Raw genomic sequence first — 72089 nt, 5'->3', positions numbered from 1 at the left:
AAGATAGAACAGTCTTTCTGTTTCTCCCTGTCGTGCCCTTGTAGTACTCCCACTCTGACAAGGGCAGTACCCAAGTATGGACCTGTGTGACGCCCCAGGGTCCTGGTTGTCACAGTGGCATTGCTTTCCTCACGGGGAGAGTGAAGTTATGTTTGGAAGCGATGAAGGATATCTTTTATCAGGTAATCACAATGCATACAACATGTTCACACTCCAGGTCAGAAGGGGGAGCTTTAAGCCTAGTTTAGGGTGAACTCCTCTATAAATACATTCTGATCTAGAGGGAAAGGGTTCAGAAAGTTACAGACAGAGAAGAGAGCAGACCGACATAGAGTGTCAGAAGGTCTGAGAGGGCCCTGTAGTCTGAAGTGCTACAGCCCCAGGAGAAAGAAACATACAGAAGCACAGAATATCATTCAGTGAGTGTGCAGTAGCCGGGATACCGAGGTTGTAAGGGACTCTACGACTTACATCAGAGAGCGGCAGGACAGCTGAACTACAAGTTACTTGTCCTTTGCACACACCTGAAGACACAGTAACACATAGAGCCCGGGGCGTGATAGAGTCCCTGTAAAATGGCTCGAGTTACCTGTCATACAGGTATTGTCCTATTCTATATGGGAGACAGAGGGAACTGTGAGGACCTTATCTGAAGCCACAGGCTCCACACCGGGAGCCCTGGGGATATAATTCACTTGCGGGAAGTTATACCATCTAGCTGCCATAACATCACCCCAAAGGACCCCTTAAAGCAGCGTCGGTCCCCACTGAACGAATACCACAGGTGGCATCACGAACATAAACTTTATTCAATTTCCCCTTTTACATGGGCGCCCAGGACAACGGACAGGGTCGCCACCATGACATCCCCATGTGAACACCGGACCCGGTACCAGGTACCCCATGGCCCTGGTTGGCGACTCACCTGCTTATAAAGGGCCCATGAATAATGTAGCCTCCCTGAGTATTGTAACCTCCCTACGCGTTTCCTCCCCTGTCAAGGGGATTCATCAGGGGAAAAGAATGAAAAAAGCCAACAGGTTGCTTGCAGTGGCAAGTTTGACCTGGCTAAACTAACTTGTGGTGTCAGTGCCTCTGTACGGGAATGAATGTACGGGACCATTCATTCCCGTTCAGAAGCACTGACACCACCAGATAGTTTAGCCAGTTCGGACTTGCCACTGCAAGCAACCTATTGGCTTTTTTCATTCTTTTCCCCTGATGAATCCCCTTGACAGGGGAGGAAATGTGTAGGGAGGTTACAATATTCAGGGAGGCTACATTATTCATGAGCACTTTATAAGCAGGTCCATACTTGGGTACTGCCCTTGTCAGGGCGGGAGTATTATAGGGGCACGACAGGGAGAAACAGAAAGACTGTTCTATCTTTAACCTTTAATCCCCCTTTCTCTCCTCACGCTCTGTTTTTTTATTCAAATAAATAGGTCTTCAAGAACATGAAAAAGAACCTATATTGGTGAGATTGGACCATTTTTTACTTGAGCACTGCTAATCATGAGCACTTACACTGTGGAATTGTTGATTGTTTGTTTGTCCTAGGTTCATATTGATTTTTTAACATATCTAATAAATGTTAAGTTTTGGTGCATGCTTTTCCTGGCTATTTTTTAAATTATAGTGTTGCCTGATTAGACAGGTAATTTTGGAACAGATAACTCTGATCCTTTGTGCTGGATATTACAGCTGTATATATATCACATAGGAGGCACAGGGACTATTGTATATACATCACATAGCTGTATCACTACAGTGGTGACACCACCTCCTTCCTTTAATTGTACGGCCAAATATGTCACCCCTCTTATATGATACAACTGTACCACCATAACATTGTCACCTCTACTATTGAATTTATAGCTACAGTACATCACTATTTAATTATTAATTCATGGCCTTCAGCTCAGTCTGGAGCGATGGTGACTTGATGGATGAACTATCGGTAGGGAGATCAATCTCGTGCAAGCCTAGATAGGTCCACCAGGGTCTTTTCCTCCATTATCTTGATTGTATCAAGCCATTGGGTTCTTCTTCTTCTCCTAGTTTCTTCTATTTTTCCAATCATGATGTCCTTCTCCAGTGATAGTTCGCTTCGTATGATGTGCCCAAAGTAGGCAAGTCGTAGCTTGGTGATGGGTACTTTGAGTGACGTGTCTGGCTTGATTTGTTCCAAAATTGATTTGTTTGTTCTTCTTGCCATTCCTGGTATTGATAACATCCTTCTCCAGCACCACATTTGAAAAGGCATTGATTCTTCTTCTGTCTTACTTCTTCATCGTCCAGTTTTCACATTTGTACATTACCACAGAAAAGATAAAACTATGTATAAGCCGTGTCTTCGTCGCCATTGAAATGTTCCTCATTTTGCAGACCTTGTCCAGTGTCTTCATTGATGATTTGCCCATAGCTATACAGATATTCACTTCTGGTGTTGTTGTTTCATCTTGAGTGATCATCGATCTGAGTAGGTGGAAGTCTTTTACAGCTTCCAGTTTGTCGCCGTTTATCTCAAATGTGTCCGGTTGTACCTGTCAGTAGTCAATAATATCTTTGTCTTCTTTGTGTTGAGTAAAAGTCCCTGGTTGAGCTTTCCATCTGGACACTCTGTAATAATTCCATCTACGCTTGTTACTATCAATATTAAATTGCCTGCGTATTTCAGATTGCTGATGATTCGTCCAGCAATGTTTATTCCTTCTTCCTTTGAATTACAATACATTTATTATTGCAATACCAAACACAGCCTAAAGAGAAGAGTGGCGCTATACACCAGACAACCCATTTCAATCCAGAACTGTGGAGGGTAAGACATATTAGACAGAGGAGAGTATTTTGTGTGCTACTTCTGAATGTGAAGATAGTGTAGAGTATAACTCCAGCGCTGGGCTATATGGTTACTTGTTACATTTAGGCATCGGACAATGGGTGTTACATGTAAGGTTTGTCCATTTACTACTGACATTTCTGTAGGGATCAGGCAGACCTAGCTAAGAATCAAAAGCTGAACATGAATATAAATGTTCATATGGTGCCTTTGATATCAAACTTGGAAGCATAAAGGAAACGTGTGAATGTGGTTTTCTTAAAAAAATAAAATAACACAAATTGTAGCATAATTTCTCTCAGTATCTAAAATTATCACCAATTTTACCCTATATCCGTACTTAAATTATTACTAACTAGTTGTAAGGCCATAATAATGTTTAAAGGTGTTAATCCAGAAAGAGAGTAAACTAACAAACAAACTGAAATAAATGTGCAGGAGCAGTTGCTGTAGTCACAATGCAAAAGCAGAAAGAAAAGAGGCAACAAAATTCTGCAACCGCAAGTATGTAAACGGCCAGATTTATTACACAGCTCCGAGAAACGTGAGGTTCTTAGCGCACATTTTGATCAAACTGTGCGAGCCCATCTGCCAACGACAAGGCGACCTCTTCAGATGGGACCCTACACTAACACTACACTAACCGGTATTAATAAAGCCCCTATGTCTAATGTTGTTGATCCAGAAGAAGGCAAAAAACCCTGGACACACTCTGCCAATTTGTGACTCAGGGAAAAAATTCCTTCTTGACCCCGGGAAAAGGCGATCAGTCCTAGAACCCTGGATCAAACCCTGCTACTAATACTACGGTTATTATTATCCTCCCACATTATCGGTTGTTATTTATTTATTATTATCATTGTTTCTATTCTAGGTAATGTTTATTCTAGTATTAAAACTAAAATCATTACTATATGCATATTATTAAAATGCTAATTTAATAACTGTTATAATTATTTTATGCTTTTTCTCCTTTTTCTTCCTTATTATAAATATTCTACCATTGCAGCTTTAATTATTTTTTTGCTATAAATATTAAAAGACTATTGTATGTTTTCTGCTATAAATATTACTACTATGCTATGTATATGCTTTTGATCCAGAAGAAGGCAAAAACCCTTGGACACTTTCAGCCAATCTGTGTCTGAAGGGAAAAATTCCTTCTTGACCCCGGGAAAAGGCGATCAGTCCTAGAACCCTGGATCAAGCCGCCTAATTCTAATAAAATGTGTATATTGTGTTATATTAATAGAATAGTGGTTAATACTAGCTGACTACCTTGTTATGACAACTACTTCTCTATATCCTATTTATACTACTGTAACTAATTGTTTATATTATTAATTATTATTAATGCTACGCCCCTACCAATAATAGGGTCCCTATGTTACTTAATGCTACATCAAACCTGCTGTTATAACTACTAATATTATTACTTTTACATTTTTATTCCTACTGTTTTTTACTATAATTACTACTTTTTGTTACTACTATGATAGCTGCTATTACAGTTTTTCCTACTAATATTAATATACTGCTTCTCTCATATTATTATACCACTCTTATTGCTATTCTTTTTTATACTTACCTCCCAGTATTCGCCGTATATGATGTTATCGGCTGAGAGGTCTTAGCAGGATTGTCCAGATGATGTTCTTCTTTCCTCTCAAATACTGGTTGATATATTGGAGGATGTGGCACTGTGTTGTCCTGCTGCTTCTTCTGGCCTCTGTCCTGCTGCTTCTTCTGGCCTCTGTCCTGCTGCTTCTTCTTGCCTCTGTTGTGGTCTCTCTTCTGGCACCAATCTTAATTGTGATTTTGACCTCTTTTTTCTTCCTTTCTTCTTTTTGGGTTCTCTGCTCTTCATCCAGGTCCATACACAGTACTTTAGCCCGCATTGCCCTTGCTTCTTGTTCTGTGATCCTGGTCTTCATGGATGGTGCAGGCTGCTCTTCATATTCATGCCTTGGTGTATATTTCTTCTGGGCTTCTGGGCTGGTCGGCATGAGGCGCTAAGAAGACAGCAGATTAAGTTACTCATGTAATAAGACATTCCTATACACCCTTGTAAAATTAAAGGCAGCAGTATAATCTTCTCAGTAACCTCCATCTTGTAGAGGGGTGACGGCAGAAACTTCATACAGAAGGCCAGTCTTCTGAATGCCTCCTCCGGTGTGATATCAACTGCAGAGAAAAGAACCAAATATAAGGATCACCCATAACCATACAGAGAGGATGTGACAGGGCGGCACTACTGATCGCCATATTGCTAACCATCCCGCTAAAGTGCTAGGAGCACGTCTGACCACAGCACAGATAATGGTCATCTAACAGTGTGAGGAATCTCACCTGATCCAACGCTGGATGAAGGTCCGTTCCACATGGTCTTGCTGTGGTCTTCACTCGTGTCGAAATCTATCAAAATCCTGCAAAATAGCAGAACAGTCAGAATAGGTTTTGGGCTCATTGACCAGGGTGTACCGTTACTGGAAACTTTGGGAAACACCGTCTGTGTGTTTAAGAGGCATTGCTGGGGCAAAGGCGACATTGGGCAATGTGCAGGATATGACAGTTCTATATCCAATATCTGCCCTCCCCCATTATTATGTGCTGTATATGGAGGAATATTCGGAATAATCGACTTTGGTCCGTTCTCCGCTCTGCAGGCGCCGTTCTCTATGGAGGACGGAGCTGATGTTAAATATTGGACCCATCCAATAAGATGAGACAAGTGGTGACAGCGGAGTATCAGCCGCCGGCTCCTCATCATGTGCATGCCTCTATGTGAAGCATTGGGATAAATAAGAATAGTTAGTAACAGAACATCTCGGGTTATTCTGTGTGAATATGTGATGAGATAATCAGCCGTGACTTATATAATATTACAGGTTTATACCTGAAATGTCGCGGTTGTCGCAGGTGTCTGTCTTCACTCTCTGCTGAGATAGAACAGACTAAGCATAACTGACGTTTGTGTTTTTTTCAAATTCAAATCTAACAATCCTACTGGTTGTTTATTGCCATGGTGACAGAAGTCACTGATAATTTAAAGGGACATTAATAGTGAATTTTACTACACTGTGTGCAGAATTATTAGGCAAGTTGTATTTTGGAGGATTATTTTTATTATTGATCAACAACTATGTTCTCAATCAACCCAAAAGACGCATAAATATGAAAGCTTAACCCCTTTCTGACCTCGGACGGGATAGTACGTCCGAGGTCAGAAGCCCCGCTTTGATGCGGGCTCCGGCGGTGAGCCCGCATCAAAGCTGGGACATGTCAGCTGTTTTGAACAGCTGACATGTGCCCGCAATAGGCGCAGGCAGAATCGCGATCTGCCCGCGCCTATTAACTAGTTAAATGCCGCTGTCAAACGCAGACAGCGGCATTTAACTAACGCATCCGGCTGGTCAGCCGGAAATGACGTCATCGCCGACCCCGTCACATGATCGGAGGTCGGCGATTCTTCTCCATTGTAACTATAGAGGTCCTTGAGACCTCTATGGTTACTGATCGCCGGTAGCTGTGAGCGCCACCCTGTGGTCGGCGCTCACAGCACACCTGCAATTCTGCTACATAGCAGTGAACAGCAGATCGCTGCTATGTAGCAGAGCCGATCGTGCTGTGCCTGCTTCTAGCCTCCCATGGAGGCTATTGAAGCATGGCAAAAGTAAAAAAAAAAGTTTAAAAAAATGTGAAAAAAAAAATATAAAAGTTTAAATTACCCCCCTTTCGCCCCAATCAAAATAAATCAATAAAAAAAATATCAAATCTACACATATTTGGTATCGCCGCGCTCAGAATCGCCCGATCTATCAATTAAAAAAAGCGTTAACCTGATCGCTAAACAGCGTAGCGAGAAAAAAATTAGAAACGCCAGAATTGCGTTTTTTTGTCGCCGCGACATTCCATTAAAATGCAATAACGGGCGATCAAAAGAACGTATCTGCACCAAAATGCTGTCATTAAAAACAACATCTCGGCATGCAAAAAATAAGCCCTCAACCGACCCCAGACCATGAAAAATGGAGACGCTAAGAGTATCGGAAAATGACGCAATTTTTTATTTTTAGCAAAGTTTGGATTTTGTTTTCACCACTTATGTAAAAAATAACCTAGTCATGTTAGGTGTCTATGAACTCGTACTGACCTGGAGAATCTTAATGTCAGGTCAGTTTTTGCATTTAGTGAACCTTGCAAAAAAGGCAAACAGAAAACAAGTGTGGGATTGCACTTTTTTTGCAATTACACCGCACTTTGAAGTTTTTTTCCCGTTTTCTAGTACACAACATGCTAAAACCAATGATGTCGTTCAAAAGTACAACTCGTCCCGCAAAAAATATGCCCTCACATGGCCAAATTGACAGAAAAATAAAAAAGTTATGGCTCTGGAAAGGAGGGGAGTGAAAAACGAACACGGAAAAACGAAAAATCCCAAAGTCATGAAGGGGTTAATATTTTTGGAAGTTGTAGTGTTTTTTTTTTTAGATTTGGCTATCTTACGAGGATATCTGTTTGTTCATATAACTATTACTGTGCAGACTTATTAGGCAACTTAATAAAAAAACAAATATATTCCCATCTCACTTGTTTATTTTTACCAGGTAAACCAATATAACTGCACAAAATTTAGAAATAAACATTTCTGACATGCAAAAACAAACCTCCAAAAATTAGTGACCAATATAGCCACCTTTATTTATGATGACACTCAGCAGCCTTCCATCCATAGATTCTGTCAGTTGCTTGATCTCTTTACGATCAACATTGCATTCAGCAGCCACCACAGCCTCCCAGACACTGTTCCGAGAGGTGCACTGTTTTCCCTCCCTGTAGATCTCACATTTTATGAGGGACCACAGGTTCTCTATGGGGTTCAGATCAGGTGAACAAGGGGGCCATGTCATTATTTTTTCTTCTTTGAGACCGTTACTGGCCAGCCACGCTGTGGAGTAGTTGGAGTCATGTGATGGAGAATTGTCCTGCATGAAAATCATGTTTTTCTTGAACGATACCGACTTCTTCCTGTACCACTGCTTGAAGAAGTTGTGTTCCAGAAACTGGCAGTAGGTCTGGGAGTTGAGCTTCACTCCATCCTCAACCTGAAAAGGTCCCACAAGTTCATCTTTGATGATACCAGCCCATACCAGTACCCCACCTCCACCTTGCTGGCATCTGAGTCGGAGTAGAGCTCTCTGCCCTTTACTGACCCAGCCTCTGGCCCATCCATCTGTCCCATCAAGAGTCACTCTCATTTCATCAGTCCACAAAACCTTTGAAAAGTCAGTCTTAAGATATTTCTTGGCCCAGTCTTGACGTTTTATCTTATGTTTCTTGTTCAAAGGTGGTCGTTTTTCAGCCTTCCTTACCTTGGCCATGTCCCTAAGTATTGCACACCTTATGCTTTTTGTTACTCCAGTAACATTGCAGCTCTGAAATATGGCAAAACTGGTGGCAAATGGCATCTCGGCAGCTTCACGCTTGATTTTCCTCAATTCATGGGCAGTTATTTTGTGCCTTTTTTGCTCAACACGCTTCTTGCGACCCTGTTGGCTATTTGCCATGAAAAGCTTGAATGTTTGGTGATCACACTTCAAAAGTTTGGCAATTTCAAGACTGCTGCATCGCTCTGCAAGACATCTCACAATTTTGGACTTTTCACAGCCCGTCAAATCTCTCTTCTGACCCATTTTGCCAGAGGAAAGGAAGTTGCCTATTAATTAAGCACACCATATATAGGGTTTTGATGTCATTAGACAACAACCCTCCTCATTACAGAGATGCTCATCATCTGATTTACTTAATTGGTAGTTGGCTCTCAAGCCTGAACAGCTTGGAGTAGGACAACATGTATAAAAAGTATCATGTGATCAAAATACAACCTGCCTAATAATTCTGCACACAGTATACATGCTACTCCCCTTTGACACCATTTAAGCACATGGAGATGTGTTGTAATTCCCTGCACAGATTATAGGCGCAATACTATGCAGGAAAATGATATGAAGGACCAGTGTCCCATTTATTCTAAGGTTTGGTGCTGGTCCCAGGAATTGGGTTCTAGCAATATGTCTTCGTTTACCAAAAACCCTGTATTTGCTTCTACTTCACTGCATTTTGTGAGGTCATGATATCTTATTATCTAGTTGGATTGCTCAAGGGAGTTTCTGTTGTGTGATTTACAATTAAGAATAAAATTGTTGTCACCTAGGAGAGGCATGTTCAATAAATATTAGGATTAGGCAGGGCTGCCATCAGGGCATTACTGCCTTGACTGGCGTATGGGGCTCGATGAGCAGAGAGGGCCCAAAATGCCCCATCTGTCTCCTTCCTGCTTGATGATCCTGCATCCATCCATGTGACATGGTGCAGGATGGAAACACGTGGTTCAGGATCATGGGGCAGGATGGAGACAGATGGGGCATGATGGAGACACATGGTGCAGGATGGAGACAGATGGGACAGGATCATGGGACAGCATGGAGACAGATGGGGCTGGATGGAGACAGATGGGGCAGGATGAAGACAAAGGGCAGGATAGAGATAAATGGTGCAGATTCATGGGCAGGGAGAAGACATAGGCCAGGATGGCGACAGATGGGACAGAATCATGGGACAGCATGGAGACAGATGGGGCAGGATGGAGACAGATGGGGCAGGATGGAGACAGATGGGGCAGGATAGATACATATGGGCAGCATCATGGGGCAGGATGGAGACAGATGGGACAGGATCATGGGGCAGGATGGAGACACATGGTGCAGTATCATGGGGCAGGATGGAGATATGGTGCAGGATGCAGACATATGGTGTAGGATCATGGGCAGGATGGAGAAAGATTTGGAGGTATTGTAAGAGGGTGGTGTTATTATGGACAGTAAGGAACACGCTGTCACTTTTAGAGGCTGCACCCCCTTGTCTGGCATGATGGAATGTTCTGCTTCTCCCCTGCAATATTCGTTGTAATGAACTATTCTGTACAGAGTGCAGGTGTAGAGCTGGAGCAGCGTGTGTGAGCTGAGGCTGCTGGAGAGAGGACTTTTTGTGCTGATAGCTGAACGAGAGAAAAACTGTGTCCTGATATAGCTGCAAGAGAGCCACGAAGATACAGAGAAAGGGAATTACAGTTTCCAGGAGCATCCCTAGGATCCAGAAGCAAGGAGAAGACCACGTTTCACAGAGCGGACAGAAAACCGTGTGCACGACCGTATTAGACTGCTGGGGGCTCCCCTGGGACTGAACCTGATTCTCCAAACATCACCGTGAGTTTGTTCCTGTTTGGTGCCCGTGTTAGGGCCTAGTGTAGGCTTCAATAGTCAGTACACGGGACCGTGTGGCCTGCTTAGTAAAGGCCAGGGAGGTTATACGTAGAGAAGCATCATCACTTGTTTGTTGTTCACATTTGCTTGTTAGATATATTTTGACTCCCCCGGCCATCGCTTCAAGTGGCACTGCGAGCAGGGTACTGTCACCAAGATGGAGGCAGCAGACAGCAATGGCGAGAATGCTAATGTTAATGGAGATGCTGTGGGCATTGGTGGAACCCCTGCAAGGACACTCCCTATGGGCACCATATTTAGTGTGCTACCAAAGTTTGACGGCAAGAATATGCCACTGTCTGACTGGGTGTCCCGGCTGCAAAGCACCCTGAAGTTTTATAACATCAGCCTAGACATTGAAGTGGACATTGCGTTAACTGCCTTAGAGTGAGAAGCCCATAGAAACATCTGCCTACAACCAGAACTCACCCGCAGTACCCTGAAGGAGCTAGTAAAGTTCCAGGAAGAGATCTACGGCGAGACTGCTAGTGCCGGACACCTTCATGCCAAATTTTTCTCTATGCTGCAGCGGGAAGAAGAAGGAATTTCTCAGTATGCAACAGCACTGCAAGAAGTGTTAGCAGAGGTGCAGAGAAAAGAGACGGATGGATTTGACGGCATGGGCTCTAAAGACCGGATACTCCGGGAGCAATTCATTCTGGGACTGCACAGCACATCCTTGAGGCGAGCACTGTCAGAACGGGTCCGGGCAGATCCGGCTCTTATGTTTCGTCAAATCCTGGCGGAAACAGTGGCCAGAAGTAAAGAAGAGAGCTATGCATCTGGGGTGATGCATGTCCAGGGCGCCAATACCAGAGGGGACCCAATCCATCAGGAGGTGCTGGTCCAGGTGATGCAAGACTTGCAGCGGTCTCTTTTCAACATGCAAGAGAAACTGACCCAGATGGAGCGAAGAGTGGGGGTGCTACAACAGTCTGACCCACCGTACTCATGCAACCATACTTCAGCCCGACTGATAAGGGATCAGTGGGAGCAAGCCCCCTCCTGTCAGGCATCGGAGGCACAAGGACAGGCTCGAGGTACCCCCCAGTGAGGTGGGGGAATCCAGTGCTGGGAATGTGGAGGACCGGGGCACCTTGCCAGAGACTGTTGGAACTATACTCAAGGCCAGCGGAAGCCACCGTTAAACCACCAACTCCCGCAGTAGTGCGGCACTCTGCGGGGGAGGCGAGGAGAGAGGCCGCTCCATATCATAATGAACACTTGATTGCTGGGAGCCCCATCCTACGTGCTGAATTCGAATGAGTTCTAGTGGATTGCCTGGTAGATACCGGGTCACAAGTGACAATGATGCCAGAAACGTATTTCAAGCAGTATTTCCAGGACCTGGCCAAGCCAGAAAAAGAGACATTGATCCGGTTGTTTGCTGCCAACCAACAACCGATCCCGGTTACAGGGGTCGTGGGGATGAATATTCGAATCTGTGGGCAAGAAGTTGGGAGAAAAGGGATCCTGCTAGTCCCTGAGTCTATCAAGCAAGATGTGCCTGTAGTACTGGGAATGAACATCCTACGTGAACTCGATCAGATTATGTTTACCAAACGGGGACCTGGATATTGGAAGAAAGCTACTACACATAAGCCTACTCAAGAAGCCCTTCAATGACTGATCCGCGTCTGTGGGACGCAGAAGAGTGTGCCTTCTTATCAGACGGTAGGGGTCATCAGGGCTCCTGGTAAAGAACCTGTAATCCTAGCTCCCGAGTGAGAAACTTTAGTATACCTTCCAGTGGGGACTCACCACAACCTTGACGGGTTGGAAGTGGTTGTTCAGCCTGTGGTAGGCGGAGGAGTGGACCAAGAAGTCATGATAGCTCATACGATAGCTGTGGTCCAGCGAGGACATGTCCCCATAAGAGCTTTGAATGTGGGCCCCGGGGAGGTCACCTTGCCACGAGGGACAGATCTGGCCCTGGTGTACCTACATAAGGGTGAAGTGGTGAGTCAGAAGGAGATGTCTTTATCACCAAAAGAAGGCGTGGAGTGGACCCTAGCATTTGCTGCGGGGGACGAAGAGATGCCATCCCCGGAGTGGAGTGGACGGGTCATCCTTGATCAAATGGAAGTGGATGTGAAGGCTCTGGGCACTGAGCATGTGCAAGCAATCAAAACTATGCTGTGGGAAAATCAGGCCGCATTCACCCGTCACGCCGAGGAAGCCCAACGCGAAACGCGCGTCGGGGCTGCTGCAGAGACAGGCACTGGCACATGGGTACGATGAGCGGCGTACTTGGCACATTTACTTACCTTCTGGTCCCGTAGGTGATGCAGCGTGTATTGAACTATGTACCCCATATTGGGATATAGTCTCATACTTTTGAAGCACTTTAGATTGCACTAAGCACTTTCTTAGTATACGCTGTACCATATATAGTACGGGGTGATCTGCTCTATCTTCCCTGAGTGTTACTACAGTTGCTTTTTGCTCTATGTGCAAGCATCATGTCTGAATTCTGTGTTGTGTTTTTTATTATTTTTTCGTTTTTGTATTATCATTATTAAAATTACTGAACTTTTATTAGAGTGTATTGGACTTTGTACTCCATGGAGTCTTTGTAGGATTAGTGTTTTTGGAGTGTCCTGGTTACTATGTCCTAACTGATCTGGGATGTTATCCCGGAACATATCTCTAAACTATGTATCAATGGTATTTGTTCTTTGCTGTTGTACACAGATGGTAGCCTTCATGGGCTCGGTGCAGCACTTTCTCAGATACAGGATGGACATGAGAGAGTCATAGGGTATGCCAGTAGGTCCCTGCGAGACAGCGAAAGAAAGCCTCACAATTACAGCTCCTTCCGGTTAGAGCTCCTTGCCCTGGTGTGGGCCATGACAGAAAAGTTTGCAGGCTTCCTGACAGGTACCAAGATTCAAGTTCGAACAGACAATAATCCCCTGGCCCACCTTGAGAATGCTAAATTGGGGGCCTTAGAACAACGGTGGGTGGCTCGCCTAGCCAAGTTCGACTTTACCATCCGTTATCGCTCTGCTACCGAAAACGCAAATGCTGATGGACTGTCAAGAGTGACTGTGGAGACTCCAGTGGGGGATCTTGATGAGCAACTTGAAGAGGAGGAAACCCCAGACTTTCGCAAGTTTAAGCCCCCAATGGTTGCAGCCCAGTCAAGAAGGGAGGCCTGCGCATTACCCTGGTCCCTGGGGAGAACCAATGAGGAATGGGGACACGTTCAGGATGAAGATGAAGGGCTGAGACAGATGAAATGGTGGGTAACTCAAAAGCGGAAGCCTGGCAAACAAGAGAGAGATGATCTGAACTCTGAAATGAGGAGTGTGTTACATCAGTGGGATAGACTGGAGGTGCAAGAGTCAGTGCTATATCGTAAGAATCATAAGAGGCAACAGCCAAAAGATATGGAAGTAAGGTGGCAAGTTGTCATCCCAGGAAGAATGGCTCAAGAAGTAGCTAAAGTAGTCACTCCGACTAGAGATCAGATTGCGGAATCGGCGGAGCGAGCCATCTGTCAAGACTTCATCCGGGTGTATGGGTGCCCAAAGCGCATCCACTCTGACCAAGGCGCATGTTTCCATGGCAATGTGATGGAAGAATTGTATCGTATGTATGGCATCGAGCGGTCCCAGACCACACCTTACCACCCTCAAGGCAACGGAGCTTGTGAACGCTTCAACCGAACCTTACTTCAAATGCTGAGAATGTTGGAGGAGGATAAGAAGGCGTGTTGGCCAGACTATCTGCCGGAATTGGTCTGGACCTACAACAATCGGGTCCACTCCACCATGGGTTATACCCCCTATCTACTGTTGTTTGGAAGAGCTGGACGAGAGATCATTGAGCTGAATTTGGAACAGCCAGAGGAGCTGATGGAGCGAACTGTCACCTCATGGGTGAAAGAGCATCGGCAACGATTGCAAATGATACGGCGGTTGGCGAGTCAGCAGCTGCAAGAAAAAGAACATACGGGTCACAAACCGACTCAAGAGTTACGGCTCCAACCTGGAGACCGAGTATTAGTCAGAGAGAAAAGCCCCAAGGGAAAACTAAGTGAGAGATGGGAAGTACAGCCGTACAAAGTTATTGAGCGAGTGTATGCTAATGGCCCTGTCTACAAGGTACAGATTGAGACTGGGGCATCCGCCCCTAGAGTACTTCACAGAAATATGCTGCGGCCTTGCCGGTCTGAGGTCTGTTCTATGCCATTGTCGCCTGAGGGCGCTACTCCACTTCTTGAATCTGTCATGCCTGATGGTGAAATCGATGATGAGTGGTGGACCGTCCCTGACACAGTAGGGGGTCCTCAGCCGCACAGAGACGGTAATCCCGTGGATGTACCAGTACCGCCATGGGAGGACAAGACCAGACAAGAGCTCACAATGTCTCCTGCAACAAGTGTTCCTCTGGAAGATAGTCAAGCCTTGCCTGACAGCGTAGAGCTTCGGAGATCCCAGAGGCCTAATGCAGGGGTTCCACCAGTCCGATATGTAGAACAGTGTGCTCTGTCTGTTTTACCACCTTTATTGCCTTCTCTATAGTTGCTCTTTCCACATTGCACGTTCCTCCATTACACTTTTACCCTGATTCTGTGATGGCCGAGGACGACCATCATTAAGAAGGGAGGCATGTAAGAGGGTGGTGCTGTTATGGACAGTAAGGAACACGCTGTCACTTTTAGAGGCTGCACCCCCTTGTCTGGCATGATGGAATGTTCTGCTTCTCCCCTGCAATAATCGTTGTAATGAACTAGTCTGTAGAGAGTGCAGGTGTGGAGCTGGAGCAGCGAGTGTGAGCTGAGGCTGCTGGAGAGAGGACTTTTTGTGCTGATAGCTGAACGAGAGAAAAACTGTATCCTGATAGAGCTGCAAGAGAGCCACGAAGATACAGAGAAAGGGATTTACAGTTTCCAGGAGCATCCCTTGGATCCAGAAGCAAGGAGAAGACCATGTTTCACAGAGCGGACAGAAAGCCGTGCGCACCACCGTATTAGACTTGACTTGATTCTCCAAACATCACTGTGAGTTTGACCCTGTTTGGTGCACCTGTTAGAGCCTAGTGTAGGCTTCAATAGTCAGTACACGGGAGCCGTGTGACCTGCTTAATAAAGGCCAGGGAGGGTATATGTAGAGTAGCATCATCACTTGTTTATTGTTTACATTTGCTTGTTAGACATATTTTGAGTCTGTTATAGCTGGAGCATCGTGCTATTTTACGGAAAAGATAAAGTTTATTACTCTTGTAAATTGTCTTTTGCCATTGTATACCCCTGTTTGCATCTTCCTCAATTCCTTCATTCCTTGCCTTCCAATAAATCTACCCTTTGTTGTTCGCACCTCATCTTGTGTACAGTAGTCTTCCTTCAACGTGGTGGTCCCCCTGCCATCGCTTAAGTATGGAGACAGGGAGGTATGGAGACAGATGGGACAGATGGAGATAGATGGGGCAGAATGGGGACACATGGTGCAGGATCATGGGGCAGGATGGAGACACATGGTGAAAGATCATGGGGCAAAGTGGAGACACTTAGTGAAGGATCATGGGGCAGGATAGAGACAAACAGATGGGGCAGGATCATGGGGCAGCATGGAGACAGATAGGGCAGGATGGAAACAGATGGAGCAGGATCATGGGTCAGGATGGAGACATATATGGAGGGATGGAGAAAGATGGGACAGGAACATGGGGCAGGATGGAGACACATGATGCAGTATCATGGGGCAGGATGGAGATATGGTGCAGGATGCATCATGTGGTGCAGCATCATGGGCAGGATGGAGAAAGATATGGAGACAGGGAGGTATGGAGACAGATGGGACAGATGGAGATAGATGGGGCAGGATGGAGACACATGGGGCAGGATAGAGACAAACAGATGGGGCAGGATCATGGGGCAGCATGGAGACAGATGGGGCAGGATGGAGACAGATGGGGCAGGGAACATGGGGCAGGATGAAGACACATGGTGCGGGATCATTGAACAGATGGGGCAGGATGGAGACATATGGGACAGGATGGGGAGATCATAAGGGGCAGGATGGGACATCACATGGGGAGAATGAATACTAATGAGGACAGGATGGAAGAACATGTGGATGGAGCCAGGAATGAGACACAAGGGTGCCAGATTGAGGGATATTATTACCCTAGGGCAGGGGTGGGGAACCTTTTTCCAGCCGGGGGCCTGGAATTTCTACCATCATTCTGGGGCCACACAAAAATGATCACCTTGAAAATCACCCTGGTATATTTAGTCAATTAATTACGGTAACTCACCCTTAATGTGATGGCTGGAGCTGCTTCTCTTTGGTGCAGCTGTGATGAAAGATGATACTGATCATGTTTCTTCTCACAGCTGCTTTTCCAGGGTTATGTCGACCAGGAGAGCAGTCAACTTTTTTGTCATAATAAGTTTTGTATATCATATACATCACATAGGAGACGCTGGGACTACTGTATATAAATCACATAGGACACGCTGAGACAGCTGTACATACACCTCTTAGGAGACGCTGGAGCTGCTGTTTATACATCACACAGGAGATGCTGAGACTGCTGTATCTATATCACATTGAGGATGCTGAGACAGCTGTATATATAATTTAAAGCATAGCCAGGAAAAAAATGCACTAAAACTTAACATTTATTAGATATGATAAACCTACTACAAACATACAATCAACAATTCCGCAGTGTAAGTGCTCATGATTAGCAGTGCTCAAGTAAAAAATGGTTCAATCTCACCAGTATAGGTTTTTGTTCATGTTCTTCAAGACCTATTTATTTGAATAAAAAACCCAGAGTGGGAGGAGAGAAAGGGGGATTAAAGGGTAAAGATAGAACAGTCTTTCTGTTTCTAGCTGTCGTGCCCTTGTAGTACTCACACTCTGACATGGGCAGCACCCAAGTATGGACCTGTGTGACGCCCCATGGTCCTGGTTGTCACAGTTACATTGCTTTCCTCACGGGGAGAGTGATGTTATGTTTGGAAGCGATGAAGGATATCTTTTATCAGGTAATCACAATGCATACAACATGTTCACACTTCAGGCCAGAAGGGGGAGCTCTAAGCCTAGTTTAGGGTGAACTCCTCTATAAATACATTCTGATCTGGAGGGAAATGTGTTGTGAATTCCACTCTTGGGCTCCCTCCGGTGGTTGTAAGTAGCATTTTTGTGAGTTCTGCTCTTTGGCTCCCTCCTGTGGTTTTGAGTGGTATGGCTGCTTATTGGATTTAGCTTCAGCAGCTGTTTTCACTGATCGTCTTTCTGGCTCGGCTATATTAGTCTGGCCTTATCCCTCATTCAATGCCAGTTGTCAATTGTTCCTGCCTGGAGTCATTGCTCTTAGGACTTTCCTGACACTCTGACCAGTTCATCAAAGCTAAGTCCTTGCTTGTCCTTTTGTGGTTCTCTTGTTGTGGACTTTGTTGTTCAGCACTTTCTTTGTTTTTGTTCATTTGTCCAGCTTTTCAGTATGGATCTATTCAGCTAAGCTGGAAGCTCTGGGCAGCAGAGTTCTCCCTCCACACCTTTAGTCAGATGTGGAGATTTTTGCATTTCTCTGCGGTGGACTTTTTTCTAGTTTTTATTACTGACCGCACAGCGTTCTGTCCTGTACTATTTTCTATCTAGCTAGAAGTGGCCTCCTGTGCTAAATCTTGTTTCATACTACGTATGTCATTTCCTTCTCCTCTCACAGTCACTATTTGTGGGGGGCTAATCTATCCTTTGGGGATTTTCTCTGAGGCAAGATAGTTTTCCTGCTTCTATCTTTAGGGGTAGTTAGCTCTTAGGCTGTGACGAGATGCCTAGGCAGAGTTAGGAGCATTCCATGGCTACTTCTAGTGTTGTGTTGAGCTTAGGGACTGTGGTCAGTATAGTTGCCACCTGCTCAGAGCTAGACGCATGTCGCTCCTTAATCACCAGATCATAACAGTACAACTGGCCAAAAATGAGCTGAATGCCTCTCAAAAGAAGGAAGAGAAAAAGAGTTCTGAGCCATTTTTTTTTTTCTTTAGTTTGTTTTGTCTTTTTCCTTCCTCTTGATCTCTGGGTGATTCGGGATTTGGATGCAGGCATGGATGTTCAGGGTTTGTTTTCTCGTGTGGATCAGCTTGCTGCAAGAGTACAGAGTATTCAAGATTATGTGGTTCAGACTCCGGCCTTAGAGCCTAGAATTCCTACTCCGGATTTGTTTTACGGGGATAGATCTAAGTTTTTGAACTTTAAAAATAACTGCAAATTATTTTTTGCTCTGAAACCCCGTTCCTCTGGTGACCCCATTCAGCAAGTAAAGATAGTTATTTCTCTACTGCGTGGCAACCCTCAGGACTGGGCATTCTCACTTGAGTCAGGGAATCCGGCATTGCTTAATGTAGATGCATTTTTTCAATCGCTCGGATTATTGTATGACGAACCTAACTCTGTAGAGCATGCTGAGAAAACACTGTTGGCCCTGTGTCAGGGTCAGGAAGCGGCAGAATTATACTGCCATAAATTTAGAAAATGGTCTGTGCTCACTAAATGGAATGCCAGTGCTCTGGCAGCAATTTTCAGAAAGGGTCTTTCTGAAGCCCTTAAAGATGTTATGGTGGGGTTTCCCACGCCTGTTGGTTTGAGCGAATCTATGTCTCTGGCCATTCAGATTGATTGGCGCCTGCGCGAACGCAAAGTGGTGCACCATATGGCAGTGTCCTCTGAGCAAAGTCCTGAGCCCATGCAATGTGATAGGATTTTGACTAGAGCGGAACAGAGGGGATACAGACGTCAGAATGGGCTGTGTTTTTACTGTGGTGATTCTGCTCATACTATTTCTGATTGCCCTAAGCGTATTAAGAGGGTCGCTAGATCTGTTACCATTAGTACTGTGCAGCCTAAGTTTCTCCTTTCTGTGACCCTGATTTGCTCATTGTCATCTTTTTCTGTCATGGCATTTGTGGATTCCGGCGCTGCTCTGAACTTAATGGACTTAGAATTCGCTAGGCGCTGTGGTTTTTCTTTGCAGCCTTTGCAGAGTCCCATACCCTTGAGGGGTATTGATGCTACACCATTGGCCAAGAATAAACCTCAGTACTGGACGTAGATGACTATGTACACGGCTCCTGCACATCAGGAAGATTGCCGTTTTCTGGTGTTGCATAATTTACATGATGTTGTTGTACTGGGTTTTCCATGATTACAAGTACACAATCCAGTGCTGGATTGGAAATCAATGTCTGTGACTAATTGGGGTTGTCAAGGGGTACATAGTGACGTTCCTTTGATGTCAATTTCCTCTTCCCCCTCTTCTCATGTTCCTGAATTTTTTTTAGATTTCCAAGATGTATTCGATGAGCCCAAGTCCAGTTCCCTTCCTCCACATAGGGACTGTGATTGTGCTATTGACTTGATTCCTGGCTGTAAGTTCCATAAGGGCCGACTTTTCAACCTGTCTGTGCCAGAGCATACCGCCATGTGGAGCTATGTTAAGGAGTCTTTAGAGAAGGGGCATATTCGGCCGTCTTCGTCACCATTGGGAGCGGGATTCTTTTTTGTTGCCAAGAAGGATGGCTCCTTAAGACCCTGTATTGATTATCGCCTTCTTAATAAGATCACGGTCAAATTCCAATACCCTTTACCTTTGCTCTCTGATTTGTTTGCTAGGATTAAGGGGGCTAGTTGGTTTACCAAGATTGACCTTCGAGGGGCATATAATCTTGTTCGTATTAAACAGGGTGACGAATGGAAGACTGCATTTAATACGCCCGAAGGCCATTTTGAATACCTTGTGATGCCATTTGTGCTCTCTAATGCTCCATCTGTGTTCCAGTATTTCATGCATGATATTTTCCGCAATTATCTTGACAAATTCTTGATTGTGTATTTGGATGATATTTTGATTTTTTCCGATGATTGTGAGTCTCATGTGAAGCAGGTCAGGATGGTATTCCAGATCCTTCGTGATAATGCTCTATTTGTGAAGGGGTCTAAGTGCCTATTTGGAGTTCAGAAGGTCTCTTTTTGGGGGTTTATTTTTTCTCCTTCGTCTATAGAAATGGATCCTGTTAAGGTCCAAGCCATTCATGACTGGATTCAACCCACATCTGTGAAGAGCCTTCAGAAATTTTTGGGCTTTGCTATTTTTTATCACCGTTTTATTGCCAACTTCTCTATTGTGGTTAAACCCCTGACCGATTTGACGAAGAAAGGCGCTGATGTGACTAATTGGTCCTCTGAGGCTGTTGAGGCCTTTCAGGAGCTTAAACGCCGATTTACTTCTGCCCCTGTGTTGCATCAACCTGATGTTTCTCTTCCTTTTTAGGTTGAGGTTGACGCTTCTGAGATTGGGGCAGGGGCCGTTTTGTCACAGAGGAATTCTGATGGTTCCTTGATGAAGCCATGTGCCTTCTTTTCTCGGAAGTTTTCGCCTGCGGAACGCAATTATGATGTCGGCAATCGGGAGTTGTTGGCTATGAAGTGGGCATTTGAGGAGTGGCGACATTGGCTTGAGGGAGCCAAGCACCGCATTGTGGTCTTGACCGATCATAAGAATTTGATTTACCTTGAGTCGGCCAAGCGGCTGAACCCTAGACAGGCTCGGTGGTCCCTGTTTTTCTCCCGTTTTGATTTTGTGGTCTCGTATCTTCCAGGATCTAAGAATGTTAAGGCGGATGTCCTCTCTAGGAGTTTTTTGCCGGATTCTCCTGGAGTCCTTGAGCCGGTTGGCATTCTTAAGGAAGGGGTGATTCTTTCTGCCATCTCCCCTGATTTGCGGCGGGTGCTTCAGGAATTTCAGGCTGATAGGCCTGACCACTGTCCTGTGGGGAAGCTGTTTGTTCCTGATAGATGGACGAGTAAGGTGATTTCTGAGGTCCATTGTTCAGTGTTTGCTAGTCATCCTGGGATTTTTGGTACCAGAGATTTGGTTGCTAGGTCCTTTTGGTGGCCTTCCTTGTCGCGCGATGTCCGTGCTTTTGTGCAGTCCTGTGGGACTTGCGCCCGAGCCAAGCCTTGCTGTTCCCGCGCTAGTGGGTTGCTTTTGCCTTTGCCCGTCCCGAAGAGGCCTTGGACGCATATTTCCATGGATTTTATTTCGGATCTTCCTGTGTCCCAGAGGATGTCTGTTATCTGGGTGGTTTGTGACCGGTTCTCTAAAATGGTCCATTTGGTACCTTTGCCTAAATTGCCTTCCTCCTCTAATTTGGTTCCATTGTTTTTTCAGCATGTGGTTCATTTGCATGGCATTCATATTGTGTCTGACAGAGGTTCCCAGTTTGTTTCCAGGTTTTGGCGGGCTTTTTGTGCTAGGATGGGTATTGATTTGTCTTTTTCTTCGGCGTTCCATCCTCAGACCAATGGCCAAACTGAGCGAACTAATCAGACCTTGGAGACCTATTTGAGATGCTTTGTGTCTGCTGATCAGGATGATTGGGTGTCTTTCTTGCCGTTGGCCGAGTTTGCCCTTAATATTCGGGCCAGTTCGGCTACTTTGGTTTCGCCTTTCTTTTGTAATTTTGGTTTCCATCCTCGTTTTTCTTCAGGGCAGGTTGAGCCTTCTGATAGTCCTGGTGTTGATTCTGTGATGGACAGATTACAGCAGATTTGGACTCATGTGGTGGACAATTTGACGTTGTCCCAGGAAAAGGCTCAGCGTTTTGCTAACCGCCGTCGGTGTGTTGGTCCTCGGCTTCGTGTGTGGGATTTGGTTTGGTTGTCCTCTCGCCATGTTCCTATGAAGGTTTCTTCCCCTAAGTTCAAGCCTCGGTTTATTGGTCCTTATAAGATTTCTGAGATTATCAATCCTGTGTCTTTTCGTTTGGCCCTTTTAGCCTCTTTTGCCATCCACAATGTTTTCCATAGATCTTTGTTGCGGAGATATGTGGTGCCCGTTGTTCCATCTGTTGATCCTCCTGCCCTGGTGTTGGTTGAGGGGGAGTTGGAATATGTGGTTGAGAAAATTTTGAATTCTCGTTTTTCGAGGCGGAAGCTTCAGTATCTTGTCAAGTGGAAGGGTTATGGCCGGGAGGATAATTCTTGGGTTGTTGCCTCCGATGTTCATGCCGCCGATTTGGTTCATGCTTTTCATTTGGCTCATCCTGATCGGCCTGGGGGCTCTGGTGAGGGTTCGGTGACCCCTCCTTTAGAGGGGGGTACTGTTGTGAATTCCGCTCTTGGGCTCCCTCCGGTGGTTGTAAGTAGCATTTTTGTGAGTTCTGCTCTTTGGCTCCCTCCCGTGGTTTTGAGTGGTATGGCTGCTTCTTGGATTTAGCTTCAGCAGCTGTTTTCACTGATCGTCTTTCTGGCTCGGCTATATTAGTCTGGCCTTATCCCTCATTCAATGCCAGTTGTCAATTGTTCCTGCCTGGAGTCATTGCTCTTAGGACTTTCCTGACACTCTGACCAGTTCATCAAAGCTAAGTCCTTGCTTGTCCTTTTGCGGTTCTCTTGTTGTGGACTTTGTTGTTCAGCACTTTCTTTGTTTTTGTTCATTTGCCCAGCTTTTCAGTATGGATCTATTCAGCTAAGCTGGAAGCTCTGGGCAGCAGAGTTCGCCCTCCACACCATTAGTCAGGTGTGGAGATTTTTGCATTTCTCTGAGGTGGACTTTTTCTAGTTTTTATTACTGACCGCACAGCGTTCTGTCCTGTACTATTTTCTATCTAGCTAGAAGTGGCCTCCTGTGCTAAATCTTGTTTCATACTACGTATGTCATTTCCTTCTCCTATCACAGTCATTATTTGTGGGGGGCTAATCTATCCTTTGGGGATTTTTTCTGAGGCAAGATAGTTTTCCTGCTTCTATCTTTAGGGGAACAAAGTTAAAAGAGGGGTATAGGACACACAATGAGCGTAATCTTGTAAACCATGACAGAACATGAAAAATGGGGCGTTTTCACCGGTGAGGTCCCCTCATCCCTCTCCCCCCACGGGCATCAGGTGAGCTCTCCCTGCGATTGTATGTCTGACATTGGGGCCGTTCTGGCCACCCACGGCCTTTGGCTGTGCGCTCCAATTTGAGTGTCAGGGCAACGGCGAATCCCTCTCACCCCATACTACTTTTACCATATGATTTACTTGTTTCTATTTGGTGTGATAGGGATCGTTATGGATGCCATTTTGTACATGCTGCTAGGCTCTGCACACGTTTAGTCACCCATTAGTCAGGCACTGCCACTGCGGTAGGGGCTTCTTTTTGGCCAGTGTATTCTGGCTCCTGTTGGCTTGGTGGGACATATTTTGTTCTGTGTTCCCACCTATCCCAGTTTATGGTACCACGCTTATTGCAGGGTACTCCCCTTTATTGCCAGATTACAACCACCTTATTACTCTACGTGGGGGCAGTGGGTTGTGGGATGTGTTTCTCCCCCCCTTTTTTCATGTTCTGTCATGGTTTACAAGATTACGCTCATTGTGTGTCCTATACCCCTCTTTTAACTTTGTTATATTAATAAAGATTTTTTACATTATTACTATATGCTCCTGTTCCTCCTTCCATTTCATGTTTAGCGTTTGGAGCGATTATATAGAGTCTGAGTGACTACTACATACACTTGTTTAATTTTCTTTCCCAGATCTCTGATATTATGTACTCGGTATCTTGTTTGGCATTTCTATCATTAGGGGTAGTTAGCTCTTAGGCTGTGACGAGATGCCTAGACAGAGTTAGGAGCATTCCACGGCTACTTCTACTGTTGTGTTGAGCTTAGGGACTGCGGTCAGTATAGTTGCCACCTGCTCAGAGCTAGACGCATGTCGCTCCTTAATCACCAGATCATAACAGAAAGGGTTCAGAAAGTTACAGACAGAGAATAGAGCAGACCGACATAGAGTGTCAGAAGGTCTGAGAGGGCCCTGTAGTCTGAAGTACTACAGCCCCAGGAGAAAGAAACATACAGAAGCACAGAATATCATTCAGTGAGTGTGTGGTAGCCGGGATACCGAGGTTGTAAGGGACTCTACGACTTACATCAGAGAGCGGCAGGACAGCTGAACTGCAAGTTACTTGTCCTTTGCACACACCTGAAGACACAGTAACACATAGAGCCTGGGGTGTGATAGAGTCCCTGTAAAAAGACTCGAGTTACCTGTCATACAGGTATTGTCCTATCCTATATGGGAGACAGAGGGAACTGTGAGGACCTTATCTGAAGCCACAGGCAGTAAGGGACTACAACTCCACCGCGCAAAAGGAAGGCTTTTAACTCCACCTGTCAAAGGGGACTCTGGATTCGCTTCCAAGCCAGCCGGACACTGCCTGCCCTGTGATCTGGTATTCTGGACAGTGGCTGCCTGAAGTCTTCAAAAACCAGGTAAAGAGAAGGCAAACCTGTGTCCTCGTTCGTTACTGCACCCTTCACCATCATATTCCATCTACATACCGGGAGCCCTGGGGATATACTTCACTTGCGGGAAGTTATACCATCTAGCTGCCATAACACCACCCCAAAGGACCCCTTAAAGCAGCGTCGGTCCCCACTGACCGAATACCACAGGTGGCATCAAGAACATGAACTTTATTCAATTTCCCCTTTTACATGGGCGCCCAGGACAACGGACAGGGTTGCCACCATGACATCCCCATGTGAACACCGGACCCGGTACCAGGTACTCCATGGCCCTGGTTGGCGATTCACCTGCTTATAAAGGGCCCATGAATAATGTAGCCTCCCTGAGTATTGTAACCTCCCTACGCGTATTCCATTCATTCCCGTACAGAGGCACTGACACCACCAGATAGTTTAGCCAGGTCGGACTTGCCACTGTAAGCAACCTATTGGCTTTTTTCATTCTTTTCCCGTGATGAATCCCCTTGACAGGGGAGGAAATGCGTAGGGAGGTTACAATATTCAGGGAGGCTACATTATTCATGGGCACTTTATAAGCAGGTCCATACTTGGGTACTGCCCTTGTCAGGGCGGGAGTATTATAGGGGCACGACAGGGAGAAACAGAAAGATTGTCCTATCTTTAACCTTTAATCCTCCTTTCTCTCCTCACGCTCTGTTTTTTTATTCAAATAAATACGTCTTCAAGAACATGAACAAGAACCTATACTGGTGAGCTTGAACCATTTTTTACTTGAGCACTGCTAATCATGAGCACTTACACTGTGGAATTGTTGATTGTATGTTTGTCCTAGGTTCATATTGGTTTTTTAACATATCTAATAAATGTTAAGTTTTGGTGCATGCTTTTCCTGGCTATTTTTTAAATTATAGTGTTGCCTGATTAGACAGGTAATTTTGGAACAGATAACTCTGATCCTTTGTGCTGGATATTACAGCTGTATATATATCACATAGGAGGCACAGGGACTATTGTATATACATCACATAGCTGTATCACTACAGTGGTGACATCACCTCCTTCCTTTAATTGTACGGCCAAATAACTGCAGATATGTCACCCCTCTTATATGATACAACTGTACCACCATAACATTGTCACCTCTACTATTGAATTTATAGCTACAGTATATCACTATTTAATTATTAATTCATGGCCTTCAGCTCAGTCTGGAGTGATGGTGACTTGATGGATGAACTATCGGTAGGGAGATCAATCTTGTGCAAGCCTATATAGGTCCACCAGGGTCTTTTCCGCCATTATCTTGATTGTATCAAGCCATTGGGTTCTTCTTCTTCTCCTTGTTTCTTCTATTTTTCCAATCACGATGTCCTTCTCCAGTGATAGTTCGCTTCGTATGATGTGCCCAAAGTAGGCAAGTCGTAGCTTGGTGATGGGTCCTTTGAGTGACGTGTCTGGCTTGATTTGTTCCAAAATTGATTTGTTCGTTCTTCTTGCCATTCCTGGTATTGATAACATCCTTCTCCAGCACCACATTTGAAAACGCATTGATTCTTCTTCTGTCTTACTTCTTCATCGTCCAGTTTTCACATTTGTACATTACCACAGAAAAGATAAAACTATGTATAAGCCGTGTCTTCGTCGCCAGTGAAATGTTCCTCATTTTGAAAACCTTGTCCAGTATCTTCATTGATGATTTGCCCATAGCTATACAGATATTCACTTCTGGTGTTGTCGTTTCATCTTGAGTGATCATCGATCTGAGTAGGCGGAAGTCTTTTACAGCTTCCAGTTTGTCGCCGTTTATCTCAAATGTGTCCGGTTGTACCTGTCAGTAGTCAATAATATCTTTGTCTTCTTTGTGTTGAGTAAAAGTCCCTGGTTGAGCTTTCAATCTGGACACTCCGTAATAATTCCATCTACGCTTGCTACTATCAATATTAAATTGCCTGCGTATTTCAGATTCCTGATGATTCGTCCAGCAATGTTTATTCCTTCTTCCTTTGGATTACAATACATTTATTATTGAAATACCAAACACAGCCTAAAGAGAAGAGTGGCGCTATACACCAGACAACCCATTTCAATCCAGAACTGTGGAGGGTAAGACATATTAGACAGAGGAGAGTATTTTGTGTCCTACTTCTAAATGTGAAGATAGTGTAGAGTATAACTCCAGCACTGGGCTATATGGTTACTTGTTACATTTAGGCATCGGACAATGGGTGTTACATGTAAGGTTTGTCCATTTACTACTGACATTTCTGTAGGGATCAGGCAGACCTAGCTAAGAATCAAAAGCTGAACATGAATATAAATGTTCATATGGTGCCTTTGATATCAAACTTGGAAGCATAAAGGAAACGTGTGAATGTGGTTTTCTTAAAAAAATAAAATAACACAAATTGTAGCATAATTTCTCTCAGTATCTAAAATTATCACCAATTTTACCCTACATCCGTACTGAAATTATTACTAACTAGTTGTAAGGTCATAATGTCTAAAGGTGTTAATCCGGAAAGAGAGTAAACTAACAAACAAACTGAAATAATTGTGCCGGAGCAGTTGCTGTAGTCGCAATGCAAAAGCAGAAAGAAAAGAGGCAACAAAATTCTGCAACCGCAAGTATGTAAACGGCCAGATTTATTACACAGCTCCGAGAAACGTGAGGTTCTTAGCGCACATTTTGATCAAACTGTGCGAGCCCATCTGCCAACGACAAGGCGACCTCTTCAGATGGGACCCTACACTAACACTACACTAACCGGTATTAATAAAGCCCCTATGTCTAATGTTGTTGATCCAGAAGAAGGCAAAAAACCCTGGACACACTCTGCCAATTTGTGACTCAGGGAAAAAATTCCTTCTTGACCCCGGGAAAAGGCGATCAGTCCTAGAACCCTGGATCAAACCCTGCTACTAATACTACGGTTATTATTATCCTCCCACATTATCTATTGTTATTTATTTATTATTGTTATTGTTTCTATTGTAAGTAATGTTTATTCTAGTATTAAAACTAAAATCATTACTATATGCGTATTATTAAAATACTAATTTAATAACTGTTATAATTATTTTATGCTTTTTCTCCTTTTTCTTCCTTATTATAAATATTCTACCATTGCAGCTTTAATTATTTTTTTGCTATAACTATTAAAAGACTATTGTATGTTTTCTACTATAAATATTACTACTATGCTATGTATATGCTTTTGATCCAGAAGAAGGCAAAAACCCTTGGACACTTTCAGCCAATCTGTGTCTGAAGGGAAAAATTCCTTCTTGACCCCGGGAAAAGGCGATCAGTCCTAGAACCCTGGATCAAGCCGCCTAATTCTAATGAAATGTGTATATTGTGTTATATTAATAGAATAGTGGTTAATACTAGCTGACTACCTTGTTATGACAACTTCTTCTCTATATCCTATTTATACTACTGTAACTAATTGTTTATATTATTAATTATTATTAATGCTACGCCCCTACCAATAATAGGGTCCCTATGTTACTTAATGCTACATCAAACTACTAATTTTATTACTTTTACATTTTTATTCCTACTGTTTTTTACTATAATTACTACTTTTTGTTACTACTATGATAGCTGCTATTACAGTTTTTCCTACTAATATTAATATACTGCTTCTCTAATATTATTATACCACTCTTATTGCTATTCTTTTTTATACTTACCTCCCAGTATTCGCCGTATATGATGTTATCGGCTGAGAGGTCCTAGCAGGATTGTCCAGATGATGTTCTTCTTTCCTCTCAAATACTGGTTGATATATTGGAGGATGTGGCACTGTGTGGTCCTGCTGCTTCTTCTGGCCTCTGTCCTGCTGCTTCTTCTGGCCTCTGTCCTGCTGCTTCTTCTTGCCTCTGTTGTGGTCTCTCTTCTGACGCCGATCTTAATTGTGATTTTGACCTCTTTTTTCTTCCTTTCTTCTTTTTGGGTTCTCTGCTCTTCATCCAGGTCCATACACAGTACTTTAGCCCGCATTGCCCTTGCTTCTTGTTCTGTGATCCTGGTCTTCATGGATGGTGCAGGCAGCTCTTCATATTCATGCCTTGGTGTATATTTCTTCTGGGCTTCTGGGCTGGTCGGCATGAGGCGCTAAGAAGACAGCAGATTAAGTTACTCATGTAATAAGACATTCTTATACACCCTTGTAAAATTAAAGGCAGCAGTATAATCTTCTCACTAACCTCCATCTTGTAGAGGGGTGACGGCAGAAACTTCATACAGAAGGCCAGTCTTCTGAATGCCTCCTCCGGTGTGATATCAACTGCAGAGAAAAGAACCAAATATAAGGATCACCCATAACCATACAGAGAGGATGTGACAGGGCGGCACTACTGCTCGCCATATTGCTAACCATCCCGCTAACTGCTAGGAGCACGTCTGACCACAGCACAGAGAATGGTCATCTAACAGTGTGAGGAATCTCACCTGATCCAACGCTGGATGAAGGTCCGGTCCACATGGTCTCGCTGTGGTCTTCACTCGTGTCGAAATCTATCAAAATCCTGCAGAACAGTCAGAATAGGTTTTGGGCTCATTGACCAGGGTGTACTGTTACTGGAAACTTTGGGAAACACCGTCTGTGTGTTTAGGAGGCATTGCGGGGGCAAAGGCAACATTGGGCAATGTGCAGGATATGACGGTTCTATATCCAATATCTGCCCTCCCCCATTATTCTGTGCTGTATATGGAGGAATATTCGGAATAATCGACTTTGGTCCGTTCTCCGCTCTGCAGGCGCCGTTCTCTATGGAGGACGGAGCTGATGTTAAATATTGGACCCATCCAATAAGATGAGACAAGTGGTGACAGCGGAGTATCAGCCGCCGGCTCCTCATCATGTTCATGCCTCTATGTGAAGTATTGGGGTAAATAAGAACAGTTAGTAACAGAACATCTCGGGTTATTCTGTGTGAATATGTGATGAGATAATCAGCCGTCACTTATATAGTATTACAGGTTTATACCTGAAATGTCGCGGTTGCCGCAGGTGTCTGTCTTCACTCTCTGCTGAGATAGAACAGACTGAGCATAACTGACGTTTGTGTTTTTTTCAAATTCAAATCTAACAATCCTACTGGTTGTTTATTGCCATGGTGACAGAAGTCACTGATAATTTAAAGGGACATGACGGTATTATTGCACAATAGTGAATTTTACTACACTGTGTGCAGAATTATTAGGCAAGTTGTATTTTAGAGGATCATTTTTATTATTGATCAACAACTATGTTCTCAATCAACCCAAAAGACTCATAAATATGAAAGCTTAATATTTTTGGAAGTTGTAGTGTTTTTTTTTAGATTTGGCTATCTTAGGAGGATATCTGTTTGTTCAGATAACTATTACTGTGCAGAATTATTAGGCAACTTAATAAAAACCAAATATATTCCCATCTCACTTGTTTATTTTTACAGGTAAACCAATATAACTGCACAAAATTTATAAATAAACATTTCTGACATGCAAAAACAAACCCCCAAAAATTAGTGACCAATATATCCACCTTTCTTTATGATGACACTCAGCAGCCTTCCATCCATAGATTCTGTCAGTCGCTTGATCTGCTTACGATCAACATTTGGTGCAGCAGCCACCACAGCCTCCCAGACACTGTTCCGAGAGGTGCACTATTTTCCCTCCCTGTAGATCTCACATTTTATGAGGGACCACAGGTTCTCTATGGCAGAGGTGTCAAACTGCATTCCTCGAGGGCCGCAAACAGGTCATGTTTTCAGGATTTCCTTGTATTGCACAAGGTGCTGGAATCATTCTGTGCAGGTGATTAAATTATGACCTGTGCAATACAAGGAAATCCTGAAAACATGACCTGTTTGCGGCCCTCGAGGAATGCAGTTTGACACCTCTGCTCTATGGGGTTCAGATCAGGTGAACAAGGGGGCCATGTCATTACTTTTTCTTCTTTGAGACCGTTACTGGCCAGCCACGCTGTGGAGTAGTTGGAGTCATGTGATGGAGAATTGTCCTGCATGAAAATCATGTTTTTCTTGAACGATACCGACTTCTTCCTGTACCACTGCTTGAAGAAGTTGTATTCCAGAAACTGGCAGTAGGTCTGGGAGTTGAGCTTCACTCCATCCTCAACCTGAAAAGGTCCCACAAGTTCATCTTTGATGATACCAGCCCATACCAGTACCCCACCTCCACCTTGCTGGCGTCTGAGTCGGAGTGGAGCTCTCTGCCCTTTACTGACCCAGCCTCTGGCCCATCCATCTGTCCCATCAAGAGTCACTCTCATTTCATCAGTCCACAAAACCTTTGAAAAGTCAGTCTTAAGATATTTCTTAGCCCAGTCTTGACGTTTTATCTTATGTTTCTTGTTCAAAGGTGGTGGTTTTTCAGCCTTCCTTACATTGGCCATGTCCCTGAGTATTGCACACCATATGCTTTTTGTTACTCCATTAACGTTGCAGCTCTGAAATATGGCAAAACTGGTGGCAAATGGCATCTCGGCAGCTTCACGCTTGATTTTCCTCAATTCATGGGCAGTTATTTTGTGCCTTTTTTGCTCAACACGCTTCTTGCGACCCTGTTGGCTATTTGCCATGAAAAGCTTGATTGTTCGGTGATCACACTTCAAAAGTTTGGCAATTTCAAGACTGCTGCATCGCTCTGCAAGACATCTCACAATTTTGGACTTTTTAGAGCCCGTCAAATCTCTCTTCTGACCCATTTTGCCAGAGGAATGGAAGTTGCCTAATAATTAAGCACACCTTATATAGGGTTTTGATGTCATTAGACAACAACCCTCCTCATTACAGAGATGCTCATCATCTGATTTATTTAATTGGTAGTTGGCTCTCAAGCCTGAACAGCTTGGAGTAGGACAACATGTATAAAAAGTATCATGTGATCAAAATACAACTTGCCTAATAATTCTGCACACAGTATACATGCTACTCCCCTTTGACACCATTTAAGCACATGGAGATGTGTTGTAATTCCCTGCACAGATTATAGGCGCAATACTATGCAGGAAAATGATATGAAGGACCAGTGTCCCATTTATTCTAAGGTTTGGTGCTGGTCCCAGGAATTGGGTTCTAGCAATATGTCTTCGTTTACCAAAAACCCTGTATTTGCTTCTACTTCACTGCATTTTGTGAGGTCATGATATCTTATTATCTAGTTGGATTGCTCAAGGGAGTTTCTGTTGTGTGATTTACAATTAAGAATAAAATTGTTGTCACCTAGGAGAGGCATGTTCAATAAATATCAGGATTAGGCAGGGCCGCCATCAGGGCATTACTGCCTTGACAGGCGTATGGGCCCCGATGAGCAGAGAGGGCCCACAATGCCCCATCTGTCTCCTTCCTGCTTGATGATCCTGCACCATGTGACATGGTGCAGGATGGAAACACGTGGCTCAGGATTATGGGGCAGGATGGAGACAGATGGGGCATGATGGAGACGAAAAAACTTTGGTTCCCGCTCCAAAATGCTTGATTAAAACTTGGTACTTTATTATTCCATATATAAAAAAGCAAGGGCTATGAAGCTCTCCGGAGCACAACGGGAAACGAGCAACGCGTTTCGATCTTCGCAGATCTTTATCAGAGCTACATACACATAGACAAAATCACATTAAATAGCCACCACTAACCAATGAACAATTACCGTGAAATCACGTGGTATATACAGGTCCTGTAGGTAAAAGACCTAAACCATACAATTAAATACATGCAAAATGTACAAATTAAATAAAAACACTGTGAACAGAGAAAACATAAATAATAAAACTCTAATTATAGTGCTTTGGCACAAAGCACTATATTGTTATTCCACCGTAGATAACTTCTTCTTATTATTAGGCTTTTTTCTGCAATTAATGCGGCCCGAATCGCTGCACGCACAGACTCCAGTGAGGTGTCATTTCGAAGCCAGCGTTCCTGAGAGGTGTGCTAAGTATTTTTCGTGTCGATCGGATTTGTAGTTTTGGCGCAATTTGCTTTTGAAATTTTGGCTCAATGTATTTCAATAGGGAAATTGTGCCATAAGCTTATAATGGCTGATTTCTGAGGCAATTTCAAAATAACTGCCAACTGCCACCTGGCTGATTAGCTCATTCATATGTTCAGTCAGATCCAGTTACTATGCCAACGCCTACGAACTCTACATGACCCCACCAGGACACAGTTTTGCCAGATAATATCAGCTCTTAAAGTGACCCGCACACCAAATCTGACCCTGAGGTGCCCAGCCCACCAAATCGGAGGCCGAGGGGCCCCGACCTCCAAATCGGAGGCCGAGGGGCCCCGACCTCCAAATCGGAGGCCGAGGGGCCCCGACCTCCAAATCGGAGGCCGAGGGGCCCCGACCTCTAAATCGGAGGCCGAGGGGCCCCGACCACCAAATCGGAGGCCGAGGGGCCCCGACCACCAAATCGGGGGCCGAGGGGCGCCGACCTCCAAATCGGAGGCCGAGGGGGCCCCGACCTCCAAATCGGAGGCCGAGGGGTCCCGACCTCCAAATCGGAGGCCTCCAAATCGGAGGCCGAGGGGCCACGACCTCCAAGTCGGAGGCCGAGGGGCCCCGACCTCCAAATCGGAGGCCGAGGGGCCCCGACCTCCAAATCGGAGGCCGAGGGGCCCCGACCTCCAAATCGGAGGCCGAGGGGCCCCGACCTCCAAATCGGAGGCCGAGGGGCCCCGACCTCCAAATCGGCCCCCGAGCGGCCCCGACCACCAAATCGGCCCCCGAGCGGCCCAGGCCACCAAATCGGCCCCCGAGCGGCCCCGGCCACCAAATCGGCCCCCGAGCGGCCCCGACCACCAAATCAGCCCCCGAGCGGCCCCGACCACCAAATCGGCCCCCGAGCGGCCCCGACCACCAAATCGGCCCCCGAGCGGCCCCGACCACCAAATCGGCCCCCGAGCTGCCCCGACCACCAAATCGGCCCCCCATCGGCCCCGACCACCAAATCGGCCCCCGAGCGGCCCCGACCACCAAATCGGCCCCCGAGCGGCCCCGACCACCAAATCGGCCACCGAGCGGCCCCGACCACCAAATCGGCCCCCGACCACCAAATCGGCCCCCAAGCGGCCCCGACCACCAAATCGGCCCCCGAGCGGCCCCGACCACCAAATCGGCCCCCGAGCGGCCCCGACCACCAAATCGGCCCCCGAGCGGCCCCGACCACCAAATCGGCCCCCGATCGGCCCCGACCACCAAAACGGCCCCCGAACGGCCCCGACCACCAAATCGGCCCCCGAGCGGCCCCGACCACCAAATCGGCCCCCGAGCGGCCCCGACCACCAAATCGGCCCCCGAGCGGCCCCCGACCACCAAATCGGCCCCCGAGCGGCCCCGACCACCAAATCGGCCCCCGACCACCAAATCGGCCCCCGAGCGGCCCCGACCAAAAAATCGGCCCCCGAGCGGCCCCGACCACCAGATCGGCCCCCGACCACCAAATCGGCCCCCGACCACCAAATCGGCCCCCGAGCGGCCCCGATCACCAAATCGGCCCCCGAGCGGCCCCGACCACCAAATCGGCCCCCGATCGGCCCCGACCACCAAAACGGCCCCCGAGCGGCCCCGACCACCAATTCGGCCCCCGAGCGGCCCGACCACCAAATCGGCCCCCGAGCGGCCCCGACCACCAATTTGGCCCCCGAGCGGCCCCGACCACCAATTCGTCCCCCGAGCGGCCCCGACCAACAAATCGGCCCCCGAGCGGCCCCGACCACCAAATCGGCCCCCGAGCGGCCCCGACCACCAAATCGGCCCCCGAGCGGCCCCGACCACCAAAACGGCCCCCGAGCGGCCCCGACCACCAATTTGGCCCCCGAGCGGCCCCGACCACCAATTCGTCCCCCGAGCGGCCCCGACCAACAAATCGGCCCCCGAGCGGCCCCGACCACCAAATCGGCCCCCGAGCGGCCCCGACCACCAAATCGGCCCCCGAGCGGCCCCGACCACCAAAACGGCTCCCGAGCGGCCCCGACCACCAAATAGGCCCCTGAGGGGCCCCGCCCACCAAGTCAGCCCCTGAGGAGCCCCCCCACAAAATCAGCACCTGAGGGGAACCCAAGTGTGAAAGATATGCAGGGGCAGCCCGGGCACCATTCCAAAGCACTATCTGTAGTTCCTTCAGGAAATACCCATCTAGTTAAATCTGTTATTAGTAATGATACATCAATTCATTGCGCTTATTTAAACCGGCTGGAAACCGGGTATTCAGATGGTAAATCCAAAAGGGTTTGCGCATAAAAAGGCATCTCCTAGTGTTCCCACCCCGTGGAGGTTTATTAACTCGTTCTATACCATATGCACAATAGTATTTGGTATTGCCAGCATGCTGGGTCATAAAGTGTTTAGACGCCGCCGATACTGTGCGATTGGAGACTCCTACATAATTTATATCATGCAAATGTTCGTATATACGTGTCTTCAATTTACGAGAGGTACAACCAATATAAGATAGATGGCATAGAGTGCAGTCAATTTTATATACTACAAATGTAGTATTACAATTTATATATTGCTTGATATTGAAGCTTTTACAATTTGTAGAGTCGCTAAATGTTTTGGTAACAAACGCATGGGCACAAGTACTACATCTATTACTACCACATCTATAGAAGCCTGTAACATCAAGCCATGTTCTGTTCCTGTTTTTATTTGTGCAGAACAAGCTAGGTGAAATTCTGTTACCAATGGTTACGGCTCTTCTAGGTATCACATTGATTCCCGTCCTTAAAATTTTAGCCAGACTGTCGTCCTCATATAAGATGGGCAAAAAAGTTATTTACAATACCCTTAATTAAATTGAATTGTGGGCTGAATTGTAAGCATATAAAAGGTTTTTTATGTGTATCCACTGAAGCTGATGAAGAAGTTGATGCTGCTTCTGATGTAGTTACATTTTTTCGTTCTTTATAATCAACTATTTTACGTGCTCTATTTAGTGTCCACTGAGGATAATTCCTACGTTTTAATTTTGCTGATACCATATCAATTTCATCTTTTAGGACACAGTGTTTGCTATAATTACGTTTCACTCTGGTGAACTCACCAACGGGAATAGCCTGAATGGTGTGCCTCGGATGACCACTATTAGCATGCAAAATAGTGTTGCCACTAAGTGATTTATGGTAAGTCTTGGTTTCAATAATTTGATCAGCAACACCACTCAAGTTCAGATCCAAAAAATTGATTTGGCTTTTGTCATGTCTGTAAGTAAATTGGATATTATATCCATTAGAATTCAAATAATCAGCAAAAACCGGTATGGCAGACACATCGGCGGCCCAGATGATAAGTAGGTCATCGATGTATCTACCATACCACATGATGCAGGACAAAAAAGGATTTGAAACGGGAAAAATAAAATTATATTCCCAGAATGCCATAACGAGGTTTGCCAATGAAGGTGAAAATTTGGCACCCATGGCCACACCAGATTTCTGTAAATAATAATGTTGATCAAACATAAAAAAATTGTGTGTCATGAGGAAAAAGGTGACCTGCAAAATATAATGTTTCAAATCAATGGAATAATCACTAAATGTGTCCAAATGAAATTGAAGCGCCTGCAATGCTACATTGTGAGGAATACACGTATAAAACGAAACAACGTCACAACAAAGCCAAGTATATTCAGCTGACCACTTTTTAGTTGAAAAAATTTCCAGTACTTCTTTTGAATCTTTAGTATACCCCGGAATTCTGCTCACAAGTGGCTGAAGCAGAGAATCAATCCATTCGCACAAATGTTCATTTGCTGAGCGTATCCCAGAGACAATAGGTCTCATTGGGGGAATGGCTTCTTTTTTGTGCACTTTAGGCAGTCCGTGTAAAATCGGACACACAGGGTCCTGTACAATCAAATATTCAGATTGTTTTTTAGTCAGGACTCCCAATTTGTAACCTTCTTCAATAATGTAGTCAGCTTTGTTTTTGAACTCCCACGTTGGATCTTTATGAAGTTCAATATAGGTGAGTGGATCAGACAATAGTTCCATGATTTTCATCTGATAATCCACAGCATTTAACACAACCACAATTCTCCCCTTATCAGACATTTTGATTATGATGTCCTTCATATCCTGAAGTTGTTGCAATGCTTCCCACTGTTTTCTTGAAAAATTACTGTTAAATTTAACTTTATTGGAGACAATGTCATCATTTAAAATTTTCAGCTCACGTTCTAGTACTTCCTGAAATCGGTCCATGCAGTCTGACCTTGTTTGAATGGGATAAAAATAAGGATTTCTAATTGTGAGTTCGTGAGACTGATCAATACCAATACGATTGGACACGTCATCTTCACTCAAAGACTGCAAGGCAACCAATGAGACTTGTTCCGAAAAATCCATACCTCGATATTCATTAGAATGTCTAACATTAATATTCTCTGACTCACAATTCACATTGCTTTCCTCGTGATTCAAAAAATGTTTTTTGATAGTGAGATTACGGATAAATTTATTGATATCAAGCAAAGTAGTAAATAAATCGAATGTCTGATTAGGGACAAAATTCATGCCCAAGGACAAAACCGAAAGTTGGTCATCAGTCAAAGATCTAGAAGAAAGATTCAAAACATTGTCATTATTATTTATTTGAAAAGACGCTTCCTGTGGCGTGTGGTAACCCCTTGGTATTCTACGGTGTTTCCTGCCACCGCGCCTTTGGCGTTTTTTGAATGACGAAAAAACTTTTTTCTTCCAGTATTAGCCAAGTCGTTTGAAGATATATCTGACATGCTGTGATTATTATCCGATGATTCAGGATCGGAGGATGTAAAATTTACATGTGATTTGGCTGCTGCCTGCCTGCGGTGAAATTGGCTACTTTTCAAAATGGACTTGGAAGTCCTATTAACATTTTCCCATTGCCCCCATTCAAATATCTTATTGGTAGCGTAGTCACTCAAATCTCTAGCAAATTTTCTCTTTTTTCTTTCCATGATGTCTTCCTCCAATCCAGAAATATTGTCGTGCATTTTCTTAATAAGAGAATCAAATTGTGCCAGAGTTTTAAATTGCATTAAGGAGGAATTCACTTCATCCATTTCCTTTTGAATCTCACTAAGTCGTGTGTCTTCATATTTGACAATTAGTTTCATGAGACTCAATGAGCAATTGCTCAAAATAGTGTTCCATTCCTCCATAAATGAAGTTGAATATATAGTAGTGGGCAATTTCTTAATTCGTAAACCACGAGGGACCATATCTTTAGCCAAATAGTTCTTTAAAGTGGTTTGATCCTACCAAACTCTGGTTTCTTGTGATAGAAGTTTTTCAAGATTGCTCACACCACTATTTAAATCTGGCACAGCGCCAAGATCCTCCACTTCATTAGAGAACACATGTGCCGCCTTGAGAGATCTATCTCGTAGTAAACTGGTGGCCATGATGAAAGTTTACTAATAAAAAACGTGTGTTCCCGTATATGTGCTTGAATGTCCAAATATAATATGCAATTATCAAATGGGAGCAATCCCGGGAGCAACGGCAATCAAAATCGTAAGAAACATAGAAACAAGGGAAAAGCCAGCTCACCAGGCAGCCGCAGCAGGTGCACGGAACCTCCACGTTGATCCACGTAGTTATAACAGGGAAGACGAAAAAACTTTGGTTCCAGCTCCAAAATGCTTGATTAAAACTTGGTACTTTATTATTCCATATATAAAAAAGCAAGGGCTATGAAGCTCTCCGGAGCACAACGGGAAACGAGCAACGCGTTTCGATCTTCGCAGATCTTTATCAGAGCTTCATACACATAGGCAAAATCACATTAAATAGCCACCACTAACCAATGAACAATTACCGTGAAATAACGTGGGAACTCTGCAGACCGCAATCCCTAATCCTCTCCAAACAACACTAGAGGCAGCCGTGGATTGCGCCTAACTCTGCCTATGCAACTCGGCACAGCCTGAGAAACTAACTAGCCTGAAGATAGAAAATAAGCCTACCTTGCCTCAGAGAAATACCCCAAAGGAAAAGGCAGCCCCCCACATATAATGACTGTGAGTTAAGATGAAAAGACAAACGTAGAGATGAAATAGATTCAGCAAAGTGAGGCCCGACTTTCTTAACAGATCGAGGATAGAAAAGGTAACTTTGCGGTCTACACAAAACCCTAAAGAAAACCACGCAAAGGGGGCAAAAAGACCCTCCGTACCGAACTAACGGCACGGAGGTACACCCTTTGCGTCCCAGAGCTTCCAGCAACAAATTAGACAAGCTGGACAGAAAAAATAGCAAACAAATAGCAAAGAAGAACTTAGCTATGCAGAGCAGCAGGCCACAGGAATGATCCAGGGAAAAGCAAGTCCAACACTGGAACATTGACAGGAAGCCAGGATCAAAGCATTAGGTGGAGTTAAGTAGAGAAGCACCTAACGACCTCACCAGATCACCTGAGGGAGGAAACTCAGAAGCCGCAGTACCACTTCCCTCCACCAACAGAAGCTCACAGAGAGAATCAGCCGAAGTACCACTTGTGACCACAGGAGGGAGCTCTGCCACAGAATTCACAACAGTACCCCCCCTTGAGGAGGGGTCACCGAACCCTCACCAGAGCCCCCAGGACGACCAGGATGAGCCACATGAAAGGCACGAACAAGATCGGGAGCATGGACATCAGAGGCAAAAACCCAGGAATTATCTTCCTGAGCATAACCCTTCCATTTAACCAGATAATGGAGTTTCCGTCTAGAAACGCGAGAATCCAAAATCTTCTCCACAATATACTCCAATTCCCCCTCCACCAAAACCGGGGCAGGAGGATCAACAGATGGAACCATAGGTGCCACGTATCTACGCAACAATGACCTATGGAATACGTTATGTATGGAAAAAGAATCTGGAAGGATCAGACGAAAAGACACAGGATTAAGAACCTCAGAAATCCTATACGGACCAATGAAATGAGGTTTAAACTTAGGAGAGGAAACCTTCATAGGAATATGACGAGAAGATAACCAAACCAGATCCCCAACACGAAGTCGGGGACCCACACGGCGTCTGCGATTAGCGAAACGTTGTGCCTTCTCCTGGGACAAGGTCAAATTGTCCACTACATGAGTCCAAATCTGCTGCAACCTGTCCACCACAGTATCCACACCAGGACAGTCTGAAGACTCAACCTGTCCTGAAGAGAAACGAGGATGGAACCCAGAATTGCAGAAAAATGGCGAAACCAAAGTAGCCGAGCTGGCCCGATTATTAAGGGCGAACTCAGCCAAAGGCAAAAAGGACACCCAGTCATCCTGATCGGCAGAAACAAAGCATCTCAGATATGTTTCCAAGGTCTGATTGGTTCGTTCGGTCTGGCCATTAGTCTGAGGATGGAAAGCCGAGGAAAAAGACAAGTCAATGCCCATCCTACCACAAAAGGCTCGCCAAAACCTTGAAACAAACTGGGAACCTCTGTCAGAAACGATATTCTCTGGAATGCCATGTAAACGAACCACATGCTGGAAGAACAATGGCACCAAATCAGAGGAGGAAGGCAATTTAGACAAGGGTACCAGATGGACCATCTTAGAAAAGCGATCACAGACCACCCAAATGACTGACATCTTTTGAGAAACGGGAAGATCAGAAATAAAATCCATAGAGATATGTGTCCAAGGCCTCTTCGGGACCGGCAAGGGCAAAAGCAACCCACTGGCACGAGAACAGCAGGGCTTAGCCCGAGCACAAATCCCACAGGACTGCACAAAAACACGCACATCCTGCGCTAGAGACGGCCACCAAAAGGATCTAGCCACCAACTCTCTGGTACCAAAGATTCCATGATGACCAGCCAACACCGAACAATGAACCTCAGAGATAACTTTATTGGTCCACCTATAAGGGACAAACAGTCTCTCCGCTGGACAACGATCAGGTTTATTAGCCTGAAATTTTTGCAGCACCCGCCGCAAAACAGGGGAGATGGCAGACACAATTACTCCTTCCTTGAGGATACCCGCCGGCTCAGACAAACCCGGAGAGTCGGGCACAAAACTCCTAGACAGAGCATCCGCCTTCACATTTTTAGAGCCCGGAAGGTACGAAATCACAAAGTCAAAACGGGCAAAAAACAGCGACCAACGAGCCTGTCTAGGATTCAACCGCTTAGCAGACTCAAGATAAGTCAAGTTCTTATGATCAGTCAATACCACCACGCGATGCTTAGCTCCTTCAAGCCAATGACGCCACTCCTCGAATGCCCACTTCATGGCCAGCAACTCTCGGTTGCCCACATCATAATTTCGCTCAGCAGGCGAAAACTTCCTGGAAAAAAAAGCGCATGGTTTCATCGCTGAGCAATCAGAACCTCTCTGCGACAAAACAGCCCCTGCTCCAATCTCAGAAGCATCAACCTCGACCTGGAACGGAAGAGAAACATCTGGTTGACACAACACAGGGGCAGAAGAAAAACGACGCTTCAAGTCTTGAAAAGCTTCCACAGCAGCAGAAGACCAATTGACCAAATCAGCACCCTTCTTGGTCAAATCGGTCAATGGTTTGGCAATACTAGAAAAATTGCAGATGAAGCGACGATAAAAATTAGCAAAGCCCAGGAACTTTTGCAGACTTTTCAGAGATGTCGGCTGAGTCCAATCATGGATGGCTTGGACCTTAACAGGATCCATCTCGATAGTAGAAGGGGAAAAGATGAACCCCAAAAATGAAACCTTCTGCACACCAAAGAGACACTTTGATCCCTTCACAAACAAAGAATTAGCATGCAGGACCTGAAAAACTGTTCTGACCTGCTTCACATGAGACTCCCAATCATCCGAGAAGATCAAAATGTCATCCAAGTACACAATCAGGAATTTATCCAGGTACTCTCTGAAGATGTCATGCATAAAGGACTGAAACACTGATGGAGCATTGGCAAGTCCGAATGGCATCACTAGATACTCAAAATGACCCTCGGGCGTATTAAATGCAGTTTTCCATTCATCTCCTCGCCTGACTCGCACCAGATTATACGCACCACGAAGATCTATCTTGGTGAACCAACTAGCCCCCTTAATCCGAGCAAACAAATCAGATAACAATGGCAAGGGGTACTGAAATTTAACCGTGATCTTATTTAGAAGGCGGTAATCTATACAAGGTCTCAGCGAACCATCCTTCTTTGCTACAAAAAAGAACCCTGCTCCTAATGGTGACGATGACGGGCGAATATGCCCCTTCTCCAGGGATTCCTTCACATAACTGCGCATAGCGGCGTGCTCAGGCACGGATAAATTAAACAGTCGACCTTTTGGGAATTTACTACCAGGAATCAAATTGATAGCACAATCACAATCCCTATGCGGAGGTAGGGCATCGGACTTGGGCTCATCAAATACATCCCGGTAACCAGACAAGAACTCTGGAACCTCAGAAGGGGTGGATGACGAAATTGACAGAAATGGAACATCACCATGTACCCCCTGACAACCCCAGCTGGACACCGACATGGATTTCCAATCTAATACTGGATTATGGGCTTGTAGCCATGGCAACCCCAACACGACCACATCATGCAGATTATGCAACACCAGAAAGCGAATAACCTCCTGATGTGCAGGAGCCATGCACATGGTCAGCTGGGTCCAGTATTGAGGCTTATTCTTGGCCAAAGGCGTGGCATCAATTCCTCTCAATGGAATAGGACACTGCAAGGGCTCTAAGAGAAACCCACAACGCTTAGCATACTCCAAGTCCATCAAATTCAGGGCAGCGCCTGAATCCACAAATGCCATGACAGAATACGATGACAAAGAGCAGATCAAGGTAACGGACAGAAGAAATTTTGACTGTACCGTACTAATGGTGGCAGACCTAGCGAACCGCTTAGTGCACTTAGGACAATCAGAGATAGCATGAGTGGAATCACCACAGTAGAAACACAGCCCATTCAGACGTCTGTGTTCTTGCCGTTTAACTCTGGTCAAAGTCCTATCGCACTGCATAGGCTCAGGTTTAAGCTCAGGTAATACCGCCAAATGGTGCACAGATTTACGCTCACGCAAGCGTCGACCGATCTGAATGGCCAAAGACATAGACTCATTCAAACCAGCAGGCATAGGAAATCCCACCATGACATCCTTAAGGGCTTCAGAGAGACCCTTTCTGAACATAGCTGCCAGCGCAGATTCATTCCATTGAGTGAGCACGGACCACTTTCTAAATTTCTGACAATATACCTCTATCTCATCCTGACCCTGACAAAGAGCCAGCAAATTTTTCTCTGCCTGATCCACTGAATTAGGTTCATCGTACAGCAATCCGAGCGCCAGGAAAAACGCATCGATATTACTCAATGCAGGATCTCCTGGCGCAAGAGAAAATGCCCAGTCCTGAGGGTCGCCGCGCAAAAAAGAAATAACAATCAAAACCTGTTGAACTGGATCACCAGAGGAGCGAGGTTTCAAGGCCAGAAATAATTTACAATTATTTTTGAAACTCAGAAACTTAGTTCTATCTCCAAAAAACAAATCAGGAATAGGAATTCTTGGTTCCAACATAGCTTTCTGATCAATAGTGTCTTGAATCTTTTGTACTCTTGCCGAGAGCTGATCCACAAATGAAGACAGACTTCTAATGTCCATCGCTACACCTGTGTACTGAACCACCCAAATGTCTAGGGGAAAAAAAAGGCAAAACACAGTGCAAAGAAAAAAAAAATGGTCTCAGAACTTCTTTTTTCCCTCTATTGAGAATCATTAGTACTTTTGGCTTCCTGTACTGTTATGAAAGGCAATTCAGTACTACAATGGACATAGCGGTCAGAGCACATACAGTGATCTGACAATAACCCAAAATCATAGAACGAGCTCTGAGACGTGGGAACTCTGCAGACCGCAATCCCTAATCCTCTCCAAACAACACTAGAGGCAGCCGTGGATTGTGTCTACCTCTGCCTATGCAACTCGGCACAGCCTGAGAAACTAACTAGCCTGAAGATAGAAAATAAGCCTACCTTGCCTCAGGGAAATACCCCAAAGGAAAAGGCAGCCCCCCACATATAATGACTGTGAGTTAAGATGAAAAGACAAACGTAGAGATGAAATAGATTCAGCAAAGTGAGGCCCGACTTTCTTAACAGATCGAGGATAGAAAAGGTAACTTTGCGGTCTACACAAAACCCTAAAGAAAACCACGCAAAGGGGGCAAAAAGACCCTCCGTACCGAACTAACGGCACGGAGGTACACCCTTTGCGTCCCAGAGCTTCCAGCAACAAATTAGACAAGCTGGACAGAAAAAATAGCAAACAAATAGCAAAGAAGAACTTAGCTATGCAGAGCAGCAGGCCACAGGAATGATCCAGGGAAAAGCAAGTCCAACACTGGAACATTGACAGGAAGCCAGGATCAAAGCATTAGGTGGAGTTAAGTAGAGAAGCACCTAACGACCTCACCAGATCACCTGAGGGAGGAAACTCAGAAGCCGCAGTACCACTTCCCTCCACCAACAGAAGCTCACAGAGAGAATCAGCCGAAGTACCACTTGTGACCACAGGAGGGAGCTCTGCCACAGAATTCACAACAGAGAGCCACGAAGATACAGAGAAAAGGATTTACAGTTTCCAGGAGCATCCCTGGGATCCAGAAGCAAGGAGAAGACCATGTTTCACAGAGCGGACAGAAAGCCGTGCGCACCACTGTATTAGACTGCTGGGGCCCCCTGGGACTTGATTCTCCAAACATCACTGTGAGTTTGACCCTGTTTGATGCACCTGTTAGAGCCTAGTGTAGGCTTCAATAGTCAGTACACGGGAGCCGTATGGCCTGCTTAATAAAGGCCAGGGAGGGTATATGTAGAGTAGCATCATCACTTGTTTATTGTTTACATTTGCTTGTTAGACATATTTTGAGTCTGTTATAGCTGGAGCATCGTGCTATTTTACGGAAAAGATAAAGTTTATTACTCTTGTAAATTGTCTTTTGCCATTGTATACCCCTGTTTGCATCTTCCTCATTCCCTTCATTCCTTGCCTTCCAATAAATCTACCCTTTGATGTTCGCACCTCATCTTGTGTACAGTAGTCTTCCTGCACCGTGGTGGTCCCCCGGCCATCGCTTCAGTATGGAGACAGGGAGGTATGGAGACAGATGGGACAGATGGAGACAGATGGGGCAGAATGGAGACACATGGTGAAAGATCATGGGGCAAAGTGGAGACACTTAGTGAAGGATCATGGGGCAGGATAGAGACAAACAGATGAGGCAGGATCATGGGCAGCATGGAGACAGATGGGGCAGGATGGAGACAGATGGAGCAGGATCATGGGTCAGGATGGAGACATATATGGAGGGATGGAGAAAGATGGGACAGGAACATGGGGCAGGATGGAGACACATGATGCAGTATCATGGGGCAGGATGGAGATATGGTGCAGGATGCATCATGTGGTGCAGCATCATGGGCAGGATGGAGAAAGATATGGAGACAGGGAGGTATGGAGACAGATGGGACAGATGGAGATAGATGTGGCAGGATGGAGACACATGGGGCAGGATCATGGGGCAGGATAGAGACAAACAGATGGGGCAGGATCATGGGGCAGCATGGAGAAAGATGGGGCAGGATGGAGACAGATTGGGCAGGGAACATGGGGCAGGATGAAGACACATGGTGCGGGATCATTGAACAGATGGGGCAGGATGGAGACATATGGGACAGGATGGGGAGATCATAAGGGGCAGGATGGGACATCACAAGGGGAGAATGAATACTAATGAGGGCGGGATGGAAGAACATGTGGATGGAGCCAGGAATGAGACCCAAGGGGGCCAGATTGAGGGATATTATTACCTTAGGGCAGGGGTGGGGAACCTTTTTCCAGCCGGGGGCCTGAAATTTCTACCATCATTCTGGGGCCACACAAAAATGATCACCTTGAAAATCACCTTGGTATATTTAGTCAATTAATTACGGTAACTCACCCTTACTGTAATGTGACGGCTGGAGCTGCTTCTCTTTGGTGCAGCTGTGATGATAGGTGATACTGATCATGTTTGTTATGATCTGGTGGCCTTGGATCAGCATGAGACGTACTCTGGAGAAGGTGGTCCCTGTACTGACCGCAAACCCTGAACCTAGCAGCGCAACTAGAAGTAGCCGTGGGGGGTACCTAACACTCCCTAGACCCCTCGGCATAGCCTAAGATCTAACTACCCCTAAAGACATTAACAGGAAACCTATCTTGCCTCAGAGAAAATCCCCAAAGGACAGATAGCCCCCCACAAATATTGACTGTGAGAGGAGAAGGAAATAACATACGCAGATATGAAATCAGATTTTGGCATAGGAGGACATACTAGCTATAAAGAAAGAATAGAACAGAGTACTATGCGGTCAGTATAAAAACACTAGAAAATATCCACCGCAGAAAATATGGATCACCACATCTGACTAAAGACATGGGGGGTATATCTGCATCTCCAGAGAAATAGCTAGGCTGCAAAAAATCCTTCACAGACCAAGCTGGACAAGACAAAAACATGAAAATGCACAGAGCTATAAGGTCCACAGCAGGTGGACAGCAAAAACAAAACCAGGACTTATCTTTGTAGAAAAACACAGCAAACTGGAGAGACCAGCAGGGAAGTGAATCCTTCAAGAACAATGGACAACTGGTACTGACTAAAGGATCCAGCAAAGCTATATACCCCAGTCAGTTTTGCAATTAGTAGATACACCTGTCCACTCCTGCAGTCCAGGCACAACTGCACTACCCTCTACAACCACCGGAAGGAGCCCAAAAGCTGAATTCACAACACATGTTGCTTCTCATAGCTGCTTTTCCAGGGTTATGTCGACCAGGAGAGCAGTCAACTTTTTGTCATAGTAAGTTTTGTATATCATATACATCACATAGGAGACGCTGGGACTACTGTATATACATCACATAGGACATGCTGAGACAGCTGTATATACACCTCTTAGGAGACGCTGGAGCTGCTGTTTATACATCACACAGGAGATGCTGAGACTGCTGTATCTATATCACATTGAGGATGCTGAGACAGCTGTATATATAATGTAAAGCATAGCCAGGAAAAACATGCACTAAAACTTAATATTTATTAGATATGATAAACCTAAGACAAACATACAATCAACAATTCCGCAGTGTAAGTGCTCATGATTAGCAGTGCTCAAGTAAAAAATGGTTCAATCTCACCAGTATAGGTTTTTGTTCATGTTCTTCAAGACCTATTTATTTGAATAAAAAAGCCAGAGTGGGAGGAGAGAAAGGGGGATTAAAGGGTAAACATAGAACAGTCTTTCTGTTTCTCCCTGTCGTGCCCTTGTAGTACTCCCACTCTGACAAGGGCAGCACCCAAGTATGGACCTGTGTGACGCCCCAGGGTCCTGGTTGTCACAGTGACATTGCTTTCCTCACGGGGAGAGTGATGTTACGTTTGGAAGCGATGAAGGATATCTTTTATCAGGTAATCACAATGCATACAACATGTTCACATTCCAGGCCAGAAGGGGGAGCTCTAAGCCTAGTTTAGGGTGAACTCCTCTATAAATACATTCTGATCTGGAGGGAAAGGGTTCATAAAGTTTCAGACAGAGAAGAGAGCAGACCGACATAGAGTGTCAGAAGGTCTGAGAGGGCCCTGTAGTCTGAAGTGCTACAGCCCCAGGAGAAAGAAACATACAGAAGCACAGAACATCATTCAGTGAGTGTGTGGTAGCCGGGATACCGAGGTTGTAAGGGACTCTACGACTTACATCAGAGAGCGGCAGGACAGCTGAACTGCAAGTTACTTGTCCTTTGCACACACCTGAAGGCACAGTAACACATAGAGCCCGGGCCGTGATAGAGTCCCTGTAAAAAGGCTCAAGTTACCTGTCATACAGGTATTGTCCTATCCTATATGGGAGACAGAGGGAACTGTGAGGACCTTATCTGAAGCCACAGGCAGTAAGGGACTACAACTCCACCGCGCTAAAGGAAGGCTTTTAACTCCACCTGTCAAAGGGGACTCTGGATTCGCCTCCAAGCCAGCCGGACACTGCCTGCCCTGTGATCTGGTATTCTGGACAGTGGCTGCCTGAAGTCTTCAAAAACCAGGTAAAGAGAAGGCAAACCTGTGTCCTCGTTCTTTACTGCACCCTTCACCGTCATCTTCCATCTACACACGGGGAGCCCTGGGGATATACTTCACTTGCGGGAAGTTATACCATCTAGCTGCCATAACATCACCCCAAAGGACCCCTTAAAGCAGGTCCCCACTGACCGAATACCACAGGTGGCATCACGAACATAAACTTTATTCAAATTCCCCTTTTACATGGGCGCCCAGGGCCATGGACAGGGTCGCCACCATGACATCCCCATGTGAACACCGGACCCGGTACCAGGTACCCCATGGCCCTGGTTGGCGACTCACCTGCTCATAAAGGGCCCATGAATAATGTAGCCTCCCTGAGTATTGTAACCTCCCTACGCGTTTACTCCCCTGTCAAAAGGATTCATCAGGAGAAAAGTATGAAAAAAGCTAATAGGTTGCTTGCAGTGGCAAGTCTGACCTGGCTAAACTAACTTGTGGTGTCAGTGCCTCTGTACGGGAATGAATGTACGGGACCATTCATTCCCGTACAGAAGCACTGACACCACCAGATAGTTTACCCAGATCGGACTTGCCACTGCAAACAACCTATTGGCTTTTTTTCATTCTTTTCCCCTGATGAATCCCCTTGACAGGGGAGGAAATGCGTAGGGAGGTTACAATATTCAGGGAGGCTACATTATTCATGGGCACTTTATAAGCAGGTCCATACTTGGGTACTGCCCTTGTCAGGGCGGGAGTATTATATGGGCACGACAGGGAGAAACAGAAAGACTGTTCTATCTTTAACCTTTAATCCCCCTTTCTCTCCTCACGATCTGGCTTTTTATTCAAATAAATAGGTCTTCAAGAACATGAACAAGAACCTATATTGGTGAGATTGAACCATTTTTTACTTGAGCACTGCTAATCATGAGCACTTACACTGTGGAATTGTTGATTGTATGTTTGTCCTAGGTTCATATTGGTTTTTTAACATATCTAATAAATGTTAAGTTTTGGTGCATGCTTTTCCTGGCTATTTTTTAAATTATAGTGTTGCCTGATTAGACAGGTAATTTTGGAACAGATAACTCTGATCCTTTGTGCTGGATATTACAGCTGTATATATATCCCATAGGAGGGACAGGGACTATTGTATATACATCACATAGCTGTATCACTACAATGGTGACACCACCTCCTTCCTTTAATTGTACGGCCAAATAACTGCAGATATGTCACCCCTCTTATATGATACAACTGTACCACCATAACATTGTCACCTCTACTATTGAATTTATAGCTACAGTATATCCCTATTTAATTATTAATTCATGGCCTTCAGCTCAGTCTGGAGCGATGGTGACTTGATGGATGAACTATCGGTAGGGAGATCGATCTTGTGCAAGCCTAGATAGGTCCACCAGGGTCTTTTCCGCCATTATCTTGATTGTATCAAGCCATTGGGTTCTTCTTCTTCTCCTTGTTTCTTCTATTTTTCCAATCATGATGTCCTTCTCCAGTGATAGTTCGCTTCGTATGATGTGCCCAAAGTAGGCAAGTCGTAGCTTGGTGATGGGTCCTTTCAGTGACGTGTCTGGCTTGATTTGTTCCAAAATTGATTTGTTCGTTCTTCTTGCCATTCCTGGTATTGATAACATCCTTCTACAGCACCACATTTGAAAAGGCATTGATTCTTCTCCTGTCTTACTTCTTCATCGTCCAGTTTTCACATTTGTACATTACCACAGAAAAGATAAAACTATGTATAAGCCGTGTCTTCTTCGCCAGTGAAATGTTCCTCATTTTGAAGACCTTGTCCAGTGTCTTCATTGATGATTTGCCCATAGCTAGACAGATATTCACTTCTGGTGTTGTCGTTTCATCTTGAGTGATCATCGATCTGAGTAGGCGGAAGTCTTTTACAGCTTCCAGTGTGTCGCCGTTTATCTCAAATGTGTCCGGTTGTACCTGTCAGTAGTCAATAATATCTTTGTCTTCTTTGTGTTGAGTAAAAGTCCCTGGTTGAGCTTTCCATCTGGACACTCCGTAATAATTCCATCTACGCTTGTTACTATCAATATTACTATGTTACTATCAATATTAAATTGCCTGCGTATTTCAGATTGCTGATGATTCGTCCAGCAATGTTTATTCCTTCTTCCTTTGAATTACAATACATTTATTATTACAATACCAAAAACAGCCTAAAGAGAAGAGTGGCGCTATACACCAGACAACCCATTTCAATCCAGAACTGTGGAGGGTAAGACATATTAGACAGAGGAGAGTATTTTGTGTCCTAATTCTGAATGTGAAGATAGTGTAGAGTATAACTCCAGTGTTGGGCTATATGGTTACTTGTTACATTTAGGCATCGGACAATGGGTGTTACATGTAAGGTAACTACTAACAACTAACTAGTTGTAAGGTCATAATGTCTAAAGGTGTTAATCCAGAAAGAGAGTAAACTAACACAAACAAACTGAAATAAATGTGCAGGAGCAGCTGCTGTAGTCGCAATGCAAAAGCAGAAAGAAGAGAGGCAACAAAATTCTGCAACCGCAAGTATGTAAACGGCCATATTTATTACACAGCTCCGAGAAACGTGAGGTTCTTAGCGCACATTTTGATCAAACTGTGCGAGCCCATCTGCCAACGACAAGGCGACCTCTTCAGATGGGACCCTACACTAACACTACACTAAACGGTATTAATAAAGCCCCTATGTCTAATGTTGTTGATCCAGAAGAAGGCAAAAAACCCTGGACACTCTCAGCCAATTTGTGACTCAGGGAAAAAATTCCTTCTTGACCCCGGGAAAAGGCGATCAGTCCTAGAACCCTGGTTCAAACCCTGCTACTAATACTACGGCTATTATTATCCTCCCACATTATCTGTTGTTATTTATTTATTATTATCATTGTTTCTATTGTAAGTAATGTTTATTCTAGTATTAAAACTAAAATCATTACTATATGCGTATTATTAAAATACTAATTTAATAACTGTTATAATTATTTTATGCTTTTTCTCCTTTTTCTTCCTTATTATAAATATTCTACCATTGCAGCTTTAATTATTTTTTTGCTATAACTATTAACCCCTCTGTGACCTTGGACGTACTATCCCGTCGAGGTGCCCTGGGCCTATCTGACCCTTGACGGGATAGTACGTCCTGCCCTTTAATGCGATACCGCGACTTAAGTCGCGGTGATCGCATTAAAATTCCGACGCCATCTCACCTGGGGGGAGATGGCCTCGGCATCCAGGGCATTGTCGCCGCCCACCCACCCTCTCGATCGCTGTGATTGGCTGTTCAATTCTGAACAGCCAATCACAGCCATTCTCATTGTTTCAGCCAATCGGAGCGGCTGAAACAATGAGGTCACAGGCTAGGATCGAGTACCGATGTACTCGATCCTAGGTCCAGTGCCTGGCAACGCCAGGCACCGGCAAGAACACCCCGGATTGGCGCGATCGCCGATCGCATCGATCGCGCCAATCGCAGGGCACCGCGCGGTATTACCGCGCTGTGCCCTGCCGGAACCTGCATGGATCGGTGCTCTAATAGCACCGATCCTAGGATAGGACACAGTGCAGGCCCAGCAGGGCCTGCAGGAGCCGATTGGCGCGATCGATGTCATCGTCGATCGCGCCAATCACAGGGCGCAGCGGCGATCACGCTGTGACCGCTCTGTGCCCTGCAGGTGACCTGGCTGTGACCTGCCTAGGATGGCGCGAACAGATCCGATCCTAGGCAGGTCACAGCCAGGTCACCAGGAAAGCTCTGATTGGTGGGATCGATGTTATGGTCGATCCCACCAATGACAGGTCACAGCAGCAGCATGACCGCTCTGTGACCTGTCTGTGTCACCTGCCTGACCTGTGTATGACCGCTCTGCAGGGTCCTCATTCTAGCTGAGGATTCCTACAGAGCGGTCATACTGCTGGATCTCCCTGCTGGATTTTGTGCCTGGATCTCCCTGCCGTGCTGGGTATTGTGGTGCCACAGCAGCCTGTAGCACCACAATCCCTGCTAAAGAAAGAAGACAACTAAACGTAAGTTTTATCCCTGATCCCTGCCCAATCCCCGTTCATCCACCCTAATCCCCGTTCATCCACCCCAATCCCCGTTCATCCACCCCAATCCCCCCTTCCCCCTCTTTTTACCCCCTCCACCCCCATTTGTGCCGCCTCCGTGCGCACATTTAGTAGCCGCCGAGCGTTGATTGGTGACGCAGTTCACCGATCAACGCTCGCGCTCGCTTTTTTTCCCTCGCCCCCGTTGTGCCAACTCCGTACACACATTCCGCAGCCGCCAAAGTTTGATAAGTGACGCAGTTCACTTATCAGAGTTTGTGCCTGCCGTTTTCCTTTTTTTTTTTTTCACCCCCCTTTTGCGCCACCTGACTACAACCGTACGTTTTGATCACTGATCCCTGCCCAATCCCCACTTCCACCCCCATCTCCCTTCCCCCTATTTTTACCCCCCTTTGCACCTCCTTCCGTGCGCCCATTTAACAGCCGCCGAACGTTGATTGGTGACGCAGTTCACCGATCAACGCTCGCGCTCGCTTTTTTTCCCTCACCCCCGTTGCCCAACTCCGTACACACATTCCGCAGCCGCCAAAGTTTGATAAGTGACGCAGTTCACTTATCAGAGTTTGTGCCTGCCGTTTTCCTTTTATTTTTCACCCCCCTTTTGCGCCACCTGACTACAACCGTACGTTTTGATCACTGATCCCTGCCCAATCCCCACTTCCACCCCCATCTCCCTTCCCCCTCTTTTTACCCCCCTTTGCACCTCCTTCCGTGCGCCCATTTAACAGCCGCCGAACGTTGATTGGTGACGCAGTTCACCGATCAACGCTCGCGCTCGCTTTTTTTCCCTCACCCCCGTTGCGCCAACTCCGTACACACATTCCGCAGCCGCCAAAGTTTGATAAGTGACGCAGTTCACTTATCAGAGTTTGTGCCTGCCGTTTTCCTTCTTTTTTTTTCACCCCCCTTTTGCGCCACCTGACTACAACCGTACGTTTTGATCACTGATCCCTGCCCAATCCCCACTTCCACCCCCATCTCCCTTCCCCCTCTTTTTACCCCCCTTTGCACCTCCTTCCGTGCGCCCATTTAACAGCCGCCGAGCGTTGATTGGTGACGCAGTTCACCGATCAACTCTCGCGCTCGCTTTTTTCCCTTCAGCCTTTTTGCGCAACCTCCGTACACACATCCCGCAGCCGCCAAACTTTGATAAGTGACGCAGTTCTCTTATCAGAGTTTGTGCCTGCCTTTTTTTTTTTTTTACAGGTTTTTCTTCTCCTTTTAGCATTTTCTTTTCAGATAAGTTTGCACAAATCACTATCCCCCCACACATACACATATAGTTATCAATAAAGTGCACCCAATCACCATATTCACACAAAAATGTCACGCTCGTCCCGTTCGTCCCAACAGCGCTATTCATTGGAGGAGGCATATGCTTTCCTTGCCTCCGACACTGATAGCGAGGGAGAGGATCCCACTTTTCTTCACTTTTCTGATTCTTCATCCTCTTCCTCCTCCTCCTCCTCTTCCTCCTCATCTTCCTCCTCGGGTCCTGCGGAACCACCACGCAGACGCCCCAGGACAGAAGATGAGGCAGCCCCCACCACTCCAGAACCAGCGCTCCCCACTGCGGAACCCACATGGACCTCACCCCCCGAAAATTACGAGCCACTGATTCCTGATTTTGTGGCAGAATCAGGAATCAAGTTTGACACCACGGGCCTCACAGAAACAGACTTTTTCAAAGTCTTTTTCTCTGAGGATTTTATTAACCTCATGGTGGAGCAAACTAATTTGTATGCTCGTCAATTTTTGGAGCAAAACCCCGGTACATCATTTTCCAACTGGTCTCCTGTAGACGCAGTTGAAATGATGCAGTTTTGGGGCCTGGTCCTCCACATGGGGATCGTGAAGAAGCCAGAAATGCGGCAATATTGGAGTGTAGATGTTTTATATAACACTCCAGTATTCCGAATGGCCATGGTTCGGAGACGTTTTGAGGCCATCCATAAATTCCTGCATTATTCCGATAATGCACAGTGTCCCGCACGAGATGACCCCAACTTTGACCGTCTGTTCAAAGTTCGGCCGGTCATCGAACACTTCAACAAAAAGTTTTCTGAAGTGTATGTGCCCAAAAGGGACATCTGCGTGGATGAGTCCTTGGTCCATTTTAAGGGGCGGCTCGGATTCCGTCAATACCTGCCCAACAAAAGGGCCAGGTACGGAATCAAACTCTACAAGCTGTGTGAGAGTGCCTCAGGGTACATCCACAGGTTTAGAGTGTATGAAGGGAAGGACAGCAGGATTGAACCCCCTGAGTGTCCTCCTGTCCTGGGAGTGAGTGGTAAGATCGTGTGGGATTTGGTGCACCCACTGCTGGATAAAGGTTATCACCTCTATACTGATAACTTTTATACCAGCATCCCACTCTACAAATCCCTCTCTGCGCGAGGTACCGCAGCCTGCGGTACTGTGCGCAAAAATCAGAGAGGCCTCCCAAAGACGCTACTTCGGCAGATGCTCAGAAAAGGTGAGAGCAAGGCCCAATGTAGCGACCACCTGCTGGTGGTCAAGTACAAGGACAAGAGGGATGTCCTTCTCTTGACCACCATACATGCTGATGGCAGAGCCCTCAGCACTGTACGGGGTACCTCTACACAGGTCTGCAAACCGGACTGTGTACTGGGCTACAACAAAAGCATGGGGGGGGTTGATCTCTCTGATCAACTCCTCCAACCATACAGTGCTTTGAGAAAGGCCAAGGTGTGGTACAAAAAGTTGGCCGTCCACATCGTACAAATGGCAATGGTCAACGCTTTCCTGCTGTTACGATGTGCACGCCACACCGATACGTCGTACCTTCAGTTCCAGGAAGTAGTGGTTAAGGCCCTGATATTTGGTACTCCGGAAGGAGAGGGCCCCAGTACTTCCGGAACTGAAGGTGCTCGTATCGTACCAGGCCAGCATTTTCCGGGTGTGGTCCCGCCAACCGGCAGAAAAGGTAAGCCGCAAAAAAGGTGCCGAGTGTGTTACAAAAGGGGAATACGCAAGGACACCATTTATCAATGCGACACCTGCCCCGAAAAACCTGGCCTGTGTATGAAGGATTGCTTCAGATTGTACCACACCTCCATGCACTACTAATTTACTTTACAAGAAAGCGTACATTAGTTCCAAAAAGGGGGCACATCTAGATAAGTTCCTTGGGGGGGGTCTAGGTTCCAAAATGATGTCACTTGTGTTTTTTTTTTACTGTTTAGGCACATCAGGGGCTCTGCAAACGGAACATGACGACCGCAGACAATTTCTGCATTCCAAAACGTCACAACTTCCCTTTCGAGCCCCAACGTGTGCCTAAACAGTTTTTTCACACATATGGCATACCAGCGTAATCAGGACAATTTGGACAAGAACTTTTGATGTCCAATTTCTCCTGTTACCTTTGGGAAAATTAAAAATTGGGGACTAAAATATCATTTTTGTGGGAAAAAATAGGATTTTTTATTTTCACGCCTGGGCATTATAAACTTTAGTGAAGCACGTGGGGGTTCAAATTTCTCACCAAACACCTAGATAAGTTCCTTAGGGGGTACAGTTTCCAAAATGGGGTCACTTGTGGGGGGTTTCTACTGTTTAGTCACATCAGGGGCTCTGCAAATGGAACATGATGCCAGCAGAACATTCCATCAAAGTCTGCATTCCAAAACGTCACTACTTCCCTTTCGAGCCCCAACGTGTGCCCAAACAGTAGTTCCTCCCCACATATGGGGTATCAGCGTACTCAGGACAAATTGGACAACAACTTTTGGGGTCCAATTTCTCCTGGTACCCTTGGGAAAATTAAAAATTGGGGACTAAAATATCATTTTTGTGGGAAAAAATAGGATTTTTTATTTTCACGCCTGGGCATTATAAACTTTAGTGAAGCACGTGGGGGTTCAAAATTCTCACCACACAACTAGATAAGTTCCTTAGGGGGTACAGTTTCCAAAATGGGGTCACTTGTGGGGGGTTTCTACTGTTTAGTCACATCAGGGGCTCTGCAAATGGAACATGATGCCAGCAGAACATTCCATCAAAGTCTGCATTCCAAAACGTCACTACTTCCCTTTCGAGCCCCAACGTGTGCCCAAACAGTAGTTCCTCCCCACATATGGGGTATCAGCGTACTCAGGACAAATTGGACAACAACTTTTGGGGTCCAATTTCTCCTGGTACCCTTGGGAAAATTAAAAATTGGGGACTAAAATATCATTTTTGTAGGAAAAAATAGGATTTTTAATTTTCACGCCTGGGCATTATATACTTTAGTGAAGCACGTGGGGGTTCAAAATTCTCACCACACAACTAGATAAGTTCCTTATAAACTCAAACTCACAAGAAAAACATGGGTCCCATATGCTAGAGGGTAATGCCAAATTGGCCTATAATGCATACCCATGAGGTAACTGGACATTAGATGTATACTCCTAATACTTACAACACTTTGAATAAATGGAGTTCCATACATACAATATTAAAAGTTGGTGTACTTTATTATAAATCTCAAAAATTACATATAAATAACAAAATTATAACAGAAATAAAAGGGAAAAGACAGGACCCTAGTAAGGAAAGTGCTGCATCCCTGGTACAAACATGAGATCATAATGAACCCCAGACATGGTAATAATATATTACTACTTAAATAATCAGGACTCTTGCTGTACTGATATGCCTAGCATAAGTATGAGACAATATCCTACCTCTATAGGAGCGTACCTATCCCCAGTGTTGTCATAGTGACATAAACTCCATATGGGGAGGCAAGAGTACGAGATAGTAAATTTAAATAAAAACTTCCTTACCCATGCTGAGGAGCAGTAAAGTGCCGGGATGCAAGTGTGAACCCTCCTAGGAGGAACCTTAGGAGGGTTCACACTTGCATCCCGGCACTTTACTGCTCCTCAGCATGGGTAAGGAAGTTTTTATTTAAATTTACTATCTCGTACTCTTGCCTCCCCATATGGAGTTTATGTCACTATGACAACACTGGGGATAGGTACGCTCCTATAGAGGTAGGATATTGTCTCATACTTATGCTAGGCATATCAGTACAGCAAGAGTCCTGATTATTTAAGTAGTAATATATTATTACCATGTCTGGGGTTCATTATGATCTCATGTTTGTACCAGGGATGCAGCACTTTCCTTACTAGGGTCCTGTCTTTTCCCTTTTTTTCTGTTATAATTTTGTTATTTATATGTAATTTTTGAGATTTATAATAAAGTACACCAACTTTTAATATTGTATGTATGGAACTCCATTTATTCAAAGTGTTGTAGATAAGTTCCTTAGAGGGTCTAGTTTCCAAAATGGGGTCACTTGTGGGGGGTTTCCACTGTTTAGGCACATCATGGGCTCTCCAAACGCGACATGGCGTCCGATCTCAATTCCAGCCAAATTTAGCTTGAAAAAGTCAAACGGCGCTCCTTTCCTTCTGAGCCCTGCCATGCGCCCAAACAGTGGTTCCCCCCAAATATGGGGTATCAGCGTACTCAGGACAAATTGGACAACAACTTTTGGGGTCCAATTTCTCCTATTACCCTTGAGAAAATAAAAAATTGGGGACTAAACTATCATGTTTGTGGAAAAAAATAGGAATTTTTTTTTTCACGCCCGGGCGTTATAAACTTTCGTGAAGCACTTGGGGGATAAAAGTGCTCATGACACATCTAGATAAGTTCCTTAGGGGGTCTAGTTTCCAAAATGGGGTCACTTGTGGGGGGTTTCCACTGTTTAGGCACATCAGGGGGTCGCCAAACGCGACATGGCGTCCGATCTCAATTCCAGCCAAAGTTAGCTTGAAAAAGTCAAACGGCGCTCCTTTCCTTCTGAGCCCTGCCATGCGCCCAAACAGTGGTCCCCCCCACATATGGGGTATCAGCGTACTCAGGACAAATTGGACAACAACTTTTGGGGTCCAATTTCTCCTTTTACCCTTGAGAAAATAAAAAATTGGGGACTAAACGATCATGTTTGTGGAAAAAATAGGAATTTTTTTTTTCACGCCCGGGCGTTATAAACTTTCGTGAAGCACTTGGGGGATAAAAGTGCTCATGACACATCTAGATAAGTTCCTTAGGGGGTCTAGTTTCCAAAATGGGGTCATTTGTGGGGGGTTTCCACTGTTTAGGCACATCAGGGGTCGCCAAACGCGACATGGCGTCCGATCTCAATTCCAGCCAAATTTAGCTTGAAAAAGTCAAACGGCGCTCCTTTCCTTCTGAGCCCTGCCATGCGCCCAAACAGTGGTCCCCCCCACATATGGGGTATCAGCGTACTCAGGACAAATTGGACAACAACTTTTGGGGTCCAATTTCTCCTTTTACCCTTGAGAAAATAAAAAATTGGGGACTAAACGATCATGTTTGTGGAAAAAATAGGATTTTTTTTTTTCACGCCCGGGCGTTATAAACTTTCGTGAAGCACTTGGGGGATAAAAGTGCTCATGACACATCTAGATAAGTTCCTTAGGGGGTCTAGTTTCCAAAATGGGGTCATTTGTGGGGGGTTTCCACTGTTTAGGCACATCAGGGGGTCGCCAAACGCGACATGGCGTCCGATCTCAATTCCAGCCAAATTTAGCTTGAAAAAGTCAAACGGCGCTCCTTTCCTTCTGAGCCCTGCCATGCGCCCAAACAGTGGTCCCCCCCACATATGGGGTATCAGCGTACTCAGGACAAATTGGACAACAACTTTTGGGGTCCAATTTCTCCTTTTACCCTTGAGAAAATAAAAAATTGGGGACTAAACGATCATGTTTGTGGAAAAAATAGGATTTTTTTTTTCACGCCCGGGCGTTATAAACTTTCGTGAAGCACTTGGGGGATAAAAGTGCTCATGACACATCTAGATAAGTTCCTTAGGGGGCCTAGTTTCCAAAATGGGGTCATTTGTGGGGGGTTTCCACTGTTTAGGCACATCAGGGGGTCGCCAAACGCGACATGGCGTCCGATCTCAATTCCAGCCAAATTTAGCTTGAAAAAGTCAAACGGCGCTCCTTTCCTTCTGAGCCCTGCCATGCGCCCAAACAGTGGTCCCCCCCACATATGGGGTATCAGCGTACTCAGGACAAATTGGACAACAACTTTTGGGGTCCAATTTCTCCTTTTACCCTTGAGAAAATAAAAAATTGGGGACTAAACGATCATGTTTGTGGAAAAAATAGGATTTTTTTTTTTCACGCCCGGGTGTTATAAACTTTCGTGAAGCACTTGGGGGATGAAAGTGCTCATGACACATCTAGATAAGTTCCTTAGGGGGTCTAGTTTCCAAAATGGGGTCATTTGTGGGGGGTTTCCACTGTTTAGGCACATCAGGGGGTCGCCAAACGCGACATGGCGTCCGATCTCAATTCCAGCCAAATTTAGCTTGAAAAAGTCAAACGGTGCTCCTTTCCTTCTGAGCCCTGCCATGCGCCCAAACAGTGGTCCCCCCCACATATGGGGTATCAGCGTACTCAGGACAAATTGGACAACAACTTTTGGGGTCCAATTTCTCCTTTTACCCTTGAGAAAATAAAAAATTGGGGACTAAACGATCATGTTTGTGGAAAAAATAGGATTTTTTTTTTTCACGCCCGGGCGTTATAAACTTTCGTGAAGCACTTGGGGGATAAAAGTGCTCATGACACATCTAGATAAGTTCCTTAGGGGGTCTAGTTTCCAAAATAGGGTCACTTGTGGGGGGTTTCCACTGTTTAGGCACATCAGGGGGTCGCCAAACGCGACATGGCGTCCGATCTCAATTCCAGCCAAATTTAGCTTGAAAAAGTCAAACGGCGCTCCTTTCCTTCTGAGCCCTGCCATGCGCCCAAAAAGTGGTTCCCCCTCACATGTGGGGTATCAGCGTACTCAGGATAAATTGGACAACAACTTTTGAGGTCCATTTTCTCTTTTTACCCTTGGGAAATTAAAAAGATTATTGCTGAAAGATCATTTTTGTGACTAAAAAATAAAATGTTAATTTTTTCCTTCCATGTTGCTTCTGCTGCTGTGAATCACCTGAAGGGTTAATAAACTTCTTGAATGTGGTTTTGAGCACCTTGAGGGGTGCAGTTTTTAGAATGGTGTCGCTTTTGGGTATTTTCTGCCATATAGACCCTTCAAAATGACTTCAAATGTGAGGTGGTCCCTAAAAAAATGGTTTTGTAAATTTGGTTGTAAAAATGAGAAATTGCTGGTCAAATTTTAACCCATATAACTTCCTTGAAAAAAAAAAGTTTGTTTCAAAAATTGTGCTGATGTAAAGTAGACATGTGGGAAATGTTATTTATTAACTATATTGTGTCACATAACTCTCTGGTTTAACAGAATAAAAATTCAAAGTTGGAAAATTGTGAAATTTTCAAAATTTTCGCCAAATTTCCGTTTTTTTCACAAATAAACGCAAGTTATATCGAAGAAATTTTAGCACTATCATGAAGTACAATATGTTACAAGAAAACAATCTCAGAATCGCTAAGATCCGTTGAAGCGTTTCGGAGTTATAACCTCATAAAGGGACAGTGGTCAGAATTGTAAAAATTGGCCTGGTCATTGACGTGCAAACCACCCTTGGGGGTAAAGGGGTTAAAAGACTATTGTATGTTTTCTGCTATAAATATTACTACTATGCTATGTATATGCTTTTGATCCAGAAGAAGGCAAAAACCTTAGGACACTTTCAGCCAATCTGTGTCTGAAGGGAAAAATTCCTTCTTGACCCCGGGAAAAGGCGATCAGTCCTAGAACCCTGGATCAAGCCGCCTAATTCTAATGAAATGTGTATATTGTGTTATATTAATAGAATAGTGGTTAATACTAGCTGACTACCTTGTTATGACAACTACTTCTCTATATCCTATTTATACTACTGTAACTAATTGTTTATATTATTAATTATTATTAATGCTACGCCCCTACCAATAATAGGGTCCCTATGTTACTTAATGCTACATCAAACCTGCTGTTATAACTACTAATATTATTACTTTTACATTTTTTATTCCTACTGTTTTTTACTATAATTACTACTTTTTGTTACTACTATGATAGCTGCTATTACAGTTTTTCCTACTAATATTAATATACTGCTTCTCTAATATTATTATACCACTCTTATTGCTATTCTTTTTTATACTTACCTCCCAGTATTCGCCGTATATGATGTTATCGGCTGAGAGGTCCTAGCAGGATTGTCCAGATGATGTTCTTCTTTCCTCTCAAATACTGGTTGATATATTGGAGGATGTGGCACTGTGTGGTCCTGCTGCTTCTTCTGGCCTCTGTCCTGCTGCTTCTTCTGGCCTCTGTCCTGCTGCTTCTTCTTGCCTCTGTTGTGGTTTCTCTTCTGGCGCCGATCTTAATTGTGATTTTGACCTCTTTTTTCTTCCTTTCTTCTTTTTGGGTTCTCTGCTCTTCATCCAGGTCCATACACAGTACTTTAGCCCGCATTGCCCTTGCTTCTTGTTCTGTGATCCTGGTCTTCATGGATGGTGCAGGCTGCTCTTCATATTCATGCCTTGGTGTATATTTCTTCTGGGCTTCTGGGCTGGTTGGCATGAGGCGCTAAGAAGACAGCAGATTAAGTTACTCATGTAATAAGACATTCCTATACACCCTTGTAAAATTAAAGGCAGCAGTATAATCTTCTCACTAACCTCCATCTTGTAGAGGGGTGACGGCAGAAACTTCATACAGAAGGCCAGTCTTCTGAATGCCTCCTCCGGTGTGATATCAACTGCAGAGAAAAGAACCAAATATAAGGATCACCCATAACCATACAGAGAGGATGTGACAGGGCGGCACTACTGATCGCCATATTGCTAACCATCCCGCTAAGTACTAGGAGCACGTCTGACCACAGCACAGAGAATGGTCGTCTAACAGTGTGAGGAATCTCACCTGATCCAACGCTGGATGAAGGTCCGGTCCACATGGTCTTGCTGTGGTCTTCACTCGAGTCGAAATCTATCAAAATCCTGCAAAATAGCAGAACAGTCAGAATAGGTTTTGGACTCATTGACCAGGGTGTACCGTTACTGGAAACTTTGGGAAACACTGTCTGTGTGTTTAGGAGGCATTGCTGGGGCAAAGGCGACATTGGGCAATGTGCAGGATATGACGGTTCTATATCCAATATCTGCCCTCCCCCATTATTCTGTGCTGTATATGGAGGAATATTCGGAATAATAGACTTCGGTCCGTTCTCCGCTCTGCAGGCGCCGTTCTCTATGGAGGACGGAGCTGATGTTAAATATTGGACCCATCCAATAAGATGTGACAAGTGGTGACAGCGGAGTATCAGTCGCCGGCTCCTCATCATGTGCATGCCTCTATGTGAAGCATTGGGATAAATAAGAACAGTTAGTAACAGAACATCTCGGGTTATTCTGTGTGAATATGTGATGAGATAATCAGCCGTCATTTATATAATACTAGATGGCAGCCCGATTCTAAAGAATCGGGAGTCTAGAATCCATATATACTTTATTTATTCAAATGTAAGAATAATACAATTAATAAATAATAGTAAGAAAGAACAAAAATAATAGGCAGTATATGGAGAAAACACCAAACAAAAGTTCAAAATTGGTGTGAAAATGTCACTGAACCACTTCACAACTAAATATACAGTGGGGCAAAAAAGTATTTAGTCAGTCAGCAATAGTGCAAGTTCCACCACTTAAAAAGATGAGAGGTGTCTGTAATTTACATCATAGGTAGACCTCAACTATTTGAGACAAACTGAGAAAAAAAAATCCAGAAAATCACATTGTCTTTTTTTTTTAAATTTTATTTGCATATTATGGTGGAAAATAAGTATTTGGTCAGAAACAAAATTTCATCTCAATACTTTGTAATATATCCTTTGTTGGCAATGACAGAGGTCAAACGTTTTCTGTAAGTCTTCACAAGGTTGCCACACACTGTTGGTGGTATGTTGGCCCATTCCTCCATGCAGATCTCCTCTAGAGCAGTGATGTTTTTGGCTTTTCGCTTGGCAACACGGACTTTCAACTCCCTCCAAAGGTTTTCTATAGGGTTGAGATCTGGAGACTGGCTAGGCCACTCCAGGACCTTGAAATGCTTCTTACGAAGCCACTCCTTCGTTGCCCTGGCGGTGTGCTTTGGATCATTGTCATGTTGAAAGACCCAGCCACGTTTCATCTTCAATGCCCTTGCTGATGGAAGGAGGTTTGCAGTCAAAATCTCACGATACATGGCCCCATTCATTCTTTCATGTACCCGGATCAGTCGTCCTGGCCCCTTTGCAGAGAAACAGCCCCAAAGCATGATGTTTCCACCACCATGCTTTACAGTAGGTATGGTGTTTGATGGATGCAACTCAGTATTCTTTTTCCTCCAAACACGACAAGTTGTTTCTACCAAACAGTTCCAGTTTGGTTTCATCAGACCATAGGACATTCTCCCAAAACTCCTCTGGATCATCCAAATGCTCTCTAGCAAACTTCAGACGGGCCCGGACATGTACTGGCTTAAGCAGTGGGACACGTCTGGCACTGCAGGATCTGAGTCCATGGTGGCGTAGTGTGTTACTTATGGTAGGCCTTGTTACATTGGTCCCAGCTCTCTGCAGTTCATTCACTAGGTCCCCCCGCGTGGTTCTGGGATTTTTGCTCACCGTTCTTGTGATCATTCTGACCCCACGGGGTGGGATTTTGCGTGGAGCCCCAGATCGAGGGAGATTATCAGTGGTCTTGTATGTCTTCCATTTTCTAATTATTGCTCCCACTGTTGATTTCTTCACTCAAAGCTGGTTGGCTATTGCAGATTCAGTCTTCCCAGCCTGGTGCAGGGCTACAATTTTGTTTCTGGTGTCCTTTGACAGCTCTTTGGTCTTCACCATAGTGGAGTTTGGAGTCAGACTGTTTAAGGGTGTGCACAGGTGTCTTTTCATACTGATAACAAGTTTAAACAGGTGCCATTACTACAGGTAATGAGTGGAGGAAAGAGGAGACTCTTAAAGAAGAAGTTACAGGTCTGTGAGAGCCAGAAATCTTGATTGTTTGTTTCTGACCAAATACTTATTTTCCACCATAATATGCAAAAAAAATGATAAAAAAACAGACAATGTGATTTTCTGGATTTTTTTTTCTCAGTTTGTCTCCCATAGTTGAGGTCTACCTATGATGTAAATTACAGACGCCTCTCATCTTTTTAAGTGGTGGAACTTGCACTATTGCTGACTGACTAAATACTTTTTTGCCCCACTGTATATAGTTTTGGTAAATGGTATTATCATTTTTTTGACGAAATTCGGCAGGAGCTTGAAGAGCAACGTCACTGGGCCCGCCTCCACGCAGTAGAAACTTGCTGTGAGGTAAAAATTCAAAAATCACACCAAAATGGCGGGCGGAGTGTGTCACAGTACGGCACGTTTCTGATTGGTCGCTCGCAGCAGGCGGCAACCAATCAGACACTGGACACTGTTGATGTCACTTATCTCCGGACACTAGCTCCGGACATTAGCTCTGGACATTAGCTCCGGACATTAGCTCCGGACATTATCTCCGCACATTAGCTCCGGACATTAGCTCCGGACATTAGCTCCGGACAAAGCCACGGAAGTTGGCACAAATTGCAGGAAGTAGTATTCTAGGCAATTAATCTCCGGACATTAGCTCCGGACATTAGCTCCGGACAAAGCCACGGAAGTTGGCACAAATTGCAGGAAGTAGTATTCTAGGCAATTATATATTAGATTACAGGTTTATGCTGTACCTGAAATGTCGCGGTTGCCGCAGGTGTCTGTCTTCACTCTCTGCTGAGATAGAACAGACGTTTGTGTTTTTTTCAAATTCAAATCTAACAATCCTACTGGTTGCTAATTGCCATGGTGACAGAAGTCACTGATAATTTAAAGGGACATGACGGTATTATTGCACAATAGTGAATTTTACTACACTGTGTGCAGAATTATTAGGCAAGTTGTATTTTAGAGGATTATTTTTATTATTGATCAACAACTATGTTCTCAATCAACCCAAAAGACTCATAAATATGAAAGCTTAATATTTTTGGAAGCTGTAGTGTTTTTTTTTTTAGATTTGGCTATCTTAGGAGGATATCTGTTTGTTCAGATAACTATTACTGTGCAGAATTATTAGGCAACTTAATAAAAACCAAATATATTCCCATCTCACTTGTTTATTTTTACCAGGTAAACCAATATAACTGCATACAATTTAGAAATAAACATTTCTGACATGCAAAAACAAACCCCCAAAAATTAGTGACCAATATATCCACCTTTATTTATGATGACACTCAGCAGCCTTCCATCCATAGATTCCGTTCAGTCGCTTGATCTGTTTACGATCAACATTGCGTGCAGCAGCCACCACAGCCTCCCAGACACTGTTCCGAGAGGTGCGCTGTTTTCCCTCCCTGTAGACGAGATTGATTCGGCTCTAAAAAAATGGGAGACTGAAGTGGTACAAAATAAAACAAGGAAGTACCAACGTGATATGGCTGACCGTGAGCAAGGCAGGATGTTCTGTCTTCCTCCACGTAGGATGCTGTGTGGATTCCAACATACGGCTAAACCTTCATCCACATCCCAGTAAACAGACTGTGTTGATGCTTAAGTCTTATTTATTAGGGTGATGATAACCAAAACTATAACGTTGAACAACAATGGTGGACAGTATTCATAGTAGATGATCGAATAGTGAATGATGTTGATGTACAAAGTGGATGTTCAGTGAATAATCATAGTGGATGACTGATCATAGTGGATGACTGATCATAGTGGATGACTGATGAAAAACTGTAAAGAATAACAGCATTTCAGTATATGCACATACAGGGTGCAATCACATAAATAACTGGGACATTACAGCAAGAATTATACAGAGTGCATTACACAGTAATTCTAACAGCACTGCCCTATTCTATACAAGAATGCATCTATCTACATGCAGAGTACACCTGAACCTAACTGCAAGCTGCAAAGCACATCTGCCTAACTATATCTGACTATAGGAGCTGCATAAGGCTTAAATACTAACACAAACATAAGATGCATTAAACCTTTATAAACGTACCGAAATCCGTTAGGACAGGGGTAAGAAAGTAAGCGAGACAGGAGCACGTGTGCCTCTCTGCAGATCTCAGGAAAAATGGCTACTGAAGCTTGTCTTCACAAGAAGAATGTGGGCGGAACTAACCCATAAGACATTGCTCTTAGGAGGGAAAGGTTGGTAAACAACATGAAAAGTAGGCAACTGATGACCTCCAGTGGCCACAACTTGAATAACATGATAATTAACTCTTTGAACATTAAGATGGGCAGAACACTCCCCGCTTGGCGTCAACAGATGCCACAATTAGGTTCTTTTGGGGAAAATAATAATACAAGCTCGGTAACGGGTCTGAGGAACAGTTTGTTTTCTCCAAGCTTGCACACTCTGACCTCTACTTTCCGCACTTTCCCATCTTTACTGGGCAGGGTCTTAATGACTAGGCCGAGTGGCCACTCGTTCCGATGTGACTGACAGTCTTTGACGAGTACAACATCGCCAGATTGAATGTTTGAGCGGTCTTTCTGCCACTTTGTCCTGCTTTGCAGAGTGGAGAGATACTGTTTCCTCCATCTATTCCGGAAGACGTTGGACACGCTTTGTACTTGCCTCCATTGTCTGTAGAGGTCTTTGTCATTGAATTCTCCGAGTGGAGCTTTCGGGACACAGGTTTTCTGTGTGAGTAACATTGCAGGGGTAAGGATGGATGGATCTCCAGAATCACTAGAAAGTGCTGTCTTGTAGGACTGGGTTACAAGAAATAGACAAGCTATAGCTCGAACAAGTGACTTCCATGTGGAGAACCTGCTGAACCGGTGAGATTCGAGGTGGCAGCTTGAAATCTCTGTATGTAGAGCAGACACTTGAGGTCGGATCTCTTCGTCTGTGTCTGGACCCACTAGTTCGAAAGTTTCAGGCCTGCTGATGTGGGACATCGAATGGTACAAAGAGGTAGGACCTGTGAACCATGAAGTGTCCTTCAGATGACTGGGTGCAACGGATCTAGTCACGTGGTCCGCAGGATTGTGATGAGTAGGTACGTAGTGCCACTGATTAGGGTCGGTGGATCTTCTTACCCGAAGTACCCGGTTGCTGACGTAGACGTAGAAGCGTCGTGTCTCGTTACAGATGTACCCCAGTACCACCTTGCTATCGGTGTAGAACTTTGCATCCCCGATCTTCAGGCCCATCGCATCCGAGACCAGCTCAGCTAACTCAACTGCGAGGACAGCAGCACAGAGTTCCAGTCTGGGTATTGTGTGTTCACGAAGTGGCGCCAATTTCGTCCGGCTCATAACGAACCCGATATGGCATTGTCCGCTTACGTCTGTGGATTTGAGGTACGCTACTGCTGCAATCGCTTTGACTGATGCATCACAGAAAATACAAAGTGTTTGCGTTTTGACCTCTGTGGATGGCACAGGAGCATACGGTCGCTTCACACGAAGGTTGGTCAGGGCTTCAAGAGACTTCCTCCACTCTGCCCACAGGTCAGCCTTTCCCGCTGGAAGTGGATCATCCCAATCAGTAGTGTCTTGGGTGAAGTCCCTGAGCATCAGCTTCCCTTGCATGGTTACTGGAGCTACGAACCCCAAGGGGTCGTATAAACTATTGACGAAGGAAAGAACTCCTCTGCACGTGAAGGGTTTCTCATCCTTGCTGATCTGAAAGGTGAAGGTATCTGTCTTCAGGTCCCACAGCAATCCAAGGCTCCGCTGCATGGGAAGGGGGTCGATGCTGAGGTCTAAATCCTTTAGATCGCTGGAATAGTCTTCAGAGGGAAAGGCTTCCATCAACTCTCGGCTGTTGGAAGAAATCTTGTGTAACCTTAGGTTATACTGAGCGAGCATGTCACGAGTCCTCTTTAGTAGACTGATTGCGGCCTCACTTGTCGGTGTGGACTTCAAACAGTCATCCACGTAAAAATCCTTTTCCACAAAGGACCTGACGTCCGAGCCATACTCTTCTTCACCCTTTTTGGCAGAATGTCGGAGGCCGTAGATTGCGACCGCTGGGGAAGGACTGTTCCCAAAGATGTGTACCCGCATCCGGTACGCTGCGATGTCTTCATCCGGGTCGTTGTCACGGTACCAGAAGAACCTCAAGTAGTTTCTGTGTTCCTCTTTGACGAGAAAACAGTGGAACATCTGTTGTATGTCAGCCATAAATGCCACTGAATCTCTACGGAAACAGAGTAATACTTCCAGAAGTCTGTTGTTGAGGTCTGGGCCCGACAGTAAGACATCATTCAATGACACGTCTTCGCATTTGGCACTTGAGTCGAATACCACTCTAATTTGACCTGGCTTCTTAGGATGGTACACTCCGAAGATGGGCAGGTACCAACAGTCCTCTCCGTGTCGAAGTGCAGGTGCAATCTCTGCGTGGTTGTTCTGGAATATCTTTCCCATGAAGGTAAAGAAATGTTCCTTCGTCTCAGGTGACTTCTGAAGCTTGTGTCTTAGGGAGATGAATCTGCTGTAGACCAATTCCTTGTTGTTGGGTAGGCGTCTCCTCTGAGGTCGAAATGGTAGAGGTGCGACCCAACTATTCGACGTATCCTTGACTATTTGTTCGCCCATGATGTCCAGGAATATCTTGTCTTCTATAGACATCGCTACCTTGTTGTCTTCCTTCGTCCTGTGGAAGACTGTACATCCTATGTGGTCTTGTTCACCTTCACAGGCGTGGTCTTCGTTGATAGGAACTGAGAAAGGGCAAGGTAGGGGAATGCTGCTCGGTAGTTCCTTTACCAGCAGACTATTGTGACACAGCTGTAAGAGAGATGGACGTCCATTTTCTAGTGTGCTGGTAAGCATACTGTTGACTGAGGCCGGCTTGTGTGCTCCTCCTAGACAGACATCTCCTACAATGACCCATCCAAGGTCTTGCCTCTGCGCATATGGAGCATTCCGTGAGCCGTTGATATATTCTCTAGTCTTGTGGACTCGTAGTATATCTCTTCCCAGAAGTAAAGCTATTGGCGCTTCTGGTTCCAACTTAGGTATCAGGTGGGCTATACGCTTCAGGTGGGGGTGATACGTTGCCACCTCTGGTGAAGGTATCTCAGACCTGTTGTCAGGAATCTGGTTGCACTCCAGGATGGTCGGTAGTGACAGACAGGTCCTGCCATCCATGGACTCCACTTTGTATCTGGTTGCTTTCCTCCCCGCCGTCTCGACGGTACCTGAACATGTCCTAAGGGAGTAGGGAGAACTGGGGCCTACAATGCTGAAGTTTTCAAAGAAGATGGACCTGGCTAAAGACCTATTACTTTGGTCATCTAGGATTGCATATATCTTGAGCGCTTTGTCTCTGTGGCCTGTTGGATAGACTCGGACAAGGCAGATTTTTGAGCAGGATCTTCCTCCCTTGAGTCCCTTACAGATCTCCGTACATTGAGAGGTGACCGCAGGGGTGTCTTCGACGGTGTTCTTCTGTTTCTCATCGTGCTCCTCTGCTTGTGACAACACTCCTGGAGGTGGTCCAGGATGCAAGGCTGTATTGTGATCCGTGCTGCTGCATTCTGCAAATTTCACGCTAGCTCCACAGTTCCTGGCGAAGTGAGAGGTCGTAGCACAGCATTTGAAGCAGATGTTGTTTTCCTTGAGGAAACCTTTGCGATCCTCTAAAGTCTTCTCCCTGAAGGCTCTGCACTTTAGTAGAGGATGTGGTTTCCTGTGTAGAGGACACTGCTTACTGACATCCTGAGGTTTGCTCTCTTCCGTAGGGGGCTTAGTTGTCTTGTGTGGAGGACCTGTGGAATCAATATCAGTTTTATGGACTGCCACGGGTGTCTTACTGGGTTTGACACCAGGGGTAGTGGAACATGACAGAGTGAAATCAAAACTAGGGTCATTTCTGATCTTGGCTTGCTGGGTGACAAACTCAACAAATACAGTAAAAGGAGGGAATGGTACGTTATGAATTTGTTTATACCGTGAACCATGTATAATCCACCTTTCTTGAAGATTGTAAGGAAGTTTTTGTACTATTGGATTGACACCCCTAGCAGTGTCTAAGAATGCCAATCCAGCCAAGTGACCTTCCTTCTGGGCGACCTGTAACTCTATCAATAAATCACTCAATTCTCTAAGTCTTTGATAACCCTTGGGCCCTATCTTAGGGAAATCATCAATTCTTTTGAATAAAGCATTCTCTATTACTTCTACGGACCCATAGCATTCGTCAAGTCTTTCCCACACTTTACGTAAACCTATGTGTGGGTATTCTATGTTAATGTCTCTTAGTCTTTTAGCATGCTCGACCGATTCAGTTCCAAGCCACTTTACCAGGAGATCTAACTCCTCACTACTAGAAAGGTCCAGTCCCTGAATGGCGTTCTGGAACGAAGCTCGCCATGACCTGTAGTTTTCGGCTTTGTCAGTGAACTTTACAAGTCCTTTTGTTACCAGTTCTCGGCGGGCAAAGAACTTTGCCAAGTCTATGGTGGCTTGATCAGTGTTGGTACGAGCCGGTATGTTATAGCCATGTCTAGTGTGTGGTGCATCACCATACCTGTGAGATGCTCTTGGCTTCGGACAGTCTGCATAGTACCTTTCTGGTGAAGAAGATGTCTCTTTAAGGTGAGGTGGGAGCTGTACCTTCTTCTCAGTGGAACGATAGCTGTGGCCGACTCCTCTGTGTTGGACGTCTTCTTGTTTGTAGTAGTGAAGTTCGGGGTTGGATCGATGATAATCGGCGTAGGCTGATCGTTGTAGTCTGTCGAGGGTGTTGTCCATGCTGGAGTGTCGATGAACGTACTCTGCGACGCGCTGAGCTGGATCTTGCTGCTCTAGATCTGTTCCAAGAACGTTGCTGCGTCTCTCATAATCAGGATCCTTCATGGCTTCCAAGTACTCTGCCTTAGCTATTGCAGCTGCTGCCTCTTTGTCTACCATAAGTCTTTCTAGAGACACTTGCAGGCGCGCACCTTCTGCTTCTTGCTCTGCCCGCAAACGTGCGGTTTCAGCCTGCAAACGTGCATTTTCTGCTTGATGCTCTGCTTGTCTCAGCTTTAGATGCATTTCTTTCTCGGCAAAGGAGAACCTCGCTTTGGCTGCTTCAGCTTCAGCACGAGCGACAGCGGCCAGCTCTGCTAATGATGACCTGTTAGAGCTTGCTCGTGACCTCGTCTTGAGTGAGGATGTGCTGTTTCGAGACATTGTGCGCTTAGCTGCGTACTGCTGAGTGTTTTGGTGGGAAACTGAGTCTAGGTGCGGTGAGCTTCCGCGTGGCGGGAATGATGTAGCTCCTCTTGGCGGGCTGCAGTATAGTCCTGCGGCTGTATGGCGGCTGCTGTGATACCCGAATGCGGAGCAGTGTGGGTGTTAGCGGTTCCGTACAGTCTGATCAACTAGAGCCTGCGACCGGCTATCAGTTTCACTGAAGGCAGCTAATCTGTTCTTACTTTACAATCACCGCCTGCGACTGGCGGTCTCGTTTTTCACTGTTCTGTCTTCCTCCACGTAGGATGCTGTGTGGATTCCAACATACGGCTAAACCTTCATCCACATCCCAGTAAACAGACTGTGTTGATGCTTAAGTCTTATTTATTAGGGTGATGATAACCAAAACTATAACGTTGAACAACAATGGTGGACAGTATTCATAGTAGATGATCGAATAGTGAATGATGTTGATGTACAAAGTGGATGTTCAGTGAATAATCATAGTGGATGACTGATCATAGTGGATGACTGATCATAGTGGATGACTGATGAAAAACTGTAAAGAATAACAGCATTTCAGTATATGCACATACAGGGTGCAATCACATAAATAACTGGGACATTACAGCAAGAATTATACAGAGTGCATTACACAGTAATTCTAACAGCACTGCCCTATTCTATACAAGAATGCATCTATCTACATGCAGAGTACACCTGAACCTAACTGCAAGCTGCAAAGCACATCTGCCTAACTATATCTGACTATAGGAGCTGCATAAGGCTTAAATACTAACACAAACATAAGATGCATTAAACCTTTATAAACGTACCGAGATCCGTTAGGACAGGGGTAAGAAAGTAAGCGAGACAGGAGCACGTGTGCCTCTCTGCAGATCTCAGGAAAAATGGCTACTGAAGCTTGTCTTCACAAGAAGAATGTGGGCGGAACTAACCCATAAGACATTGCTCTTAGGAGGGAAAGGTTGGTAAACAACATGAAAAGTAGGCAACTGATGACCTCCAGTGGCCACAACTTGAATAACATGATAATTAACTCTTTGCACATTAAGATGGGCAGAACACAGGACATACAAATGGTACAATATACGTGTACCTAACAACACTTTTCCTAGAAGCCGTTCTACTTCCATCTCTTCTGTATCCTCGGTGGAGGACAGAACACAAAGAATGGAAAATAATAGACCAATCTGGAATAAAAGGGATCAGGAGAGAAATGAGTGGAGAAATGGACGATTGAGAAACAAGCGAAAAATGAATACCTCTCCTATGATGG

Source organism: Ranitomeya imitator, chromosome 4, assembly GCF_032444005.1.
Source record: "Ranitomeya imitator isolate aRanImi1 chromosome 4, aRanImi1.pri, whole genome shotgun sequence".
NCBI lineage: Eukaryota > Metazoa > Chordata > Amphibia > Anura > Dendrobatidae > Ranitomeya > Ranitomeya imitator.
The sequence above is the reverse complement of the archived record's forward strand: the minus strand, read 5'-3'. Positions refer to the sequence as shown.